Source organism: Borostomias antarcticus, assembly GCF_949987555.1.
Source record: "Borostomias antarcticus genome assembly, chromosome: 22".
Lineage (NCBI taxonomy): Eukaryota > Metazoa > Chordata > Actinopteri > Stomiiformes > Stomiidae > Borostomias > Borostomias antarcticus.
The window spans coordinates 14,482,286-14,554,374 of record NC_140255.1 but is presented as its reverse complement, the minus strand read 5'-3'; the positions used below and the strand labels follow the sequence as shown (position 1 = coordinate 14,554,374).

Below are 72,089 nucleotides of genomic sequence, written 5' to 3'. Positions count from 1 at the left end.
TTCTCTCTCTCGTGGAGGGCCACCCACCCCCATGAAGTCCTTGAAGTGTGACATTGCAATTACACTGACCGCAACACTTGGGAGAAAACCCCTGACTGCTAATAGAGATCTGGGCACTCTTTTCCTCTGTCTACCAATTCAATGGAAAGGGAATTTTCAGAGCAGCCATTTTTATCCACACATGGTTGGTGACCAAAACAGGCTCTGTTCCCTGGTATTGACGGCCTCATGAATGCTAATGCATTAGCGATCAATAGCACATTACACTGGCCTTGGTAAATACAATTATGACATGGACATACTGAGTAAATGGTTACATGATTGATGTGTAATGGCACTAAAGTAGCATATCAAAGGTTTGACTATTCATTCACCAACATGACAAAAAATCAATGAAATGGAAAGAATAGGACAAAATAATCTGACAAAGTCAAGCGCCCTGCTGTGACATTGCTGTTGTCTGCGGTAATGTCAAGCATATGTTAACCAACAGCATTATTCATTAATTGGCTAAGTGTCTAATTTGCATGGGATAGTTCACTGTGATGGCCCATAATGAAAACACACTTCTTCTGTGATCAGCAAAATTAATGCAGAGCAGCCCCAATGCAAATTCTGTTGTCATTATTCAAACACATTAGTTCCTTATACGACCCATACTGTACTCACATATGAGTTATATGTGAGGGGATTAAAATGTATGTCATTGTTCTATCATTTTTCACAGCCTTTGAGAAGGAGCAACACCCCCCCCCCCCCCAAAAAATATAAATAAATATATATATCTTCACTGTATATTAAATTAACACTGCAGTAACACACGATGTGAATAGAGTAGACATTCAGATGAACACTTTGAATTTTGAGTAGTTGTAGTAGTGTGGCATTCTGTGGGATGTCTATGTCTGTCACATCTAGGAGACTAGGAGATGTTACAGCTAGCAGCTAGGAGAATAGGAGATGTTACACCTAGGAGACTAGGAGATGTTACAGCTAGCAGCTAGGAGAATAGGAGATGTTACACCTAGGAGACTAGGATATGTTACAGCTAGCAGCTAGAAGAATAGGAAATGTTACAGGTAGCAGCTACGAGACAGCTAGGAGACTAGATGTTACAGCTAGCAGACAGCTAGGAGACTAGGAGATGTTACAGCTAGCAGCTAAGAGACAGCTAGGAGACTAGGAGATGTTCCTGCTAGAAGACACAGCTAGGAGACACAGCTACTGTAGGAGACTATGAGATGTTACTAGGCTGTGTTTATTGTACTAATGTTAATGTTACTGCTCATTGCTACAGGAGACTGTATTGCTAGTGGCCTGTATTTAATGAGCCTCTCACACCGGGCATCTTAGTTTTGGTGCTAACAACAATAGATGTTTTGGTGTTATGCTGTTGTGCATGGTTGCCCCTGTTGTTGTTACACACCAAAACTAAGGGAGGCCCAGTGTGAAAGGCTCGCTACAAACCAGACATCTTCACTGCCAGGCACAGCTTGAACTGCATGACTAATAACATCTAATGACCATGAAAGATAAAGTGTCCTCTCCTCTCTTATGCAAACTCAGAATAATTAATTCATTTCTAATTAAAGGGGAACTGCAGTTCACTATACATGTGCTGTAGGAGTCAGCTCATGTCTGTGCTACCAAGATGGCAATTAACTTGTTATGTCTCCTACTGTGTAGAGACCTATGCTATATGAGAGGTGTTTAGGCGTGCATCTGGTGAATATTGAAATATGTTAACTTCTAACTACTTAATGTTCACTACTTGTGCATATACAAATCACACTAGTAAGTGTACAGTATGGAGATAGTATATAAGATGAAAAGGATGATAATCTTATTCACCCATCAGAAACACAGAGCAGGTGTCTGTTATACCTTCATACAAGTACCTTCCATTGAAGTACTACAAGAGTGGCCAAAGATTATGGCTGTTCATGAGAACAGGCCACCCTGATAGGGATAACGCTACGCCTGTGTTTGAATAAAGGTTTAGAAGAGAAAGTGAAAAACCCTCGGAGAACTTCAGATGGAGGTAAAACAAGGGTGTCAGTGTGGAGACCTAGCTAGGAGACTAGGAGATGTTGTGGCTACCAGCTAGGAGACTAGGAGATATTACAGCTAGCAGCGAGGAGACTAGGAGATGTTACAGCTAGCAGCGAGGAGACTAGGAGATGTTACAGGTAGCAGCTAGGAGATATTGTGGCTAACAGCTAGGAGACTAGGAGAGGTTACAGCTAGTAGCTAGAATAATAGGAAATGTTACAGCTAGCAGCTAGAAGACAGCTAGAAGACTAGGATATGTTACAGTGAGCAGCTAGAAGACAGTAGACACAGCTAGGAAGCTAGACGATGTTACAGCTAGCAGCTAGGAGACAGCTAGGAGACATCACAGCTAAGGGGACACAGCTAGGAGACGTTACAGCCAGAATAGATCACAGTTAGGAGACCAGGAGATGCTACAGCTAGCAGGTAGGAGGCATCACAGCTTCAGGGGATGTCAAAACTAGGAGAAAGGCATCACACAAGAAACTAAAAGGGCCAACAGAGGAGTTCAGTGCAGTTTTGTAATTCCCTCACACATATGTGTTAATACAGTAGGTCGTGTAGCAGTGGAAACCCACCTTTGGCTTCCTCGTATGATCATATGCTAACTATCTCACCCATGCCCTCGCTCTTCAGTGAATCCGTGGTGTGTTTGATAAGCTCACCATTTCTTTGTGATGGGCAGGTTGATGGAATTTGTATGGTAAATGTATGCATTAGCTTATTCTCCACCTCGTCACAGGGAATAAGAAGACACAGATGGGCCCTGGGGTTCCAAAAAACAGCGCACTCTGAATTCTCGACACACACACCATCCAACACACTTCGCCCTCTCTTTCTCAGATGAAGGATTACACCCCTTGGCCACCGCACGTTCTCAACCTTTTTTTTTCTTCTCCAGGGGTGTAGAGGGACCCCATTTTTCTTAACCTCCTTATCCCCTAAGTCCAAGCCCGTTTCCCGGAGAAACCAGGAGGAATGTGTTTCATTAACATTCTTTGGGGGATGCATATGCACTTCGTGTTCATCCAATCTAAGGCAGCCTGCTGCCTTCTAATAGAAAGCAGTCCATGACGCCTTTTAAGTGGGGCTCAAGTGTCCTCTAAGAGGCAGTGTGTCCATATGAATGCCACAAATGACCACATGTTAGAGGGTGTTGATTCACAATGACTTCATGTGATCCACTCACCAGAAGGAAAGTCAGATACGAACCATTGAGGGACACTACAGAGAGAGAGAAAAAAACGTTGTGCTCTGGTATGAATATTAGCCCACTCATACTGTGTTTAACTGATATTTCACTCACGCAATAAACCTGCCGTTGAACCGTCCGTGTCCTTTCATACTAACTCGTCAAGCTAGGCTTTCAAGCTGTTGTTGTTTTCCAGAGTGTGTCACATCTGGTTCCGTCCTCCGTGGGTTTTAACCCCGAGCTGAGCCAGGGGTCTGGGACACAGCCGAGCAGAGCGAGGGGGCCCCCGGGGGTCACCGGGGCGCGTCCACACGGCGTGTGACCTACGGGGTAATGGTGCCTGTGGCCTGGGCGCACACACAAGTCGCCCCCTCTCCCACAGCTGTCACCGACAACGTCTCACCCCCATCCCCACCGTGACGCCCAGGTCCCCTGTACCAGGACAGGAGGTTAACCCAGCGACAGGAGGAGTGGGGGGGGGGGGATGAACCCTGCGGGAGGGAAAGAGAGGCACTGGCTGCAAGAAGCGTGGGTGGCAGCCATGATGGGTTCCTGATGTGGTGTTTCGCTGTTATTCGCCATCACTCGCACCAGCTACATACGAAAACTTTGTTGTTCCCATTTCAAAACGTAATGCAACTGTTTTCAGAAAACACACAATTGCGATTGTGTTTTCTGAAAACACTGAGATCTGGTTATTAACATTATATTTCCGAGCCTATACAGTTGGGCCTAACTGAACTAAAACCGTTTTAGTTAGCACTGTGCTAATATTAGATTCGGTACGTTTGCAAATTCTTTCATTATTTCACTTATGTCTTTTAGAGGCTGTGAGCCCAAAGAAAGACAATTTCAAGAAACATGCAGTTAATATCTAAATACTGTATCTGACTCTTAGGTGGCTCATATTAAGGAGGAACTTGTTTGGCCAAACGTAAGCGAGCCAAACAGGCTGTGGCGCAGCTCTGTGTGGTCTCTTTGTTGAATGTCAGCCATGGCCTGGTAGGAGGGAGGGGGGGTTTCTGAGTCCATGTTTTAACTCCTCTAAAATCAGACAGAAACTCATTGATTTTTCTGTGACATGTCCAACCCCCCAAACACACCCCCTTCAGATGGCGGGCTCAGCGCACGCAATGCAGACACACACACACGCCATTACACGTGCAAGCACACTCACAAATCCAGCCAGTGCCCCACCCCCCATCCTTTGCCCCCCCCCCGCTCCACATGCACACGCCACCCCCCTCATGCACCTCCTCCTCCTCCCTCCCCCTCTCTATCTCTCCCTGGCTGTCTCTCGCTCCCCCCCTGTCTCATTTATGCCCGTGTAGAGCAGCTGCTGCCTGGAGAAGTGAGGGAGCAGCATTCACATCCGAGCACATTAGTCACCAGATGTCACCTTTTGCTGCCAGCCCATCCAACATCCATGGCAGACAATGCCCTGTGCATTCTGAACATCTGACTTACGACGCCTCCCACAACGGGGGCAGTGTGGCTGGCTGTCCCGGGGCTCGGGGACGCTGCGGCTATCACAGAGAACACGGCCGCGCCCCCCCCCCCCCCCCCCCCCCCCCCACCAAAAAAAACAACATGTCTGACAGTGACACCTACAGCTCTCTCTGTCCATCCACATGCACTCGGAACGAGCGACAGTAGTCTGAACGTCCACGGCGTGCAGGAGCCCCTTGACAGAAGGAGCAAACGTAGCAGTGAGAGCAAGGAATGACATCTGTGGGTTTCAGGTGAGGGTTTGGTGGGGGGGTAGGGGACGCGTTGAGTATTTTTGTGCGTGGCTGTAAGCCGGCGCACTAAAGATAGCAAATGTCCGGTTGTCACACCTCCCTCTTTCTCTCCCTTCCTCTGTCGTGTTGTTGACCTGCAGTTCTATGTTGTCACCACAAGAGGCAGTGGTCCCAGAACATTAAAACAAAAACACTATGACACCGCACATTCTCCAGATCTATGGTGTAGGGCTGGGTTTAAAAAATCGATTCATCGATTCTGAATCAAATGATTCAGAATCGATTCATGAATCCCAAAATCGATCTTTTATTTAATGAATGAATGAATAAATGAAGGTATGAATAGTTCATTAATTCATTCAATGATTCATTCATTCATTCATCCATTCATTTTTGGAAATCAGAATCGATACCCAGCCCTAGTATTGATGTGTTGCATAACTTTGCAGTCATGTAATTAAGGTTTCTTGAATCGAATCGAATCGTGATAATCGATTCTGAACCTTGTGAATCGGAATCGAATCGATTCTTGAAATTCGACTCGATACCCAGCCCTACTATGGTGGTGTAGTGGATAAAGCGCCTGACTCCCATGCCAAAGGTTGTGAGTTTAAACCTTGGTGTGGGAGATATTTTGTCACTGGATGTTATAGAAACTATGTCATAATGTGGTTACCTGGTGGTGCTATGTCCCTCGGTGGTATAATGGGCTAAGCACTAGACTCCCATGCTGGAGGCCAAGGTTTGATTCCTGTTTGGGGACTTCTAACCACGTTCCCCTGTTTCAGAAGGATGGGAGAGAATGTACGTGAACAAAAAGCCCAGGCTGTCCCAAATCCTCAGGCCCCTTGGTGGTGTAGTGGGTTATGTATCTGACTCCTGTGCTTGAGACCAGGGTTCGATTCCTGGTTAGGGATGTTAAGAACAATGGCATTTTCGGTTCTATTCTGGACTAGGGAAAACTCCCAATTCTTTTGCTTTCTTTTCTTTTCCTTCCCTTCCTGCCCTGACCCAGTTGGTTTTCTTAGTGCCTTTTCGACTGATAGACCTTGGGACCCTAGAACAGCTATTATAGCACAAAAACCAACCCCTCCCTCCATTCAGAATGTACCGTTGGTGCAAGTCCCACCACCAGCTCTTCCAGACTCCACCCCTGGGCTGACCAACCACCTCCAGTCCAGGGACCCGAGAAGTGTGCATGACCCTGCCCCCGCTCTCTGAAACCTAAACCGTCTCAGATTGTGCCTTTCCTGTAGACTCAGTGGAACGGGAGGGACAGAATCCACATAGCCTCTCGGGTTTTGGTAATAGTTCACTCTTAGACTGGAAGGGCATGGTACATGTAATTGTTTTGTTTTGTTCGGTCCTGTCTTATGAGTGTCTCCCATTGTCTGTTTTTTAATTCCCTTTGATCATAGAAAAATCAAAACTATGGAATTGTTTAAAGACATGGACCTGTGCCGATTCGGCCGGAGTTACGCCATCTCCTCCATCGGGGACCTGCTGTAGGTCCGCTAGCCTTGTGTTATAATCTGCCGGAGGTCCGCCAACTTGTCAATCGGGGACCTGCTGTAGTTCCGCTAACTTTGTGTTATCTGGGTTTATCCCTTACCTTTGTCCAGAAACAGAAGTTGAACCAATTACAGCAAAATAGCTAACGTTACAGAAATCCTCAGTGTAACTGCTTTAGCCACTGACCGCTACCATTAAAGGAGTAGTAAAGGGAAAATGCATGTTTAGCCCTGTTTTAAGGTTACTTATGATCATATACAATGGTTCAGATCAAAACGTTGACAAAACTAGCACTTTTGAGAAAGTCTGATAATTGCTCTACCACCGTTTTGGTCATACAATGGATGTGGGTGGGCACCTTGAAAAATCGTTCAAAAACATGTTAAACTCTCAATTTCAAAGACAAGAAACTTACCGAGGTGTTAGTTGGCGTTCTGACATATAATTTGCCATAAAGTAAGATTCTAGTTCCTCTGGAAAGGCTTTTTAAAATATTTAGCATAGAACTATTTAGTTGCAGCACATACATGTGTAACTTCCACAAACTAGGTAGCCTAGCAACATAAACAATAACAATAGCTACCGTAAGTAGTTCCACTTCCTGAATCGCCTCTGCGGATTGATCTACACATCTACAACGGTCGCTTCACTACAAGTCAATGGATTTCATAAAATGATCAATAAAACCCTACAGGATTCATACTTTGCGGCGAATTTGATGTCAGAACACCAATGGACACTAATTACCCCCTTGGTGAGCTTCTTGTCTTTGAAATCGAGAGTTTAACATGTTTTTGAATGATTTTTCACGGTGCCCACCCACATCCATTGTATAACCTAAACGGTGGTAGAGCAATTATCAGACTTTCTCAAAAGTGCTAGTTTTGTCAACTTTTTGATCTGAACCATTGTATATGATCATAAGTAACCTTAAAACAGGGCTAAACATGATTTCCCCTTTACTACTCCTTTAATTTATCAGACATTATTTCATGTCATTTCAATTCACAGCTATTTCAGTGGCATGACTATAGCTTCCGTCATACCAGTCCTGAACAGAAACAAGCCAGCCACGCACATAAGCCAGGCTGGACCTGGCCTGGTTCCAACATAAAAGTTTGATTTACATCTGTGAACAACATGTTTCACACTAGGGAATGTTTTGGGCTTGGAGAGGATTTAGAAATATGTTTACCTGCACTTCCATTATCCCAAATAGCCGCACATCTAAGTTCTCACATCTGAGTCCTAGTCATAGATGGATTCTTTCTACTTGTGTCGGCTCCAAACACCTGCACCTAAGAGATCCTGCCAGCTCGGAGGATTTGAAGCTCTTTCTTCTTGCGCTGGAACAGAAGTTCAGTTTGCTGTGCGGCAGAGCAGACAAGAGGAGTCTTTCTGCACATATTTGACAAATAGGAATCCATTTGAGTGTGAACCTGGAGTAGATGCCCTTAGAATAGCAAAAGCCCAGAGGCTGAAGATGTATGAATTCCAAAAACCCATTAGATGCACATGCAGTTTTCAAGCCCTAGTTTGATGTGAAAACGTATTGCAGCAGATACAAGCAGGTTCACTCCTACACACACACACAGACACACATACACACACATGCACGCACATACTAAATAATTCATAACCATCTGAGAAGTCTGCTGTCATGGTTGTATAACTTCAATGAAGACAAAAAAAAGACAACATTTTGTGCAATTATCATAACGCAGCCAAGAGGTTTCTCCCCACAGTTTTCTTTAATGCCATCACTAGCATCATCATAATTAACACTGATCTAACCAACCTATACGTCACCTGGGGTACCCCCCACACCTCTCCATATCAGAAGCTTTCCCACTAGTACACTCATTACCTTCCAGAGACAACATATCTGCTGTGTTTCACATGACCACACACTTCACCAGGGATATTAAACACACAGACGACTGTCTGTTCCAGCCAGTGACTTCATGCTGCAGTCCCATGCCCATATTTCCACAGAGCCAGGCTCTCTTAACAGACAAATAAGTCACATTAAGTGCTCTTCGGCTGCCATTGTTTATCTTCAGGAAATATCTCTCTGCTTGTGTGGTGCCCCCCCCCCCCACTCCCTCTCCTCCTCCCTTACTCACCTCCTCCTCCTCCCTTAGTCACCCCTCCCTGACTCCCCCCAGCCCTCATATATTAAATGATGGGTGGCACTCCCTCCTCACGGTGCTATCTGTAGTGTGGAGTCACCTCCAGACACATTAGCATATTTATCATCGTGCCCACAGACTTCAAAGTCAGAGCCTGCTGTCAGCGCGGCGTGGAGGATGCACCGCCAGGAAGCCCTTGCAGATTGCTAAGCGCTAAGGTGCTCCCTGGGATAAAATATTCATTCAGGTGTGGGGAACCTATAAAGCAGAATTCAATTTGTTTATTTGCAGTTGTGATTTGCCTAGCGTTAACGAGAGCCATCACCGCATGTCTGTGATGTTAATAGTACATGTCATGATGGAATATTTGGGGATTGAGGGAGGTGACTCTATTGCATATTCACAGTAAACAGCATCAGTGTGTCTCTCTCACACTCTGAATCCTGCAACGGACCTCTGAACCATAGATTCTCTTTCGCCTACATAGTAAAGTAGGCTACTGGAGATTAGTGGTTGCCGACATGTACAGTAGTTCTCATTCAGCCAACACATGGCTATTCATACATGGCTCCATAAAGCACTCACCAATATGACTTTACACCGTAGTGGACACTTTGACATACTACTTTGTCACCCAGACATAAGTCATGTATTTTCTTAGCTGTCCGTTTCTTCCTTTGCAGAAAGAATATGATTTTAATATTGCATATTCAAAAATGTGTTCTGTGTAATTACAATGCACTGTTTGAATGACAGTGTGGCGTATAAATGGCTTGAACAGGGATAGTGCCAAGCCTCTCCCTATGCCATCCCCAGCCATATGTAAATGAAGTGTCACGATGCTAACTTAAGAGTACTGAGTTTAAGTACAGGACGCTGAGCATAGGAGCCAAAAACAAACTTGCTTTAATCCAAAAGAAGGACCCACAAAGGGTAACAAAGGTACAGGAGTCTCCTAGAAACATATGAGGCTCGAATGCATGGCAAAACACAGACACCTCTTAAATACAGGTGCATGCAATCAGCAACCAAACAGGTGAACCCACTTAGGGTGAGCCAAGCCCAAATCAGTCCACAAAATCCAAGTACGGTGCACTCTGCCGCCATCTGCTGGACATCTTGGGACACTATGGCGCAGTGCTGACAGTGCCCCCCTCCCGACGACCACCTCCAGGTGGGCCAGGTTTGAGAGGGTGGGCGCGGTGAAAGGCGCGGATGAGGCCAGGATCCAGGACGTGCCGGGAGGGCACCCATGAGCGCTCCTCCGGGCCGTAGCCCTCCCAGTCTATCAGGTACTGGAGGCCCCGCCCCCACCGCCGGGAATCCAGCAGCCTCCGGACGGTGTAGACCGGGCCACCAGCGATGACCCGCGGAGGGGGCGGCAGCGGGGCAGGCCTGGACAAGGGTGAGGAGAATAGAGGTTTCAATAAGGAGACATGGAACACCGGTCTCACCCGGAGAGTCCTAGGAAGTTTGAGTTTGTAAGCCACCGGGTTAACCCTCCTCTCCACAGGAAACGGGCCGATGAACCGGGGAGTGAACTTGGTGGCTGTGCGCAGAGGCAGGTTCTTGGTGGAGAGCCACACTTTCTGTCCAGGGCGGAACGTCGGGGTAGGCCGTCTCCTGCGATTGGCCTGGATTCGATGGCGTTCGGTGGTGCGCGTAAGCGCAGCACGGGCCTTTTTCCAGGCCTGGCGGCACCTGGCCACAGCAGCATCCGCAGAGGGGACCGCAGACTCGGACTGTTGAGAGGGAAAAAACGGTGGGACAAATCCATACTGAACCTCAAAAGGGGACATACCGGTGGATGACCCACTCAGTTGGTTGTGGGCGATTTCAGCCCACACCAGCTTCCGACTCCAGGCACCCGGATTGGATGAGACCATACAGCGCAAGTATTTCTCCAGTTCCTGGTTCACACGTTCCGTCTGTCCATTACTCTCGGGATGATAGCCTGAAGAAAGACTGACAGATGTTTCAAACAAGGACCAAAATGCACTCCAATACTTGGACATGAATTGGGGGCCTCTATCAGAGACAATGTCACTTGGGATGCCATGGTAACGCACCACCTCCCGGACCACCACATCGGCGGTTTCCTTCGCTGAAGGCAGCTTAGGTAAAGGGACAAAGTGGGCAGCTTTAGAGAACCGGTCCACGATTACAAAAATCACAGTGTTGCCATCAGAAGGTGGTAGGCCTGTGATGAAATCCATCGAAATGTGGGACCATGGTCGATATGGGACCGGCAGGGGGTGAAGCAGGCCTGCCGGGGCTTGGTTCCCTGACTTCTGTGTAGCACAGACTGTACATGCGTGGACATATTCCTCAATGTCGCTTCTCATGCGCGGCCACCAAAAGTGGCGGCTAACTAGCTCTACCGTGCGGGCAGTCCCCGGATGCCCCGTCACTGGTGAGTCATGCCCCCACTGTAGAACATCAGAGCGGGCGTTGAGTGGGACATACAGATGGCCCAGGGGTACTCCACCAGGACCCGGATCCTCCTCTTGCGCACGCCGGATGGCGTCCTCCAGGGCAAGCGTCACCTGTCCCACCACACAGCTGGGGGGAATGATGCACTCGGGGACAGGGTCAGTAACATCAATGTCATACTGTCGTGATAAGGCATCAGCCTTGGCGTTCTTGGTTCCGGGGCGAAACGTGATGATAAACCTGAATCGGGTGAAAAACAGAGCCCACCTGGCTTGTCGGGGGTTCAGGCGTTTGGCTCCACGGATGTACTGGAGGTTTTTATGATCCGTGATGACAGTGAATGGGTGGCGTGCTCCTTCTAGCCAGTGTCTCCATTCCTCAAGCGCCCGTAGGATGGCCAACAGCTCCCTGTCACCGGCGTCGTAGTTCCTTTCAGCGTCACTGAGCTTGCGAGAGAAAAAGGCACACGGGTGAGTCTTATTGTCCATACCTGACTTCTGGGAAAGCACGGCTCCAACTCCAGAACCGGACGCGTCCACCTCCAATACAAACGGTAGGGTAGGGTCAGGATGCCTCAGCAGGGGAGCCGACGTGAACTGAGCCTTGAGGTGCTCGAATGCCGCTTGTGCCTCTGGGGTCCATCTGAGTTTGGTCGGTGCTCCACGGGTCACTGCTGTGATGGGTGCTACAATGGAGCTGAAACCTCGGATGAAACGACGATAGAAGTTAGCAAATCCCACAAAACGTTGTACCTGTTTGAGAGTGGTAGGAACCGGCCAGTCCAGTACTGCTTGCACCCTGGATTGGTCCATGATCACACCGTCAGGGGAGATGACATACCCCAAAAAGGAGGTGCGTGTAACATGGAACTCACACTTCTCTAGTTTGACAAACAGCTGATTGTCCAGTAACCGCTGTAGGACCTGCCGGACGTGCTGACGATGTTCTGTAAGGGACTTGGAGAAGATGAGCACATCATCGAGGTAAACAAACACACTGCGGTTGAGGAAGTCTCTGAGCACGTCGTTTAAAAAGGCTTGGAACACAGCGGGTGCATTAGTCAGACCAAACGGCATCACATAGTATTCATAATGTCCACTAGGGGTGCTAAATGCAGTCTTCCACTCATCATTCTCTCTGATGCGGACCAAATGGTAAGCGTTCCGCAGGTCTAGTTTGGTGAACACTGTAGCTCCTCCAAGGAGGTCAAAAGCAGAAGACATGAGTGGCAACGGATATTTGTTTTTCACTGTGATGTTGTTCAGTGCTCGGTAGTCTATGCATGGTCGTAGACCACCATCTTTCTTGGGTACAAAGAAGAATCCTGCTGACACGGGTGAGGTCGAGGGCTTAATAAGCCCATTGGTAAGGGACTCACTAATGTAATCCTCCATGGCCTGAGTCTCTGGGACGGAGAGAGGGTACAGTCGTCCCCGGGGGGGAATAGTGTTAGGCAACAGGTCAATGGCACAGTCATAAGATCTGTGAGGGGGTAGTTCTGTAGCTCTAGTCTTACTAAACACTTCAGCTAAGTCATGATACTCGGCAGGGACTGAAGTGAGCTCAGGAGATGAACAGGCAGCGGAACACTCCATCACAGGTGTAAAATGATTGGCTGAAACACACTCTGAGCTCCATGACAAAATTGCCCCAGTGGACCAATTGATTAGGGGGTTGTGCTTCTGGAGCCAGGGAAACCCTAGTACCACCATGTCATGGTGGGATTCGACTAAAGCCAAAGAGATAGTCTCTTTATGTGAACCAATCTGTAGCGATAAGGGGCGCGTCATGTAGTTGATCTTACCGGAGCCTAGGGGTCGTCCGTCGAGTGCCTGTATTCTCACAGGATTGGGAAGAGCCATGACCGGTAGACCGAGGCGTGTGACCAGAGCAGAGTTCATCAGATTCTCCTCTGAACCGGAATCGATCAGCACAGTGATTGGGATGTTCTCAGGGTTCTCTGGGGTCCAGGTGAGTTGAGCACTCAGGGATAGGCGCTTAGCTGGGTTGGGGGACTGAGATCGGACCAAACTGCTCACTAAGCTGTCCCCTTCCCCTAATGAGCGTTTTCGTTTCCCTGCAGCTGGGGGCATCGGTCTCTGTAATGACCAGCCTCACCGCAGTAAAGACAGCATCTCTCTCTGCGGCGACGCTCTCTTTCAGCAGGTGTGATGCGGTACCTGCCTATCTCCATAGCCTCCGCTTGAGTGGGCTGAGCAGCGGGAGCTGACGCGCTCTGTGGCGAACACACTTGGGGCTGTGCGGAGTTGGGAAGCCTGCGCTCACGCCTCCTTTCGCGTATGCGCTGATCGAGGCAGATAGAGGTGGTAATGAGCTCATCTAAAGTGGCACCCCACTCCCGACTAGCCAAATCATCTTTGACCGCCTCAGACAGGCCGTTATAAAAAGTGGTCAAAAGTGCTTCATTGTTCCATTTACTCTCAGCTGCCAAGGTGCGGAATTCTATAGCATACTCAGAAACGGCTCTGGCCCCTTGGCGGAGCGTGCTGATGCGGCGTGCTGCTTCTCTGCCACTCACAGGATGGTTGAAAACCTGGCGTAGTGCTTTAGAGAACTCTGCTGCATTAGCACAAAGTGGGGAACTAGCCACCCACAGGGCAGTAGCCCACACCAGAGCTTTACCTGAGAGCAGAGAAATCATAAAAGCGACCTTAGCTCTTTCTGAGGGGAACTGATCTGGCTGCATAACAAAAAACAGGTCACATTGAGTCAAAAATCCCTGACAGGTCTCTGGGATGCCATCATACCGCTCCGGTTTCTGAAGGAATGTCGTGCCGCCTGGGGGGTTCTGTTGATGCATTTGCTGTGTTATCCAGGTCTGGATCTGCTGGATTGAGGATCCTTGGGTCTTCAAAGCTCCGAGCACTTGGGATAGGCTGATGTCCACTCCTTCAGCGCCTGTTAAACTCATGTTGATGATTCGAGCCTACTGTCACGATGCTAACTTAAGAGTACTGAGTTTAAGTACAGGACGCTGAGCATAGGAGCCAAAAACAAACTTGCTTTAATCCAAAAGAAGGACCCACAAAGGGTAACAAAGGTACAGGAGTCTCCTAGAAACATATGAGGCTCGAATGCATGGCAAAACACAGACACCTCTTAAATACAGGTGCATGCAATCAGCAACCAAACAGGTGAACCCACTTAGGGTGAGCCAAGCCCAAATCAGTCCACAAAATCCAAGTACGGTGCACTCTGCCGCCATCTGCTGGACATCTTGGGACACTATGGCGCAGTGCTGACATGAAGACAGGGGCCACAACATGCAGGAGGTTGGATATCCATTTAATCAGGTCCTCCCCACAGGGCTCTCAGATAAAAATGACAGCCAAAGTGCATTAGTAATTCTAGTGCTGTCACTTCTCATAGCTGCTTACCTTGCAAACAAACCGCTCTAATGGTACCTACCTGCCTGCTGGGCAGTGGGGACTCTACTGTAGGGAGGCAACAGGACAGGAAATGGACCGGAGACAACTGACCTAAATAGCGAGGGCCGCAAGCTGGAACTGTGAATAAGGAGTGTTGTTCTTCCCCTCGGAGGGAAAATTCTGCTCATTGTTTCCTAATTCTAGCAACTAAATGAGTTCCAGTTTGTAAAAATTAAATTGCAACCAAGGTTACAATGAGCTGCTAATGCAGTTTATTTGACAATAACAATAGAGTAATATTATTTATAAATAACATACGCAAAATATATTGTTACAAATAAGTAGATATTGCATCAGTGTCAGATTTAAAATGAACTGTGGCATGATTTGCTTGACATACAATAGTAGAATCCCTAAACAACTAACTGTTGCCTGTCAAACAAATGTTAATTTAAAATAACATATAAAATAAGAGTTCATTACCTCCACTTATCTCATTGCTTTGACATAATCCTCTCTCATTTCTCTATGGGTGGTGGGGAGGAGAAGGCAGCCGCATGGCTCATTTGAATGTCATGATCTCCGAGTCAGAAACAGAAGACAGAATTGAAATTTGTGTGTGAGAGAGAACGGTGTTTCTGCTGCTGAGGGTAACATGCGTTGTTGCTATCTCAAGCAGTGGAGGTCGTCACTAACATTTTCAAGGCATTTTCCGAGGCCACTGGCCTGATGTGACCACACTGACTGGTGAACTAGCACCACCTATTGTCAGAACATGACGATGGCGTATGTCAAGTGCTTAAGATACTCTACTTAAAACACATTAAAACGATGATTTCAGCTAAGGCGTTGTCACGATTATTATATAACCTAAACACCATGGCGTGAATCTGAGATTTGAATTGAATAGACTAGTAGGCTACTATCATTCTGCCCACTGGAAAGAAGTTCGTCAAGTATTTCATGGTGCCTTGCCATGACTTATTTAATATCTCCACTGTAATCTAATAATGTAGGCTAATAAATGTCTTCTGTCTCCCACACTGTTGCTGTCTCTCTCTCACGCGCCTGCACACACGCGCACACTCCATTTCATTCCTGCATTTTCAATATGGCCGGGGTCAACTAAAGTCAGGTTGGTTTATTTTCTTCCTCATCCGTTCATTTTCGAACACTGTCTCATTTCTGATTTCTCTCCCTCTGCTTTGCCTGTGCTCCTCGACCGGCTGCACGCTCAATCTGCCGTGGCCAGATGCCTCTTAGCAGCTAGACCTCCTCACGTCAATATGTCAGGTCAATAGCTCTGGGTGGTATTGACTGTGTCAGAGAAAATAACTTGCCGTAGAGGAATAGGAACCAGCTTCCCCTCCAGTCGAGCAGATCCATTCCAAAACCACAGTGACACACCGTGCAAACGCTACTGGGACCAGTGTGTTTGACTGGGCATGAGTAAGTAGGAATTTGTCAAGAGCATACATATGGATATGGATATATCTACTATATAGTCATGGATTCAGAGTTAATCAGGAATTACCCATTAACAAACCATTTGTTATTCACTCATTCCTTAATAACTACTATAGTATTTCCTAGTAAGTTGTAACCCACCATTATCTACTATATAGTGATGAATTCAGAGTTAATCAGGAACTAGTCATTAACGAATCATTCTCTCCTCATTAGTTCCTTAGTAACTACTCACATTTTTGTGTACCTTGTTGTAAAGTGTTACCCAAATGTGAACTTCAAATCTTGAAACCTCATCATAGCCTAGACTGCAGGAGGGAATATTCCACAATAGATCTCAAGTAGGCTATAACAGTATTATTCCTTACATGATGCACGACTCCACTGCCTGATCTTCGGGTGTAATGCTACTCATACGCATCCCAGCTCCGTTCTCACGAGCCCTGCAGAAGCCTGCATACTCGGTGCGTTTGTTCCAGAGCATGGTTTGTTAATGTCGCACGGTGTTTCTCCAGTGTTTTACATGGCTGCCGAGGAACGGACATGACGAGCAATCTCACAGGCATTAAAAATAAAAACCTGTAAATGGGAAGCAGCAACCACCAGTAGTGTGCCTGCGTGTCTGCCTGGGTGTGTGATTAGTAGAGTCTAGGGTCAGCATTAAACCCAGAGCAAGGCATCTCCCGACAGACTATACCTCCGCCAGCCATTATAGGCCTACTCACTCAACCTTGGCAGATGGGGAGCAAAGGACATTTGTTTGATTCATCATCACTAGTTATGTGATTTCTTTATATGTGGATGTTCAAGGAAGCGTAAGAAGCGCACAGGGAGATGCACAGCCCACCAGGAATAACTAGAGAGAGGTAGACAGTCAGGACAGCCTTGCCCTGCAGAACCTCAAACACACTAGCTTCAGTCTCCACTGAGAATCACTTCCAACACCGTCGCTCCCCATCCATCTCATAGCCCTGAGCGTGGTAATCAGAGCCAGACAATCCAATCTAGCCAGTTCCAGTTCCACCAGGGATCAACCAGACTATAATGAAATAACCCCCTTTTTTGACTACATTTTGCTTTAATTTTCTATTCTTTCTTGATGAATTTGATTAATCTAAAACCAGTTCATTGTGTGGTACTTTCAGGAGTAGAATTACCAGATCAATGTAACCCAATTGCTCCCATTATTAAAATGAAAGGGTGAGATTAGGGATGCACCGATGCATCGGCCGAACATCGGCATCGGAACCAAACACCTAATTTCTTTGTTTCCCTGGCACAAAAGCGGGAATAAAAATCAAATAAAGTAAACATCGACCATTGGCATCGGCCATCGGCCGGATTGTTATTTTAAACATCGGCATCGGCCCAGAATTTTGCAATCGGTGCATCCCTAGGTGAGATGATGATAAAACAATCTAGAATTCCATAACAGCTCACAGGCTGTAGCGTATTCTGGAGTTCCAGAGTTCTCGTCTGTGTGGTCCACATGAATAGCAGTACTATATGCTCTTGGTGATAGATAACGATGATTCCTTAGATTTCGCGGTATGCAAATGTTTTGCCATCATCTCGGTCTAGCGGGGGAATGGCAGTGGCGTTTGAAGCAGCAGAGCTTCTCGGTGGACTCCCTGTAGAAAGCTATCTTCATATAGGATTTTATGTATGCATTTTTCAGATAGGTCGCTAGCAAGCAGAGCGATCACAACTGGATTCTGGAATGAATCCAGCCCAGCCCGCCTATTGAAGCAGCCACACTACAGATCAGAGCATAAGGTCTGTCATCTCACACCCGCAAAATAATAATCCGCAACATTGGAAATCCAGATATCATAGCCAGCATAACACATGACATGCTCTTATTGTTCAACCTCTGAGCTTCTAAAACATTTGGTTTTCTAAAAAGAGCCTAAGAAGAGCTTTAGATACAGTAGCAGGTTATGGCTGCTCCATTATTCTGTCTCATGAAATGGGTGTTGTCAATTAACCTACAGTACATTGCTTGATTAAATAATCTTTCAACATATTGTGAAAGCCCTGGGTTGTTCTCTGATAGAAATATGGGGTACAGTGGAATAATATACTGTAAAAACCATAGTGAATGCTTCATCCTAACAGAGCTCTGAGTGTGTTTTCTGCTCCTGAACCGCTCTCCCTGGAGGAGGCTAGGCCCGGCGCTGCCATCTGGTAGCTCCGTCCGGGACAGCACAGCTCCACACCGGTACTGGTGGAGGGTCTGCAGAGTCACACTGACAGCAGCAACACCTACATCTCTGGTAGCTCCTCACAACCTCATGAGATAGAAATACACTTGACTAGAAAGGCAGCAGGCTGTATGGCACTGAACATTAAACACAGCACAACAATGAGCAGTAACTGGTATGTAAGAGCAACTGCTCTCACTAGTGATGATGAAAGAAAGAGAGAGGGAAAGAGGAGAGCGAGAAAGAAAGAGAGAAAGAGGGGAGGGGGGGGTCCTGGGAGGGGGGTTTCAATGCTTCTGTGAGGTGCCTCATTTTCCAACACCATCTGTTCCTGGTTCTCTCCTGCGCAGGGCGAAACACAGCCCCAACACAAGCAGGGAGATCACTGCATCACCTGTTTCAAACAACTGCACAGTGTGACCCGGGGCTGCTGACTGCTAATCAGTCCGTGTGTGATGATGCTGTTAACCCCTGGCGTCAGAGTGATGTATCCCTTTTGGGTCCTAACAAAAGCAGTGAGGGTGGACTGGACTCTCGGAGAGCCACTCGAAACCGGACCTCAGGCACCAATCTGGGCGCAGAGGAGAACGAGGATGAATAGGGCGATGGAAGGAGAGAGGAGGGGAGAGGGAGGACTGGACTGGACCTGCGGCAGACCATCCCCCAAGGGACGGAGGGATGGAGGAGAGAGACAGACAGAGAGAGAGAGAGGCGCAGGGACAAGGCCACGCTCCTCCGTTTCAATCAGCCGCACTCGTCTCACATGGCAGAGGAGCATCCGGAGGCGAGGCACCGCCACGCATCTTAATTGCTCCCTTTTCACCGCCTTCCAGGGTGTTTCCATGCAAATACCGTCCACCGTGTGGAGGTAGCCGGCGATATGAGGAGCCCACGCTGTACGCAGGGAAATACGGGCAGAGAATGAAGCAGGGGCTCGGCGCGGAGATACAGGCATTATAATTCTTCAAATGAATTATTCATCTTTGCACATGGCTCTCCGAAATGCCGGACTGTGGCAGCGTACTGTTTCACACACACGGCCATCTCTTAGGACGTGCGGTATATGTTAGATTAGCGGCCATTGGCCCTGAAGTTAAGATACATGGTTTTAATAAAAGCGGCAGGGGGGTGGGGGGGGGGGGGGATTCGCTCCAACATTACCAGCTGTCTCTCCGACATCCCCTCTGTCTCTTACAGCTGGAATATTCCAGACTACAGAGGTGATCAATCATCCCTCAGAATGACGGCAGCGGGCTGTAGATGGACCGGGAAAAAGTGCTGCATTCAGAGAAAAACACAAAACTCTGTGGTGATAAAAGGCTGCTGGTCCTCACCTCTCACAAGTGAAGACAGATAGGGAAGAGAAGTCTGTCAGCCGTACTGGAGGGGCTTTCTGAGTCTCCTCAGTCTGAGGGAAGTATTGTTGGAGATTGGCAGGAGGTGTGATCATTGATGCTTTTTGAAAAGAACAAACGCAGTTATTGCTCTGATCAAGACACAAAATGTCCTTGTATGTGACGTGCACACACACACACACACAGCTCTTATGACAAGCCTGCTGGTCATTAATGGCTGTGTAATGTATAAGACCAATGATTCTCACGGGATCCTCGTTTCACTCTCCATCTCATCCCCTCTTACTGACTTCCAGTACTAAATCTGAATGCGGGCAGACAGTGTGTTCCGGCTGTTTTGACAAGTGGAATGACTACAGGCGATGATTTGCTCCCTGCTCTGTAGGCAGCACACGTGGCCTCATCCCCTGCCTGCGTCTGCGCCCGTCCTTATCCTGCCACAGCCCGCAAACCTCCGCAGAGTCCCCCTCTGAGGTTCAACTGAAACAGCATTCAGCATTGTGTTGTTCAATATTTTATTGACATCAGCTTCACAGAATGTTGCTACAGTGACGCCACTGATAATTATTTAACCACAGATTTCCTCCCTACCACCCCTCTCCCCCCTCCTCGCTCCCCCCCCCCCCCCCCCCCCGCCCTCCCCCTTCCACCAAGCCCCTCCATTTCTGAAGAGAATTAGTTCTGCATAAATTACCCAGCGGAATATTGAATCAGTCTCAAGCCACCAAAGGCGAGTCTGTGTGTCTGATTGCTGGGTAGTGTACACGCACACACGCACACACACACACACACACACACACACACTAGAGAGAACACACAGGCACCACACACCAGAGAGAACATACACAGACACCAGAGTACACACATCAGAGAGAACACACACAGACACCAGAGTGCACACACACACACACACACACCAGAGAGAACACACACAGACACCAGAGTGCACACACACACACACAGACAGGGAGCGAAGGAGCCTGCAAGCAAGGAGCTGACACCATTGCAGAGAACAGGGGAGGAGGGGGGAGGAGGAAGAGGAAGAATCAGACAATCTGGATATAGAGGCTCTTACACTCACAGTCAGTAATAGCTTCATGGAAACGCCTGAACTGACTGTCTCCTCATTACTAGTCATTAGAAGGGGGCATGGTTTTAAGAGAGGGAGGGATCTATCCATTGTCATGGGTCAATATTTCCCAAACACATTATGAACCTAGTGTGACTGTAAATGAAGCACGATAATGAGTCTTGTTAATTACAGAAAAGAGGCAGCCATATTGATCTGCAAATTATGTTTTGCGTAACATAATGATATCCTACGTAAACACCAATTCACTCTGCAGTGCAAGAAGGACGACACAATTTTACAACAAAAAGAAAGACAGTTAGAGACCTGACAATATCAACATGCCAGTTGGTTACTAGGAAATGCTTCAGTGAACATAAAAGCATGGTCATTTTACTTCACATCAAGGCAGCCCGTCATAAAAGGGTGGTCTTCAATGGTCACTTCACTATGATGATGTGATTGAGGGAAATGAAGAGAGACGAGACGCCTAGTAGAAACAAATAGCCTGGAAGCCAGACTCATCGCCCAAAAAATTAGTTATATTTCCCCCCCGATGAGTCTGGCTTCCAGGCTAGGAAACAAAATCATCTGAAATAATCTTGCCACTTTTGAAGTCGCGAATGTTCACATCTTTGGGATAAAACATGGATCATGGGACAGAGATGTAAATCCAGAGACTCTGTTCTTCTCACCGTCAGCCACGAACAGGAAGACATAGTGTTTCACTGAACTGTGTGGTCTGCGATGATTTAATTTCTCCACTGGGAGCTGTGTGTGTGTGTGCCTGTCTGTCTGTGTGCTTGGTGAGTGCGTGCATACATGTATGTTTACGTGTGTGTGTGTGTGTGTGTGCGCGAGACTGTTGTAGACACTGAGGCTTCCTGAGATGCAGGAATAACACTTCCAGGGAGGATTACAAACCTGCCTCCTGCTGTAAAATATCATTAGCACCAACTCCACAACCGTCCTCTGAGAATCTGATAGGCATACACATTTACTCCACATACTGTAGATCATGGTGTGATGTCCCCTGGATTTTCTTTACAGCGCACCTACCACCCTCTAGTGGTAGATATTAAGATAGCAATTACGAGGGGCATTGGTTATAAACCAAACCTTGGTTTGATACTTGAATCAATCTCCTTACAAAACTGTCATTAACACTCATACTACTTAGAGCGATAACACCAACAATTGAGGCTTATAGACAAATAACCATATATTGTGTATATATGTCTGTTTTGATTTTTGGGAGAGAGCTTGATCAAGAACATATGTACAGGCCAGATATATATCACTTGCAAGTACACAATATCTTCTATGTATTGATATGCATTTAACCCTCTTCTGATGTAAAAGTCAGAAGACAGTGAGATTACAAAACAGTAGCACACCTGTAAATGTTAATGTGACTTATGTGGTTATTCGTCTGTAGGCTTGAATTAACGCAGTATCTAAGTGCATCTTAGTGTAAGAGGTGTCAGTCGCTTCACAGTATACGGTAGCTTCCACCCTCACTTTGCCCACACTGGTTTTGTCCTCTGACTTACAAATGCAAGTGGCCACCTCTCATAAAGACTGCTACCACCTATGCCACCGAAAAGCTAGCAATTTGATGGTGCGACTGGGTGGTATTTATACTGAGGAGTGCAGTGAAAAGGGTCCATCTGCGGACTTGCAGACTACTGGCAGCCCACGCGACACACCCACAATGCTACATGACACACCCCCTTCACTACAACCCCAACACCGGTTGGGGTTAGGGTTACCAAAGTAAAGTACTCCTTTAAGGGCCAAAGTTTTGGAGATAATAATAATAAAGAAATAGTGGAAATAACATAAGTGGGGCTAGCTTTTAGCCCACCTAACAAAGAATCATCAAATAAATGCATTCAAAGTGATAGAATGGACATAGACACGTACCAACCAAATCATCTATCATTGAAGTTATAAGAGCTTTAAAATGGTTGCGTATTAAGTTATTTTTTTGTTCTTTACTCTGGTGAATAGTGTGCTATTTGAATGTTTACATTTGAAATCATGTTCAATAAAGTGGAGACAACCAAACTAGTCTTGTTTCAATTAGCTACGGGGGACTTTGAGTGGGAATTAGGTGTTGTTTTGTGGCACTTAACTGTTACCTGTTAATAATTAATTTAAATAATGTTGGGGTGCGAGTAGAATGTCTTATTGCCCTCTGGCTGTCATGACTTGCCAAAAGTAGATTCAATAAGAAATTTGAAATTAACAAATCCATTTTTGTCATTCATAGTTAATATGGACAAATGGAGCTGAGAACAGAGTGTAAAATAAGACCAAAAACAGTATTGGTTGGGGTTTAACAAGCACATATAAAGAGGGTGTCTGAGAACTTTGGGTCTTCACGAGTGTGTGAAGATAAAGTATATCTGTGTCCATCTTATGAGTTTATGGTGAATGCCTCCAGGCCTCGGGCCTCTGCTACAACTTGATCTTGTTCTTCTTGGCCACAGCATCGGCTGCCATCTAAATCTTGAGAGCAATGGTCTATTTCTATAACATGTACTGTAATTGTCATTACATTTATACTACATTTATGATGTGGGTCAGGATGTGTGCAAACTGTCAATACCTTACGGCTGGAGCCACTCTTGATGCAGAACCATATCAGGCTGGTTGGTGCACACAGCCGGAAAAAAACTAACGTTGTGTCTTAAAAAAGATTTCAATGCAAGTTTACAAATTACTCATTTCAAATAGTAGACCAACATACTGTATAGTATGTGGAATTACTGAATTAGGACGACATGGTGAATATTTGAAATGGTAAATAAAAATCAATAAACAACAGGACCACTTGACAGAATGTACTACATTTGCATAGATATTGATCATTTTTAATCTAGGTTTTATGAATATTCATTAAGAGACCTCCATCTGCCTGGCCATTGCCTTGTGCATAGTTTAGATAATCTGATAACAAAAAAAACAACAGCTTATGCTTGCAACCCAGTCTCTCACACAAATGCCAACACTTGAATGGGATTTATTTCATCTGGATCTAACAGTTTAATGATGTATTGTTGCCCAATTGAGAAATCCCTATATGTATTTGAACATTATTTCAAATAAAAATCAATCAGTCAATTATCCTGGCATAATTTGAAAATGGCCTGTGGTTTAAAATGAATGTGTTTCCTTTTGGCTGGCCATTTATACATAAATTCTAGCTTTTTTATTTATCATCAGCTATACATGTTATCTATCTGAAGACACGTTTTATTGCATCTGAAACAATAAAAAAAAGTGTTGTTTCCAGTCTTCAGACTGCACCGCCCGTCATAGCCAGCGGATGGAGATGTGGGCCTTGTGATTGGCCTGAGGTTGCCGTGACTAGCGGACAGCCAAAGTGGACGACTAGGGCAGGATAGTTGAGAGCTCTAGGGCGGGATAATGAGATGTCTACTGAGCTAGATCAAAATATGTGTTACTAATTAATTACTCATACCAAACTACTGGTTTTACAACATTACCCAGAGTGAAAAGTTTGAGTAGGCTACGCTACTAGTTATGGTATTGGTATTCTAGATCACACAGTGGATAACCTAGACGTTATCTCCTCCGTCTGGTTGAAGAAGCTATCTCTGGATTGATCAACATTCAGTTCACTGAAGGATAAGCAACATTCCAGTAAATTGAACCTAGGAGCTTCTGAAGGAACAAGTTGTGAGGGTCATGAGGAGGAGTTTATGGAGGATACAGGAGAAGAGGAGGAGTCTACGGAGGATGAGGATCTAGGTTCCAGTGAGGAGCACACAGGCTCAGAAGGAGAGGATTATGTTGATCCACCTCCCAGTTTACAGCAGACAGACTCCATAGTATGTTCCAGTAGTCTAGCCCTCCAGTCAGACACAGTAGCATCTTCCAGTAGTCTAGCCCGCCAGACAGATGAAGCCCCAGCCGCTAGTGAGACTCAGAGTCCCTGTGTTAGGTTAACTGACAAAGACACTGAACAGGACAAAGACGAGAGACAGCTCACCCTCCAATTGGTGGAGGAGAAAGCCCTGGTGACCGAGAAGGCTAAGACCGGTCCTCATTGCCACAGACAGGAAGAGGATTAGCATGGTCAAAACCTGATGACAATCATGATCATAATGAAGATGGCGGTAGTTCAAGTGAAGATGCTGGTGGAGGCGATGATGCATGCCAACGGCAAGGAGAATGCCTCCAGGGGGCGTCACCACTGTGCTATCTGCGACCCGGAGCTTTCGCGCTGCGTACTACCTAGTGACACAGGAGAGAAACCTTTCCGCTGCAGACTGTGGCAAGTCCTTCAGCCAGACCTACCACCTGTGGAAGCACCAGAAGAAGAAGCGATCAAAGGAGGAGAGAGAGGAGGAGAAGAAACCCTACACCTGCTCCCGCTGTGGCGAGAGTTTCTCCAGCCTGGCGAAGATGACCTCCCACCTGCCCATCCACCAGGGGAAGGAGCCTCTGATCTGCCCTGACTGTGGGCAGACCTTCCATATCCGCAGCAAGTTCCAGCGCCACAGAGAGCGCCACGTGGCGGTAACCCAGCACTTGTGCAACGAGTGCGGGAAGCTAATGGCGTCGGAGTTATCCCTCAAGGCGCACCTGCTAGTGCACTCCGGTGCCAGGCCGCACCTCTGCTCGCAGTACGGCCGAGGCTACGCCAGCGGCTCCAGCCTCAACTACCACATGCGGGTCCATGCCGTTGCCCGAACCCGTCACGCCTTCCTGGACTGCAGCTGCACTTACAGCCACAGAGGTGACGTGTGCCGGCAACAAATGACCTTCCGCTGCCTCGACTGCGGGAAGACGTTCTGCAGGCAGTCAGACCTCAACATCCACATGAGGAGCCACACGGGGGAGACACCCTACGTCTGCCTGGCCTGCGGGAAGAGCTTCACACAGAGTGGGGATAGGAACCGACATGGTAGCCGGTGTCATCACCTACAAAGAGTTGATTCCACCACAGCCCCGGCTCTAGAACCTTATTGTAAGAGGGGCATGTGATGACCACAGGGGGGCAGCATTGCATTTTCCACAGGTCTCACATAAATACATAGCCTACATTGATAGGCCTATTATTAACCTACTAGCGCAAATTTTAACTGTGTATGAACCGACATAACAAAAACATCAGCAGTGGGGTCAGATTACAATAATAATATTCTTTTTCTTAATGTTGAATTTTTCTCATCTTTATCTTATTTTTTATTATTTTATCTTCCATCTCATTTTCCCCGCTTTTATGATCATTTTATGTCTATTTTTATGTGAATGTACATTTCCTGTTGTAAAGCACTTTGAGCTGCATTTTTTGTTGAAAGTTGCTATCAACATATTATTATTACAATAGTAGGCTACAGCTTACTCACCACTTAGTAGAGCTGGAGTCGGCGTCTCCCTGCATTGTTGAATCTCATCATAACTGCCTCCTTCCATTCGTTTTCAAATTTCTTAGTCAAGTCTCTTTCAAAGGCCAGTTGCACTAAATGTGCTTTTCGTTGGTGCAGCATCTGCCTGGTCCTCCATGCTGCTAGCTGCCTGCTCCGCTGTACTAGGCTAGCTGACGTTGAACTCAAACTTGTTCACCTACTAGGCCAGGGGGCACTAAACAATTTCCGTACGTCCATTTTTGTAAGATATTAGTTATAATAACACGTTAAAAGGTCTTTCTTCACCGTTTCTTCACCGTTTCGCACGTCCCACACACTCTCTCGCTCTCTGTCTGATCAGTTAGCCCCACACACTCTCACGCTCTCTGTCTGATCAGTTAGCCCCACACACTCTCTCTCTCTGTCTGATCAGTTAGCCCCACACACTCTCATGCTCTCTGTCTGATCAGTTAGCCCCACACACTCTCGCGCTCTCTGTCTGATCAGTTAGCCACACACACTCTCGTGCTCTGTCTGATCAGTTAGCCCCACACACTCTCCCGCTCTCTGTCTGATCAGTTAGCCCCACACACTCTCGCGCTCTGTCTGATCAGTTAGCCCCACACACTCTCGCGCTCTCTGTCTGATCAGTTAGCCCCACACACTCTCGCGCTCTCTGTCTGATCAGTTAGCCCCACACACTCTCTCTCTCTGTCTGATCAGTTAGCCCCACACACTCTCCCGCTCTGTCTGATCAGTTAGCCCCACACACTCTCGCGCTCTCTGTCTGATCAGTTAGCCCCACACACTCTCCCGCTCTCTGTCTGATCAGTTAGCCCCACACACTCTCGCGCTCTCTGTCTGATCAGTTTGCCGCGGTCGCCACACGCACAATTAAATTAAACAGAAACACAGTTTTTAACTCTTTCAGGAAACCTGGCCAATAAAATTAATAAGATTACGAATAAAGAGGCAGTAGCAGGTGTAAAATGAGCTAGTTAAAAGCTACGTTTTTAGATTTATTTTAAAAGTATTTAGCGAGCTGGCTTCCGTGATATCTATAGGTAGGCACGTGCACTCATAGATCTCAAGGGGGGGCAAGGGACCCTGCCTTTTTCACCGCTCATAGAGAAGTGCCTTTTTTCTGCAGGCTAAACCTTTTTTATAAATACCCATTCCTGTTGCGCAGAGCCTGCCCCGCCTAACAGATTTTGAATGAATCAATATATCAGGTTGGAAAATAATCTTACTCCCGGGCGATACCCTACCTACCCGCTCTCTTGTTTTCCTAGTTACCGAAACAAATGCGCCCCCATGCAAAACAAACGCACCTGCATGCGCGCGCGAAATGAGAACAGCATTAAACACACAGAGAGAAAGAAGGTATAGGGAAAAACAAGACACATTTCAACAATTATTTTTATTTGCAGTCCAGGAGACAAAACCAAAAATTAAAAGAGAACAGAAGATAACTTAAAGGAGTTAACATGGCCATAGTCACACTTTCTAGGTTTTTATGCTATTTGCACAAGAGGGCATCAAAGAAACACATTGAAAGTATTAAATATGTCCGTTCTTTAGTTTTGGAGTAGGCTTGTTAAATTTATTGTTTATTTTCAACGTGTTGAGAATGTTCTCTAGCGAGCCACACAAGGATAACCACCCCTACCATTTCATTTAGCTAGCTAGTTAGTTTGCTTTCATAAGGATGCTAATAATTGTGCTTTTATCTTAACTCAGCTAGCTAACGGCTAGCTAACGAGCAAACCATATCATTGGACAAGTCAGCGTCCTTACCTTAGCTATCGATACTTATATCAATGTATGATATACTAACTTAGCTAGCAATTGCATATCAGGGAGTTAGCTATGGTAACAAACAATGTGTGGATGTAGAGGCACATGACAGTTCTCATTACCACGCCGACAGTTAAGGTGAACTTTTATAATGGGAAATTTGGCTTATAAAAATGTTTTAAAATACATTAAAATGGCTGAATAATAAATAAATAAAAAGATTTTGTTGCCTAAAGACAATTAGCATATTTTGTATTTTATTTAACCTTTCAACCACCATGTTCCTCATTTAAAGGGGAACGCTGCTGTCATAGCAAGTTTAGCTCAAATGTCGCTTTTCCTCAATGAAACCGATCCGTACACACCAACATTTAACCAATCCGTGCAGTAGTCAGCTAGCTCCTTTTTCCTCTGTGCGCGCACCCCCTTTATAATGGAGGTATATGGGCCTCTGCTAAAAACTATGATAAACACACATTTTCAAGGCAGGAAACGCCAGGAAGCCCCTTACCGGTCTCAGTAGAATGTTGTCTTGTGAAATGAATCGCCATCCCCATGTGTTGATGTGTTAGGCATGGCTAGGAGGATGTAAACAATCATCTAGCTTTACCACGGCGGAAGTTTACAGTGCGAAAGGTATGGTGTAGTGCGTTCGGCAAAATAGTTCTGGCACAAATGGAGCTTTTGTTTCAATATTCGTTTTGAGAATGCGATATATTTACCGACAGCATAATGACACCGGTAAGATCACACCCTGCGCTTCCTGCCTTGAAAATGCATGTTTATCATAGTTTTTAGCAGAGGCCCATAGACCTCCATTATAAAGGGGGTGCGCGCACAGAGGAAAAAGGAGCTAGCTTACTACTGCACGGATCGATTAAATGTTGGTGTGTACGGATCGGTTTCATTGAGGACAAAGCGACATTTGAGCTAAACTTGCTATGACAGCGGCGTTCCCATTTAAGGTTAGTCAGATGGTGAGTGAAACACACAGGAGGTAAAAATAAAGATGGACCAGAGGGTGCACTTACACACAACACAAAAAAAAAGATTTGAAAAAGAAATATGATACGATATGGAGGAAATTAAAATTCTCATGTTGGCTGATCCCTCTTTTCCTTAGGAGAAATTCACCAGGACCTTCCCTACACAAACACACGCCTACTCAAACACAAACACCAGACTAGTCTTGCACTAGCCCTTCGCCTGTTATAGTCAAAGCCAGAGTAGCAGTTTATATTAGGGCTGCTAGTGTGTGTGTGCTCACTCTAAAGAGACGTCAGCCAAACAACAAACCACAGCTGTTCAGACAGGATTTTAAAAGTTTAATTCTGTACAGGTTATATATGTTATAGAAGCACTAACAGTCCCCAGTCTGGGAAACAGATCAGCTATCAGACCTGCAACTCTGGAGTAGTGAAAAAGGTGACGACATACAAAACTAAAACCCTCTAGATTCACTGAAACTACTATGGTTAACATAAAAAGGTGACTGTAGCCAAAAGGTGACAAGTTTGCAGGTCTGAGCTATGGAGGACTCGGGCTATTTTAAATCTTTATCTCTCTCTCCTCTCTCCCTTTCACTGTGTATGACGCATCAGCTCAAGGTGTCACCACAATTATTACGTTGAGTGTGTGTGGACCCACTGAGTTAGTGCCGTCAACGTGAGCCTGAGGAAAGAACCCTCTGATGTCAGTGGTTCTGAGACATTACAGATTAATCTATATATTCCCAGTTTCAACGGCAATTTAAACACATTCCTCTACCATATAGCTTCAGACACAGATTAAGACTAATCCGGGACACATTTTCAATGGAAAATATCGTTAAGGATTAAGATTAATCTTGGTCTGGGTCGCTCACTCGCTTGCACACACTCACTCACACACACACACACACACACACACTGGGGAGAGGGACAGTAAGGCCATGGTTGAGAAAAAGACGATTAGAAAAATAATTCTAGAGATGGAAAAACAACAGCATTTATTATTTCATTTCATATTTGTCTTCTTATAATCTTCCTTAAGTCTACTGAGTTTGAATCATACAAAAAGAGTCTGAGTTGCTATCAGAGGGTCGTTTACACACCCACAACAGCCTTCAGTGCTAGTGTTAGACAGTACACCTACTACAATCAACATCAGCCCTTTCCCTCACACGCACGCAGTCTCTCTCACACACACACACACACACACACACACACACACACACACACACACACACACACACACACACACACACACACACACACACGTCTTCCAATAGCCAATAGGTGAGCTCCAGTTGTATTAGAGCTTTACTTTTGAAAGAGAGTAGAGCCTTATGACCCAACACCTCACACACAAATAATCTGACAGTCATTCGGCTGTGTATGTCTCTGGCCCTTGGCTGACAGAGGGAGAGGGGGGTTTAGTTTATTAGGTAAATAAAAGATAAAGCGCTTTCACAAGAAGGGTTGAAAGGTGACAGGGGCTAGGGGTGAAGGGGTCGGTCCTAGCTGAGCAGCTGGCGGATCTCCTTGTGCATGTGACACAAGAAGTCCACATATGAGGCTCCGCCACTGGCACTCTTGTCCTCAACCAGGAAGTGCTTGAAGATCAGCTCCGCCTTGTCTTCCTGTTTCACCACCATTAACTGGAGACCGACAGACAAAGTTAAATTCACGAAGGGGGGAGAGAGAGAGAAAGAGTGATAGAAAAGGAACTAGGAGGAATTTACTTGTGCACTCATTAGAGAGGGGAAAAGAGTGGCAGGATGAGTGTGAGATTGAGTGTGAGAACGAGACAAATTATGAGAACTGGATGGAAAGACTTAAGAGAGAGAAAGAGAACAGAGGGGGGCTCTCACCTTCATGTATCGTGATCTCTGAGCTCTGAAGGAGTCGACAATCTCTCTGAGCCGCTGAGAGAAGGGGTTGTCCAGCACTGGCAGACATGTCTGCAACACACATGCACACGCACGCACAGACAGACATGATCAGCATGCATGTTCAGGAAAAAAACTGTCGCTATTTCACAGCAGTGTGTGAGAACGTACTGTATGTGTGTGTGTCCTACCATGTTGGGGTCTATCTGGCTGAATGTGGGTGTGCCAAAAATGTTGAGCAGCAGTTCTTGCTGGGCATTGGCTCCCACCCAGAGGAAGAGGTGGAGCCCTGTCTCCAGAAGATAGACTCCTCCCTTAGAGAGCCGCTCCTCTGAGTCCCTCACTGCCACGGGCAACGAATCCCCTTCCAGCTTTATCTATGCAGGAAGAGGAAATAACGAGATAGTCATCATCATGAAACTTATCGCTTTAATCTCTGCGGGTTTCATTATTCTACATAAAATGTAATTTAGCACATTCTGACTGAGCCACTACTTTGAGTCCAAATTATAATATGTAATGGAAGATGGAAGAGGAGCTGTGTCTCACCAGAGGCAGCAGGCGAGGATAGAAGAAGACATGGCTCTCTGCTACGTCCATGCAGCTGAGCAGCTGTCGCAGGTATGCCCGGTCATCCAATGACACATCAGCTCCCGGCAGCAGCATGTCGCTCTTCAGCACACAGTTCAGATACACCGGCAACAGCTTCATACACTCTGGCAGGATCAGCTGAAAAATACAGACAGGAGTTGTGGGAGGAAACTGTAGAACATTGTGTTAGGTGTATGGTGTTGGTATTTGTATGTGTTAAATGGCCTGGCCTGTACAGGAGGGGCTGGCTATAATTGAGGTGTATGAAGGCTGTTCTAGTGTGTTTATGGTACATCACTTACCTGTCCAGCAGATGAGGGGCTGGCACAATTCTTGCGGTAGCAGGCCAGTATCTGGGCACACTGGTTCACCATAGTGTCTCTCACAGTCTTAGTGGGACTGCTCAACACACTGCGGTATGCTGTACACACACAACACAAAGAAAGATTTACTACTTCTGTGCCAGGTACAGTACCTTAAGCTGTACGTTTCAGGGTCCTTTAAAATCTGTTTTTTATTCTGAGATGATGTGAGATGCTCACCGTATTTGGAGAAGAAGTTGATGATGGTGTCTGTCTCACAGTTACGGTAGAGGTCTGCCAGCTGAGAGCAGCAGCTCACTGCCATGTTGTGGACACGCAGGCGCCGCTGGCCACTGCAGCTGGTATACAACACTGCACACTAAGGAGAGACACACATAATCAGTAAAGGGCCAAAAAGAGAAAAGGCCCAAAACATTTATTTGCATTTAAGCTACAGTGCGCAGCGCTTAACCTACCATTGGACAGGCACAGTGGGCCACCCTGCCTACAAAGGGGCCACTGTGCCTGAACATTTCAGAAAATGGCCTTTCAACAGGGAAAACTAGCAGTCCCGATGCAGGATAGTTACTAAGTACACACTGGCCCTGCGTTGACAGTAGGCTAGCTATGATTTTATGCTCGATTCCTTACGGTCCAACCCCAAAGGCCTGCCAGTGTCCCTAATGTGTCTTCAATTGACCACAAAAATTGTGGTCGAACAGCAATGTTCATTATTTTGTTATCCTGCAATAACTACCATTTGTAGTAATTCTATTTGGTTGAATTTAATTTATTATTGGGAAACCTAGTTTGTCGTTCTTCCTCTGAGAAACTGCAAGTCTACACTCGCAAGTGTCAACCCCTTTTTATGGTAGATAGAAAGATAAGACAGTAGGCCTAGGCTATTTCAAAGCGGACAAAGCCATGAATTTATTTTAAACTGTTTAGTTTATTTGTTTATTAATTTAGGCCTACACATTATTTTTAATGTTTAACGTGAAATAAAAGGCTAAAAGAGCTTGACTTAATACATGCTGCCGGTCTCATTATTCTGACAAATCTGGTAGCCAAAATTATGTCAACAATTCGCCCGTGCCGTTTGGAACTGATTTCTCTAGAACTGCTGATCCAAACAACTTCATGACACAAGCACGTTCTTGGGTCCTGCGCAATACACCTGCTGCATAACAACTTCATACAGTGCCTGGTTACAGACACAAAAGTATGCAGACATACAGTACAGTGGAGAGAGGTGCAGACAGAGCAGAGAGACGGGTCGAGAGAGTAGGGATGTTGTTCCTAATGGCAAATTTTCCTGACACATACACACCTGCATGAGGGCACCTGTCTCCTCACTGAGTTTGTCATCGTGCCGGAACTCTACAGTGATGGTCTTGTCACAGTCCAGACCGGCCAGCTCCACGTCTGTGGTGTTGCTCATGAAGAAGGAGCCAAAGAAGTCTGTCGCTCTGATACCTACAGGAGGGTGGGAGGAAGGGGGGAGAGGATGGTGGGAAGGAGGGGGGAAAGGAGAGGAGGTAACACAATTGTCGTGGACAACATTACCAAGTGAGGTGTAGTTCTTGAAAGTGTGTGTGTGTTTGTGTGTGTTTGCGTGCGTGTTTGTGTATATGTTCTCTGAACAAACCCTCACCTGTGCTGGTGCGAACTCTCATGACAGCATCAAAGCCTACAGGCTTTTGAACATCTCGCCTTAGATCATTCAGGAATCTCTCGCGGTCTACCTGGGACTTTGGAACACACATCTAATTTACAGGTACTGAAACATAGGTGCAAGTTGTTTTGTGTGTGTGTGTGTGTGTGTGTGTGTGTTTGTGTGTGTGTGTGTGTGTGTGTGTCTCACCTGGAAATAGGTGTATTTGTAAATGGAGCCCCCGGTGGAGACAGGAACCACCCCCAGTGTTGCCACGTCAACATACTGGTTGGGGAAGAGGAAGAGGTCGACACAGCAACCTTGTGCCACACACTCCTTAGCCAGGGTGCTATAGAAACCCACCTGGGGCTGGAACAGAGACTGGGGAGCAGAGAGATCAGGATAACCAACTGTACATAATAGCCATACCTATGAATTCCCATCATACAATAACCAATTTCAAAAAAGCTGCAACACTGTGTAACAAGCACAAATTTGCAATAGCTGCGACCACATAAACGCATGAGCAGCGTAAATCAGACAGAATTGCCTGATATCGGACAGAATTGTCAACTTGTTACACTCCTTTGAGAACTTCAGTCTGACACTGCTTCCACTCTAACTGATATCCATGGGGGAGGGAGATTCGATTATAACGTCATTACTGATGCAAAGCACTGGATAATATTTTAACTGGAGAAGCACCTGTTTCACATAGCAACACCAGACCAAGAATCAGCTAACTTTTAGTGGGCGGATTCGAACGTCTGGACCCAGGCTAGCGCACATATGCAGCCAAGACCAACCAACCAACCAACTAACCAACCAACAGACTGTGCTATGGAGCTGCTAATCACAGCTAAAAAGAAGAGCAGGAGAGATTAGTTCATGTCAAAATTGTCATTTATTATTAGCATGAAGGGATAACTTTATAACGCCACAAATCACGCAATTCTTTACGAAACGACTTGTCTCACCCTTAATGAATACACCAAGAATACACGTGTGCGATGGTGACTGAATCCGGTTAAGTATTCATTACCCCCCGTGACCCAAGGGAGGCACCACTGAGCACATTGTCAATGGGGGGGATTGAAACAGCCATATTTTGATGTGGGAAGGTCACAGAGACACAGGGGTTGGACTGGCATAAAGCTCTCGACCTAATGAATGCAGCAATACAAAGCATGTTGTGAGCACACAGTCACAAAATACATTAATGGGTGGAGGTCTGTTGCTCTCCGAGCACCATTACTAGCGAGAAGACAATATAAGCATTAGCTTCCCAATTTGCCAAATTTCAAATGCTGGCCAATTCCTTGTTTTTTTTTTAGATATCTGCAAATGCTTTGACATGGTACAACATGGTAGTATGCTACCCATGCCCAGTCAGTTTTAAGTCACAAAAGTATTGTTGTAAAAGGTTATACTTCAAGGTTATACTTCAACATCCAGAAACGACCTCCTAGATCCCCACCAATCCGGGTTCAAGGCTAGCCACTCGACAGAGACCGCCCTCCTTGCAGTAACAGAGTCACTCCATGCCGCTAGAGCGAACTCTCTCTCCTCTGTCCTGATACTCCTAGACCTGCCAGCAGCATTTGATACGGTAGACCACCAGATCCTCCTCTCCACCCTCGAGGAGAAAGGCATCGATGGCTCTGCACACTCCCTGTTTGCATCCTACCTGACGGGCCGCTCCTACCAGGTGACATGGAGAGGGTCGACGTCGGAACCGCGTAGTCTGACTACGGGGGTTCCACAAGGGTCTGTCCTGGGTCCTCTCCTGTTTTCCCTCTACACTACATCGCTGGGTTCTGTCATTCGCTCGCATGGCTTCTCCTATCACTGCTATGCCGATGACACCCAACTGGTTCTGTCATTTCCCCCTTCTGATACAGAAGTGGAGACACGCATAGCTGGGTGCTTGGCTGACATTTCGGAGTGGATGACGACACATCACCTCAAGCTCAATCTGGACAAGACTGAGCTGCTGTTCCTCCCGGGGAAGGGCTGTCCGCACCGGGACCTGGCCATTACCATTGAAGACACAGTGGTGACCCCGACTCGGACTGCGAGGAATCTGGGTGTGACCCTGGATGACCAACTGTCATTTTCCTCACATGTCACATCCGTCACACGTTCCTGCAGATTCATGCTCTACAACATCAGGAGGATTCGCCCTTTCCTCACTAATGAAACGGCGCAGGTACTCATCCAGGCCCTGGTCATCTCCTGCCTGGACTACTGCAACTCCCTCCTCGCGGGGGCACCGGCGTCAGCCATTAAACCTCTGGAACTTGTCCAGAAAGCTGCTGCTCGCCTGGTGTTCAACCACCCCAAATTCTCCCACACAACTTCCCTCCTCCGTTCCCTACACTGGCTCCCTGTAGCGGCTCGCATCCAGTTTAAAACTCTGGCGCTAACCTACAGGGCAATGAAAGGAACAGCCCCCTCCTACCTCCAGGCCATGGTCAAACCCTACATCCCCTCCCGACCACTACGCTCTGCTACCTCAGGGCGACTGGTTGCCCCGTCACTCCGAGGCTCCTGCGGTCGATCGACACGGTCACGGCTCTTCTCTGTCCTGGCCCCGCAGTGGTGGAATGAGCTGCCCACTGATGTCAGGACAGCAGAGTCGCTGCCCATCTTTCGTCGCAGGCTCAAAACTCATCTCTTCAAGAAGTACTACAACATCCTCCCACCTAAGCACTTATTATATTATATTGCACTGTTCTTTAGATTGTGATTCTTGCACTTTGCCTTCAGCACTAGATTATGCTCTTAGTCACTTGTTTGTTTTAGAAAGAAGATGCACTTGTGAGTTCTGGCAAGTAGTAGTACATTGGCTCTTCCTACGTTAAATGCAATTATTGTTAGTCGCTTTGGATAAAAGCGTCTGCTAAATGACTGTAATGTAATGTAATGTTATACGCACTTGAAATTTGTATCCAAATTTTTTTTTTTTTTTAATTTTTCAAAAACAAAAATACTATCAACAGTACTCCTACCACCTAATATATAGTATTATATTATCAACACATTCATACAGATAAAATAACATGATCAAATATTGTCAAATAACTATGAAAAATGAGAGAGAACCATCCCTTAATTGATTGATTCAAGATTTGAAACAAATTTTTTTCCTGTCTACATAGACCCAAGACTTCATGTAAAATTAATTAAAATCGTGAATCGTGCAATTCAACACAAAATAAAACACATCAATATATCATTTTTTGGGCATATCGACTAGCCATAACAGTAACCCGGTGTTGTCAATTTAAGGGCACAGTCACACTTGTTTCAGTTGATATTATCTTGATTAAATACTTAAATCATGTAAAGAAAGGGAACAACTTCAAAGGGCAATTTCCACAAAACAAGCCTGACTGTGCCCCTTTAACTGGAGGGGGAAAATCCTGACAGTGGCATCCCTAGTATGTATGTTTGTTTGTTTACGTGTGTGTGTGTACCCACCTTCTCCTTGTCCGTGCCAACTAGCTTCTTGTCCTCTCGGTTCTTCAGTTTCCCAGGAGCCTCTGCGATAGGCAAAGACGTGTGGAACAGAAACAGCTTTCCTGCACAGTCTGCAGCCTGGGAGAGACATGCCACAGAACCAACACTCAGTTGAGCTCATGGACTAGAATGAGAGGAGACAAAAGAGCGAGGCAGAGAGGAAAGAGCGAGAGCGAAGAGGGGTGAAAGAAAGAAGAGAACGAGAATGGGGGGTGTGAAGTAGGGAGGGAAGAATGGGATATCTATATAGAGAGAATGAAAGAGAGCAGTACCTTGAGTGCCTCTAGTCCTGCCTGGATGACAGGTCCAAACACTGTCTCAGTCTCCCGTGTGTCAGCAAACATCTCTGGGATCTGGTCCAGCAAACTGGACACATGAACAGAATAAGCCTGTGGTTACACTGTAGTGATTTTTTGCGGGGGAGAAAAGGCGCCAAAAAAGAGCTCCTGGCCTCTTGTCTGACGCACAGTTCGTTTCAACAGCTGTTTTGCCCATTTTTGTTGTGAAGTCACACATGTACCAGAGGTCCACCAAAGTTCTTTTTTTCCCAGTGACAATAACATTTTGCTTAGTAGGCTACATAAAAACTATGTTTGGTGTCTCAGTAAAATTAAAGTACTGTATATTCACTGTACTTCTAAATCCACAGAGCTCAGAGCTTGAGGTGTTTAGTACGGTAGGTCTTGGTGTATGTTCTAAATATTAGGATTAGGGTTGGGATGATACAAGTTGTTTTCAGATTCTGATTTTTATTTGTGAAAAGTATATAGTAGTGTACAATGTACAGTGAAATGTTACTGCTGGCTCCACGATGTGCTCAATCACAAATAATTACAAATTTCACAAAAACAATACAAATAGAGGCATGAGTGTTATATGTACATGCTATAAATATAAATAATCCCAGGAGGAATGGGGGGGATACTGCCATGTGTTATGAAATAGCACGAAATAGCTTCCTCACTTGCTCCAGCACGCATGCGCACAGCGTGCTGGAGCAACGATTGCACGCTGTGCGAATGCGTGCTGGAGCAAGTGAGGAAGCTATTTCGTTTCGAAAGACGTTTCGAAAGATCATGGCATGTGAAAACCACAACAGGCCTATGCTCTATGTAAGCACAACTAGTGATTCATCAAGACAGATTGATGAAAACAACCGTTTCGCGGCAGAAAATAGATTTTTAGAAACTGCATTCTAAGTGCCCCGACCACCGCCATTACATGGATATACTGGCTCGCGCTGGATTTTAAATTTCTTCTACATGCCTCCGAACTACACCAAAGTGATCTCGGTGAGTCAAATGTCTTATAATATGTCGTAAATAAGGTCCAGGTTGTCAAAAACGAGCATTGTCCTTTAAGATGTTACTTTCAAGGTCTCTCTATGATGGATTATAGACACAAACACATTACACACACACCTCTCAATGACCACCCTGCTCTCATTGACGTTGACGAGGAAGCCATCGAGCAGCGGCACAAATGTGTCAGAGATGTCCGACACCACCATCATCTGAGGCTGGGCAAGGCTGGACTTGACGTTGTAGAAGTGCAACACCTTGTTATAGGTAACGAACCCCACACGCACCACAGAGTCTACGTCAGGATTTTCCCTAGAGGGAGAGAAAGATTGAGTCTATGTTATTGCAGTGTACACCTGGAGACAATTCGATACAGTAATACACAATACAATCAGGGTTGGAAATGTACACCTGTCACACACCAAATGTAGCCTGCCATTGCCATCGTGATCACAAGGTCATATTATGCTTCTCTCCACAGATCAGTCTGGTAACGCTTCTGTTCAAACAGATTCCCACCTAGTCTGTTCTCGACCGAGCCAATCACAACGTTTATCTAATATGGGGAGGGTATGATATGATAACTGTACACACTTGATATGATGCCGGGGGGTCCAGGGGTATGCCACTTTTTCACCATAATGCCACTATTCCATCATATACACTGAACTTAATTATTGAATGAATTGGCCTACCCGATTGTAAACATGTAGTGAATTATTGTAAAGGAGAATTAGGCTTCTTGTGTTTCAGCTCCCCCAATGTGTGAATAACTATTAATATGTGCCAGTGTGTTTGTATGTGTGTCAAAGGCGGGGGTAACACTGGCTTAACACTAGCAACAAGGTGGCAAACCAAATTGGAAAGGACGGGAGACGGAAGAGGCCCTGTTCACAACTGGCATTAACATGCGTCTTGGGTGATCCGATCACATGTGGAAATGACTATCTGATTTGGCACTTGCTTGTCGAGGCAGAAAAGCAGCGGGACACGGGATGGAAACACTTAAGCGCTGGGTAGATTTATAGCAGTTGATTGAAGGATTGCATCTGGCCAGGTAGATCCATACTCAGTAACGTGTGTGTGTGTGTGTGTGTGTGTGTGTGTGTGTGTGTGTGTGTGTGTGTGTGTGTGTGTATAACTGCCAATGTTAACGTAGATGATGTGAGCAATGCTTGGAAAACTGCAACCATGTTCCTGTGCAATAGTGAATATGATGCCTTTTCATATATTACAGCTAATACACCAGATGTTGTTGTTGAGCACTCTAGAGAAGTCACCATTTTAGTAGGATGTGCATTTGATCAGTCTAGAAGAGGCATTTCTTACCAAGGTTTTAAAGTATCAACTGCTCAAAGACTAGCAGTGAGGAGCCTGCAGATGGCAAGAATGCCAAAGCCAAAAGCTAAGGCATTGGCAGAATTCTGCTCTATGTCTGCAATAATTAGCAGTTGTCATATACTGTATGGAGACGCTGCTTCCTGTATCCATAGACTGAGACTGGAAACATGTTGAGATTCCCAAAGCTTGTGCATCTACTATTATTTGTGTTCAGCAAACACAATACAGATATTAAAATGTACCTGGGCAGGTAGTCCAGCAGGGTCTTGAGCTCCTGGCAGACTATGTTCACCATGCCACTCTTCACAGCATTGTAGGACACATCTATCAGAAAGATGAAAGCTGGAGGCTGGGGGATCTTATTGTTCTGAAGGAGAGAGTACAAAGATAGTCCTTTACAGGAAATGTGTTGTCACATCGCCTCAAATGAACACAACAAATACAATATACACAAATATACATTTATCACCATTCACCCCACACCATACAGATACATTCCATCACCAACCACCTTTAAGCACACATACCTATAAAAATAACAAAATGGACATGATAATTATCAGAGTTCTTTGTTAAGTGATGCTATGGCAGAAGGGACAAAGCTCCTGCTAAAGCGTGCACTTTTCCAGGCCAGGGATCTGCTGTGGCCTGATGGAACCAGTGTGAAGAGTGGGTTGAGGGGACGACCTCATCAGGGTTCATACAGCTTTTCAGAAGTTATTTTTTATATATATATATATATATATATATATATATATATATATATATATATATATAGCACTTTCAAGCTTTCCCAGCACCTTGCATAGTAAACCATCTAATTTAAAGATTTGATTGCAAATCAAAATTGGCAGAAAAGCTGCAAAACAGGAACTGGGGTCATATCTCAGTAATGTTTTAAAGGAGAAGGCTATTTTTTGATTACCTGGATCTTATTTACGGCATATTATAAGACGTTTGACTCACCGAGATAACTTTGGTGTAATTCGGAGGCCTGTAGAAGAAAATCGAGCGCGAGGCAAGTATATCCATGTAATGGCAGCGGACAGGGCACAGAGAATGCAACTTCTAAAAAATTTATTTTCTGCCACGAAACGGTTGTTTTCATCAATCTATTTTTATAAACCGCTAGTTGTGCTTCCATAGAGCGAGGGATTGTTGTGGTTTTCACATGCCTCTGTAATATGATCTTTAGAAATATCTTTAGAAACGGAATAAAGCTTCCCCACTTGCTCCAGCACGAATGCGCACAGCGCGCCGACTGGCTATTCTCCGTCTGTAGGCTACACTCTTGGCTCACATTCTCTACGCTACGATCGGCTTCCATCAGATTCTAAGTCATCTTCTATATCCTCAAAATCTGATAAATATTCAGCCATATTGCACACAATATTCCAGGCACCAACAAGCCGATCGTAGTGTAGAGTAGTGCTCATGCTGTTTGGTTGCTGGCTCATGGTTTCATTATTACTTAATTTTTTTGATTTCAGAATGCAAGGAACACTTTTGGTCTTCTGCACAATTTCACCAGTTGTAGAGTGGTGACAAGGCGCATTTTGGAAAAAGTCACATTTTCTAAACTGCAATCCCTCTTCCAATTCTCACAGCTCATACACATATTATATATCAAAATGTTCACACGACTCTTGGGATTCATAAAATCAAAAAGCTAAGCTTTTTTTTGAAGTATATTTTTCACTGTGTGACAGTTCGAACGACGACTTCCCCCCTCCATTGAAAACAATGAAGCCACGCTCTAGAAAATGACAGAATCAGTGTCGAGTTTCTCGTCTCGTCACCTCTCCTACACTTCTGAAGACCGAAGGACATATTATACATGGAAATGTTCGTGTGATTGTCTGGATTCTGAAGAAGTAAATAGTTGAGCTATTCTATCTATACTTTTTGCCGTGTGCCAATTTAAACAACGACACCCCCCCTCTCACTCTACCGAGAGGAAGAGAAAGCTGCCATGCCTTGTGCACTAGGGCGAGTCACTTTCGCAAGATCTGTCGTAGCACAGCGGGTAGCACATTGGCCTCGCAACCAGCAGCTCCAGAGATCGAATCTCGTTCAACCACATGTCAGATTTTCCTCCAATCTGCATGAAACCTGGTAGGCCTACACATAATCTGCAGCCATTTTAACTTGAAGCAGTGCACATCGTTTGCCAGATTAACAGGTGTAATTAATAATCAATCTGGTTTCAGTCACAGGATGAACATTACTCTGCTTTCTAAAGATGGCTGCTGTGAAAAAAACCTATTGCTCACCAAACAATGTTTAATGTTATCTTTATTTTTTACCTTACATATGAAGTTAATTTCAGTTGCAGACCATTTCAATGATTAATTGCTCTCAGGTTGTGAAAAGACTCACTCAACCGAGAGGAAGCGAAGGCTGACATGCCTTGTGGACTAGGGCGATTCACCTTTGCAACATCCAGCGTAGCACAGTGCATAGCAAGCCGGCCTTGCAAGCAGCAGGTACAGAGATCGAATCCCGTTCAACCACATGTCTGACTTTGGAAATCCTCAGGACCATCCTTGACCCTTGTCAAACACGTCTCATGTCACCACGTCAGTCTAGCTGATTCCTTGGCTGCTTGCAGCTAAACTGCTTGGCCCCCACATCCCTGCTTGCAGGTATATTTATGCTGTGTGTTTGTTTGCATATAGTACTAACGCTTGCTAGCTAACACGAAAAAACATATACGGTAGGCTGGTGGTGTCTAACTAGCGAATGTAGCTAGAGGTAACAGCACGCAACCATGGAGATAATAACATGGGCACTAACACTATCATGTTTAGTCAGGGAGAGAAGACAATGAATAACACACAGTGGCATCGAGTGTGGATGGTCCAGGCTAGCCAGCTATATTTGAAGTAGCATAGCGTCATCAACAGTCCTCGTTCTCTAGCCTGCCGACTTGCTCTTAGCTGAGCTCATTTGCATATGAAAAAAGCGCTCAATCCGCTCAATCTAATCTTGTGGTCAATGGAGGGGTATAGAGGCATGCGAGAACGCTTATTCTGAGTGGTATTTTCAGCAAAACTACTCACACATGTTTTGGGGACCCCAAACTTATTAAATGGTTCAAAAATAGCATAATAGGACACCTTTAAGGATTGTGCAAGGAACAAATACAACAAAGTTAAAGGCCTCTAAACACATGTAATATATGTCTTGTTTACAATGAACTTCAACCAAACCAGAAAATATAATTCTTTTTAGTAATAAGTTTAATAAACTGAATGTGGTTACAGACGCTGTTATTTTGAAAGACTCAATTGACCAGCATGCATTGCGCGAAACTGGCGAGGCGAACAGAGTCAGAATTCGGCAGAACAACAGTGCTAGCCATCATTATCTCTCTAGCGAACACAAAGCTAACTGAAAAAAGTTTCAAATAGTTTGCCAACGTTCGCTATGTTCGCTGAATTTGAACGCACCCCTGGTAATATGAGGACTGAGGACACACCTACACCAGAGGCATTTGTTGCATCATCTGTGAATGTTCTATTACTAATGTTTCAATCACATGTAACCTTACACTGCAGGGGTGTATCTAGAACAATCACACGTGTGATCGCACATGTCAAAGGGTTAAGGATTTCAAGCACCTGTTGTGACGGCCCCGCCTACTCCATTTGCCTGTCTGGGTGTGTCGTGTGTGTGTTCACTGTCTGTTCAGTGCGTCTGTCCTAGCAGGTTCCTGAGGTGGGCGTGGCCGTCATCAGCAGCTACCCTGGCACGCCTGGGCCCGGTGTGTCAGGGCTCTACAAGAAGAGCTGGGAGCTCAGTTGCTGGCCCCTTCCTCCTCCTGGGGACATTGATTTCTTTTTCTTGCTTTGTAGTTTGAACCTGGTTTTGCACTACCCAACACTGCACCCATACACCCTTCACTCACTCATGCACTCACTTACACCACTGATGACTGACCACACATCCCATGTGTGATTTATGTACTTTATGTATTGTTTGAGTTTAGTTTCATTAAATCCTATTGTTAATCCTTAGTTTGGTGTGTGTCCCCCTTCTTTGTCACGGCCATACACGGCCTGGTTTGTGACACCTGTACAAACCCTGATGTGACCCATTTACTGTAGGAAGACCACCTGCAGGTTTCCAGTACTGTCACTCAGAGCCAAGGCTTACCTTACAGTAGTCGACAGTGGCCATGAACTCATAGCTGCCCAGAGAGAGCTCTGGCCGATCATAGCAGTCCACCCTCTTCCCAGTGTGGTCCAGATGCTGGAAGTAGTTGGGAGGCACTGGGAACAATGGGAAGATAACAGGGAGGAGATGTCAGTATCAGAAATGTCAGAGAGGTATATCCCAGACAGCTGGAACTGAATTCATTCACACCCAAGTGCACACTCAAAAAAACACATGCACACACACTTACCGTCTGTGACACAGCTACAGAAGCCACACTGGAAGCGGCGTCCACCCTCAATAAACTGCATGTAGGGACACATGTAAGCCTTGCAGCGATTACAGCGAATAGGACCCCCATCTCCATGGTCCACAATGTATGGAGGGGTCTGAGGGACACAGAGTGAAGGAGAGAGAAAGACAGAAGAGAGATATAAAACACAGACCAAGAGAAAGGATTAGTGCATAATTCTTACAATAAAAGCATTTAAAAAATCCTTATCAAATTCTTAAAATACAAGCATTTAAAAAATCCTTATCAAATTCTTACAATACAAGCATTTAAAAAATCCTTATCAAATTCTTACAATACAAGCGTTAAAAAAAAAATCCTGATCAAAAAGAATAGTTCTGCATAGGGTTGCACATTTCATTAATCGATAACGGTTAACCTTAACAGACAAAAGTCGATTAATTGATAAGAACGTCCCATGCTGGACTGAAGTCCAACAGAACAAATACAATACACAATAATAATGATTAAAAGCAGTTACAGGTCGAAGTACAAATATCAAGAGCCATGGATTTAAACTCTGCGATTGAAGGAAGTACCTCAAGCTTTCGAGTCTGTTGTAAAGTATTCCATGTATAAGGAGCATCATGGAAAAAAGCAGCTCTACCAAGTTCAGAATGCACTCGAGGAACCCTAAAAACAAGCCGATCATTTGATCGGGTCTGGTACTGTAGGTACCAAGGCTCCAGTCCAACAGAGACGAGATGTATGGTGGAAGTTTACCAATAATGGCTTTGAAAATAAAGAAATACCAGTGATAGTTATGCCTTAAAGAGAGAGGAGACCAGCCAACCTTATCATAAAGAACACAGTGGTGGGTGTCATAACTATCACCCGTAATAAATCTTAGGGCGGAATGGTGAAATACCCTTCACGTGAGGGAGAAAGGAGAGAAACAGGAGATGATAAAGGGTTCAGCAGTGTCACAAAGTGAGTGGAGGAGAAGTGTATCGTGTCTCTCACCTCGTCCGGCGGCAGAGTGGCCAGGGGTTTGATGACGGCCGCCAGCGGCACCTGTGACTGCTTGGCCATGTCAGCCGTGCATGGTATGTTGTAGGCCGTACAGCGGATGAATCGGGGACTGGCGTTACCTGCAGACAGACATGACACATTCACAAAACGTCTTACAAGCTTACCTCCTAGAACATTAACAACTTAACATTTTTTCTTCAGATTAGCTGTTCCATTAATTACAGAGTAAATAACACATTTAATCGTTCTATGTTAACATAGTCCCTAATGCCTAGAAAATGGCCATATAAGCCTCTTGCATAAAGGTAGAGATACTGTAGAACTGCTTTTTCTCTTTCTTTGTTTCCCCCTTGGACCTAAATAATTAGCGACTTATCTCCAAGCTATCCTGCCTAGGAGAAATCCTGGAATTATTGGTAAATAATCAAGTCAAAGCATTTCTCTCAAACATCCTGTATTAGGCCCACACCAATCTGATTTTAGGAAAAAATAAAAAGATCTCAGCCACTACTTTAGTTATAAATTACATAGTACGTCTGCATGCCTTGACTGTGCTACCTTCCTCTTAATGGTAGATGAGAAGGCAAGGAACAGGTGACTCATAATTATAGAGATTCAGAGAGAGCAGGAAATAGGCACACCTTGATCTTTGACCTGGAAGTTAGTGGTGACCAGGGGCGGGGCCTGACCCCTGACCCCCGTGGTGAAGGGCTCAGTGCTCTTGGCCTTGTCGTCCTCGATCACCTGGATCTGACAGATGGAGGGGGATACAATAAGGAGAGTTTCACAAACATAAACACATAGACATTTTCCTGGATCTGGTAGACATCAGTTGTGTGTATAAAGAGCATACACCCATGCAGGGGAACTCTCTCTCACACCAACACACTCACGCACTTCTATGCAAAAGACAGGTCTAGAACATCCATTACAATAGACATTAGAGCGTTCTCACTTCAGCTACAATCTGCCTGTATAGTGTATTGTTCTAAGGAGGTAAGGAGGTGTGTGTGTGAAGTGCCAGAGAAGGGGGCTCATGACAACCGACTCGTAACACCAGAAAATCCTGAACCCGATGAGCTATAGGTTAATACTGGGTAAATTCCAGAGAGTGGGAAATGTAGCTGAGTGGGACACTGCAGGCTGGCATGCAGGAGAGGGGTGGAGGGGCCAGGGGAGTGAGCACACCAACCACCAAGAAACGGGGTACCTGGCTGAGTGCATATTTCTCCAGCACAGTGTACTAGTTGTGTGTGTGCAAGTCACTCTCACAGCATGTCTCTAACTGACAGGAGCCCTGAACTCTCAGTCAATGTCACCGAGGCACTGGTGTGCTCACAGGGGTTTGGATGTGTGTGTGGGGGTCTGGGTGGAGAGGCGTATTCAGGCGGGGTGAAGAGGTATTCAAAGTGTGGGACAGCACTGATAAGGAAGGATTGTAACCATTCAACATTGGACAGAAAGGGATCTGAAATCTGTGGAAGCAGAACATTTTGAATAGCGCTGGTTTAGGAGATTAGAGGCTGAGGTTAGGTGCGATGTGTTAGTGCGGCGGAGAGGACAAAGCGAGGCAGACACACAGGAGACTTACTGGGCTGGGGATAGCATCTGGGTCTATTCTATGTCTTGATTTCTGCACAGCCGGCAGGTCAGATGCTTGCTTTACATTCAAAAACATTTTGTCCAGCAAAGTTTAGCAGAAAACCAAAAAACGAAAGAAAGAGAGGACAGAGTGAGAAGAGTGTGAGAGAAACTGATCAGGAGCATATTAACTGTGGGCTCCTTGTGTTTGTCCAGACAAAATAGCAGTATTGATTATATATTAGTGATATATTTGGAGAAATGCAAAAGCAGCCTGAGTTTGATGCACATGCTCATTAACAGCTTGCTGACTGGCATTGAAGAGAGAGATTGTCATTGTTAAGACTGCCATAGTACATACACACACACCCACACCCACATACAGCCATTACCATCACCATACATCACAAGAAGTATGTGTACATTGTAACAAGTGAGATGAAGTGTGTGTAGGGGTCGTGTCTGTGTTTAGGATAGAGCAATGCATATGGATGTGTGTATTACTGGGCTGGGGATAGAGTCAGGGTCAAGTCTCTTCTGTGCTGGAGCAGCAGGTGTAGGAGCAGGGGGCTGGCCTCCGTAGTTTTGTTGCCCAGGATATTGGCCTGCATAGCCAGGCTGGGGGCCTCTCACCTGCCCGAACGCACCTGGAGAGAGAAGAACAAACCATCAGGTCAAAGATACATGGACAGCAAGTGAATATGAAGAATGTAATGTCATTCTAAGCTAGGATCTGACTGGTATTTACTCACCATTCTGCTGGGGGGGATATCCTCCCTGCATGCCAGACTGGGGGGGGGCGTGCTGCAGAGGGCCGGGGGGCGGGTGGTTGGCCTGGACCATGGAGGTGGGAGGCTGCTGGGCCCTGGGAGGAGGGGGCCCAGAGTGGAAGGGCTGGGATGGAGGGGCCTGGGGCATGGAGCCTGGGTATTGGGCTGGGGCCGTAGAGGTGGGAGGGCCAGAGGGAGGTAAGGGGCCAGACTGTGAAGAGGGAGGGGGAGGTCTGGGCGAGAAGCAGGTCTGGGCAGCGGGAGGGGGAGGAGCGGGGTAGGTGGGCTGGGAGACAGGAGGGGGAGCGGAGGAGAAGGGAGACTGGGCAGGGGGGAAGGACTGCTGCTGCTGCGACACTGCGGGGGCTGGGGCCTGGCTGGAGGAGGCAGGACCAGGACCAGAGAAGGAAGAGGGGAGAGGCTGGTGTGGGGGAAGGGGGGTGGAGGATGGGAAGGCTTGCTGAGTGGGCGGGGGGGCTCCGTAGTAAGGCTGGGGGGTGGCAGACTCACTGGGGGGAGCAGGCTGGGAGGTAGCAACAGACACAGGGGGAGGGGCCTGGGTGTAGGAGAGAGGCCCAGCAGCTGAATAGGCGGCACTGATTGGCTGAGAGCTGGGAGGTGGAGCTAGAAGGATAAAGAGAGATAATTAACTACCGGCTGCTCTTGATAGTACTCAATCAATAACTCTAAACAAGCCAGATGCAAGAGTAAACATGTCTCCCACCCAAGATGTATGTTCATTTGTGGTAATGGAGTGGAATCGTGATTTTCTTCATGAATATTATGAATATATTAAATGTTTGAATAGACAGTAAGCAGACAGGAATACAATGATGTCCACCTCTTGACATTTGGTTGATTTTACTGACTGCTAGACAAGACAAGTCTCTCACCGTATCCTGGGCCAGCGGCGGTGGGGGGACCCCCAGAACCGATCTGCATCCCAGTCATCTGATTGGTGACCTGTTGCATGCTAGCTTGGGATCCATACTGCTGGGGGTAGGAGGGGTGTGCTCCAGAGAGGTTCATCGCCCCCTGGTTGTAGGGCTGAGACACTGCAGGCCTGGAGACAAGAAGAGACAGTCAGTACCAGAGCCTTCACACACCTCTCTAAACACACACATTCCTCTTACAACACTTGCACACACACACTATGGCACGTAACATGTTCACCTGTGTGCGGGCTGGGCCAAAGGCGGGGGGCCATTCTGAGCATCCCCCTGAGCATACTGCGAGTAAGCCTGGGAGGCCAAGAGTGGGAGGGCCTCAGCGGTGGGGGGGGGCCTGACAGGTCCTGCAGGAAGGAGGAATATAGAAAGAAAAAGAGAGACTGTTAGACATCAAACTTAATACACGAACACTGCAGAAAAGCCTGTAGGTGTGAGATTGGTGTATATATTTAAGCATATGTATCTGTGCCACTGTGTTCCCAAATGAGCATTAAAAGCCAATGGTTTGTGACAGCAATTGTAGCTCCTCTTGAATAAGTGTGACACAGATGCTCCGATCCAAGCCACTGGTCAGGGGAGAGTGTGGGAGAGGGGGAAGCAAAGAGAGAGAAAAAGGCAGTTACCCAAGTCAAGAGGAGAGGACAGGTCAGAGACTGGGTTTGCTGCCACAGCCTTAGAGGGAAAGCTTGCATAAGGAGGGTAACCTGAAACACAAGAAAAGGGGGAGAGAGGAGTACAGACAGAGGATAAATATTTAAAGCCAGGTTTGAAGGAAGGGGGGGGAAGGGTGCCTGAAAGACAACACAAGCTTGCTGCAAATAACAGCTCACATGCATACACCTAAACGAAGAGAAGAGCAGGGGGAGATGGTAGCCACTCAAAGCACATGGAGGTGTGTGTGGACCCCGTATCTTTCTCAGGACTGAGACAAACAGATTCATACAAGAGAAATACCAGTGTTTCCCCTGACCCCCAACAGGCAAACAATTTAATTAAATTAATGCCAAAACTAGAAATGGTGCTCAGAGAGCACAGAATGTTTTTGTGGAACTTGATTTTTTATGGAGTCAGATTTATGTCAAAAGCGGGTAAAGCAGATTATGTTATTTCACAATAACTGCGCACTCACACAATATGAATCCTCCTCGCACACAAATTCATTTATAAGAAATTAGCATTTCAAATATTGTTAGTATTGTTGTTTGGTCCAAATCACTGCGAAAATACTTATTTTAAAGGTCCCCTATTATTATGAAAACATTTCAGTGCTTATTCACTAGGGCTGTCCCAGATACCATTTTACAGGCTTCGAGTACTCGTTGGTGGAAACGAGCGAATAGTGAATAGTATTCGTTCTGAACCCCTAGGTGGGAGCATTGCAGTGCAGTCTATACCTACCGATGACAAGCGGTGCAATACGCCAGACAGTCATTCCCTTGTTCAACTTTTGCCTCCTGCTAAGTTTGTAGATTGTTTCTTGATCATTTAGCTTGCTAGCTGAGTATTAGTTCATGACGTGTTCATGTGTGGGTTTATTTTATCATGGCTTGTGACTGTCAGTTTGCCCAAGTTTAGGTTTCACTTTCACGTTCTGACAAGTAGGTTTCAAAGGCCTATTCGCATTCTGGCTACATATAAAAACTCTTGAAAACCACCAATTCAGTTTTATAAGAATGTATTTTGTACTACAATAAACTAGGGGCTGATAGTAGCCTACCAAAGTCATTCAAAACTCAAAATGTCTTAAAAAAAACATTTTGGCCTGTTTGCTACCAAATATAGGCTACGTCACCCTAGTCCAGCTTTGCTCGCTTAAACTCTCGCCCCATCGTGCTTGTGTCGCTTTTGCAAAGGAAGACTAATATGCTTGCTAAATAGCAAGCTAATAGCTGGGTTAGGGCCTAGGTTAGAAGCATTTTCTCCTCTGTCTCTCCTCTGCTCCGCTGCTGCCCCACACGTGTGTGTGTGTATGTTTGTGTGGCAGCGCAGCACAGGAGCGGAGGAGAAACAGGTGAAAATGCTTAAATTGACAGCCCTAACCAGAGACCTGAGGCAGAAAACACGAGCACAAGCCCTTCTGTTCAGTTGCACTTTTGCGAGTCACTCAGTGTAACGTTATGACGACATTGGTATCGGTGTATCGGGACAAAAAACTAATAGGCTACTCCGAATACTGAATTGAGCTCTGAATACCAATCGACCGAACGAATAGTGGAATACTCGAATTACTCGGGCCAGCCCTTTTATTCACATACATTTCGGTCTCTGATGGGCCGTAAGACCCAGTCAGCTTTTTGTGAAGTACCGCGTTAACTTTTCCCATTTGTCTCTGATTTTGATTGACTAACATTCATCGTGTAACTTAGTTACACAGCTCTTCGATCAAAGGTATGTCATATTTGGACAGTAGGCTACATCATATTGGTAATATCATATTTGGATGGATATAGCTAAGCTAACAGTCTAATGTTAACCTTACTCTCAGACTGTCTCAGCTTGTAGCTTTACAGCACTGTACAGCACTTTGGTCGACCACAGTCGTTTTAAATGTTCTCTATAAATAAAGTTTGAGTTGAATTTAAATGTTTAACACGATTAACTAGATTGTTATCATTGAAATCGTAATGTGTTTGTTTATGTGCTTGCTTTCCGCTGTTAACGGTAACCAGGCGGATGTTAGCTAGCCAGCAACTGTTTCCTCACACGTGATTTGCCTATACAATCAATGAATCATGAATGAAACCATGTTAGAAGAGAGCTGTTCCCAGCTAACCCATTATAACCACGTTGAAACTGACCAATCCCAAGAGAGCAGTCCCTATCTTGGAATCTGCCTCAGATTTTGAAACACATTTTCATCGAGTGCGCAGAATTTAACTTAGAGCAAGAAAGGCTGAGTCCCACGAGCAGAGCTGCACTGCGAGCGCGTAGAACTCAAATGTGCATGCAAGCAGAACTGAACTGCACGCGAGCACAGCTGAACTGCGCACAAGGAGAAAGTGCTCGCCTAGCAGATCCTCTTGCGCACGCGGTGGCTCCATATGCCTGCAGCAGCCTGGATCGCTCTCGGTTGTTGAATTTGTGCACGAGGAGGATTCATATCGTGAGTGCGCAGTAGGGCTGCAATTATTATTACATAATCGTCAAACCGCAATTATTTTTTCTGACCGCGAGTGTTTTTTGTAACCGCGGTTATGAAAAAACTTTTAAAACAAAAAACTTTTTTTTTTTTTTTTTTATAAAATAAAAATCTGTTACAGAGTTAATATGGTAGCAACCCTAGTTCAATGGAATTCTTCAACTTGTTGGCACTTGTCCTATATGTTCATAGCAACTAATGACAAGAGACACTGTATTAAAGAAGTAAAGAAGCACTGATGCATTGTCCACTTCATGTGCTATTTGTATACTCCAAATTTAATTTCATCTTAGTTTTTTTTTATTGAGTAGGACATATGTTCTTTGTAAATGTTAACATTCAAAGAACATAGGCGTGGTTTTAAACCACAGGTTTACTTCATAGGCTGAGTACTTATGTTATTAGGCCTACATTATCTGGTAAAAATTAGTCAGAATCCGGAACCCACCCACCCACCCTTACTCACTCACTCACTCCCTCTGTGTCTGTCTTTCTCTCTCTCTCTCTCTCTCTCTCTCAAACACACACACTCTCACTCAAATCATGCGGACATGAGCATCAGTGCCAGGACCGGACCCCCCCCCCCCCCCGGAACTCTGACAATTATTGTAATAATCACAATTATTTTTCTGACAATTAATCGTAAGCAAAATTCATAATCGTTACAGCCCTAATTGATGCACTTAAATTAACAATGTTAAAAATTCTCCAGGGGGGGCATGCCCCCGGACCCCCCTAGAGGGTCGGAGGTCCACCCCCCATAGCTGCCCAAAATCCTGTGGGAAACACTGCCCACTTCATGTGTCCTCCCTTGGGTTCGTACCACCATGCCTGAATACAATTCTAAGGGAAACACTAGACACTACACAGAAAGACAAACCTTGAGGTGGAGCCCCAGGCTGGTAGGCTGAGGCTGGACCATTGTAGGGGACGTAGGGAGCAGGGTAGCCCCCTACCAAGGGAGAATAGCTGGGCTGGCCATAGCCAGGCTGGGGCTGGCCGTATGGAGACGCCATGGGAGTCTGCTGGTTCACATTCATCCTCAGTTCATCCCTGGAATAGATGGGGATACATAATCATCAGGATTTCATATTGACATTTGACATTGACGTTTGACAATACTGCAGATCTGGAGCTTGCCCTCAACACTCTCTAACCCTGTTGTCAAATAAATATTTGAATTTCGTCTATCTGTTGACTGTGAAAAAAAAAAAGCGCAATCGATTGTAAAAAGGTATATTCGATTAGTAGTCTACTGCTCAATGTTTAAAATGATACTACTTTATTGGGCCAAAGCAGCCTAATGAAGGCACAAGCCTGCAGTTTGCACTAAATGTCATCTATGTTGACCATGTGTCTGATAGGTTACCTACTTGAATGTTGTCAGACACATAATAAGTAACAGAAATGGTGCTCAGAGAGCAGAGACCTCCGCCCCTGAAGGCATGTTGTGGCTCTGTGCACGCCAGAATTGAATGCAGGGAGGGAATTTAACGACAGCCATGGCCTCTCACTCTGGACGTGATGCCCCAAAAATAATTGTACCCCTTGCGGCCACTATGGCCCTTGTGCCCCTGCTACCATCTAAATCTCGAGGCTGCTTTAAAAGCATCAGGTCACCTGTCTTTTACATTCCTTCTTTTCTTGATATTCCAAAATGAATTCAATTGAGGCTCCAATCGTTATACCGGTAGTATACAATTGTAGCCTGCTAGTGGCTTTGATGCAATGTGAAGCAGGCACTCACAACCAGCTGCAAGGACTGATGCTGCATTGTGGTTCGATGAGAGCACAAGCAAGCAAACAAGGTCTGAATTGACTATATCCATAGCTAATAAATTATGACATGGTTCAAAATGCCTTAGCTATCTAGCCATTGCCCATCTATTCTTCTTTTTCAACAAAATAATTTCCAGAGCAGAGAAATTGTCTTTGTGCCGGGTGATGGCTAATGTAATGGCTAGTGCTAGCTAGCTAACTCCACAGGCCCAGCTTCAGTTAGCTAGCTAACGTCAGCTAATGTTACATTACTGACAGTCAGCATCGTTAGATAAATAGCTGCCTTATTGAGTGCTTAACTGAATCAAACGTTCTGTTTTTAATGCCTGTGTAAGTTGACAGCCCTAGCCTACTAGCTTGCTAGTTAGCTAGCTAGAGTAGATAGATATAATCCGATTACACTGGCTATTGATAGCTAGCTAGCTACACTAATTACATTGGACTGCATTGCCTTTCTACAATAATGCAGTGTCTAAAGAGACTACAGCAACTGAAACGGATTGTGCTGCAAAGTTCATGGATGATTTTGTCAGTCGATTCTAGTTGCTTGGCTATATAGTGCTACAACATTTCCAGTGAAGGGGCACACTTTGCTCCTTATGATTCAATGAAGATTGCAGAACAGAACATTATGGAGGCATCATTTGATACAAACATTCATTGGACATAGAGAAATAAGACAGTTATTGTATCTTATTTGGGTGGTAAAAATTCAGTAGACCATTCAGATCACTGAACTACCTCTTCAAATTCAAGTTAAGTTGTTTTAAATCACCTTATTTCACTCAATGGCCTTTGTGCCCTAAAGAATTGAGTGACACCGAAGGCCAAATGGCCTTGTCCCTAAAATGACAAAATTCCTACCCTGATTGAATGTGTTGTAAATTAGCCCATGCTACACCCCTCCACCGAGTTTCATGAAAAGCAGTCTGGTAGTTTTTGCATTAGCCTATTCCAAACACGGCCTGTTTCTGGACAAAGGTAAGGGATACAAAGATTGGAGTGAAAGGATGAACATGTGGAGGTTTGGGGTATAGTCCCATAAAGTCATCCCCACTGGGGCCTTGAACCCCTGTCTCTCGGGTGGGAATCCTATGCTTTCACCGCTACTCTACTTGTGCAGTGGAGATCGGCAGGTTGATTTTGGTGTCCTTCTTTATATTGGTGTGCTGGGACTACTGCCTCTTGTGGTGCCAACAGAAAAATGCAGGTCAACATTGACCGGAGGGAGGGAGTGATAACCGGACAAACGCTATTCTAGGTGCATTGGCTTACAGCCATGCACAAAAAAACACTGCCTCTTGTCTAGGTGCACTGGCTTACAGCCATGCACAAAAAAACACTGCCTTTTGTGGTAGGTGCGCTGGCTTACAGCCACGCACAAAAAAACACTGCCTCTTGTGGTAGGTGTGCTGGCTTACAGCCACACACAAAAAAACACTGCCTCTTGTGGTAGCAACATAGAACTGCAGGTCAACAACCCAACAGAGGCACGGACAAAGGGACAACCCGACATTTGCTTTCTGTGGTGCGTCGCTACGCACAAAAATGAATGGAGGTGAATGGCCGTCCAGGCTGTGTTTGGGCGGCTTGTGGACTCGCCCCTTTATTCACTGGAGTGGAGGTAAAAATGACTGGAGGTTAAAGGGTGGCTGTATCTGCCCGGTTCCGTGGCGCCCCCTTTGGGTCATATGCGACAGGAGGCAATGTAGTGCACTCCGGGCTATCACCACGCACACCCCTGTCCAAACGCTGTCTCTAGCACCCCCACACAAGGAGATGGCTTCATTCTAAGTTTTGTTGTTAATAGGTTCTAAGGTGGCCCATGATGCACCCCTCCACCGAGTTTCATAAAAATCAGTTTGGTAGTTTATGCGTACTCATAGTCCAAAAAATGATGGAGGTGAATGGCCAGTCTGGCTGTGTTTGGGCTGCCCGTGGACCCAACCCAAGATGTTGATCCGCTCCAAAATTTAATGGGTTCTAAGATGGCCCATGATGGCTTCCACTGAGTTTCGTGAAAATCGATCCATTCGTTTTTACGTAATCCTGCTAACAAACGCTCCCACAAACGAACACCATGCACACACCCATACACGCCATCAAAAAGTGTTAGTGTTAGTTCACGTTACCTTTTGTAAGCTAGTTCTTGACAATCGGTGGCGAGAACCCTCTTGTGGATATAACGGTACTGACCAGAACTGATATTACATGCATTATATGCATAATCTTTGAAGCAAAATATAACAATTCCCAATAATCAAATATATTCCATTTTTAAGAGAGAAATTGGAATATCATTTCTGAGCTTCGTTGACAGCCCTACTACCCACTGACAATCATACAAAGACCCAGGAGGGATGTATGTAAGGCAAGGAGTCCTGTAGTAATAAGAGAGGCTCCTCTGCCAGCCTAGGTTCCCTGGGTGAAGGTCTCCCCCGTCAGGGGGGAATCTACCCACACAGCAGCACTTAGTCCCTGGGTAGGGGGGTACTGGAGGTCTGTAGTGCTACTGCTGAGTACTGCATGCCGACAGCCATTGACACTGATAAAAGATGTATTTCAATGTGCCGACTAAAACTAATCTCCTTCATCTAAACTGGCTGTGTAATTTCACTTGTTCAGCATGGGGAGCTAAGCATTCTTCCATCTACAATGTGTGTACTGATTAAAAATGAGATGACCACAAGATGCCTTTCTTTTCTTCTTTTTTTTTTTTTTTTTTAACTCAGGTCTTATTCAGCAACATGGCTCACACTTGCATTGACTCTATGTTCTGCACATTACTCTTATGGACCTAAACACCTAGCCCTAGGCTATGTAACTCAATCTCACCAGTACAATCTGGGTTATTTCTTAGTTAGTTAATGTAGTCTGGAAGGGTAAACTTCACATTGACAAAGGGTTATATGCCCCAAAGAGGAACACCTTTATTAGCTTTCTATATTTGAGGAGACCACACCTTCAGCTGTCACCCTCCCCCTGCCTGACATGGCATTCCGAGCAAGACAGGTGTCACTATGATAATTAACTCTCTACAATTAAAGGGGCACTTTACTCATTTTTGTATAGGCCTACATTTCCATCAATCCACTGTGGATATAAAATATCCAGTGGGAATTAACTTAAGATATAGCCATTCTGGCAACCCCCCAAAAAGTGACGTGCATGCAAAATACATTAAATTAGCACATAATCACATTTTGGACTTACAAAACACGTTCCTCATTATCCAATCAATAGCGAGCGTGTCTTGTATGTCGGTTAAAACAAATACCGATAGATAGATATACAGACAGACACTTTAATGATCCCCCTTGGGGAAAATTCGGTAGCAGTATAGGTAGTAGACAATGCTATTCAATTTAAATGACATACGTCAATATGCTTTGTATGACATCCGATAGACCCTAGACATCCCAGGTGAGCTCCACTATGCTCTCATAACAGCCTCACTTGACCAAAAAACACTGCGGTATAAAGAACCGTCTGAACCTGGAGATTGGAGACCTGATGCTCCAGGACCTTCCCCTCCATTCCGGCAGAAGTGACCGCATCAGGTCATGACATCACCCCAAGATGTGGGGGCTACCTAGCTAGCGAACGTGATAGGCCTTCTGTCGATTAGGCAATAGCTAACATTGGCATTCCTCGCCGAGTCTGACTATACTATTCGAGTGGACTAACGATACTGTTGGTAGCTAGCTACTAGTGGATTCCAACAAAGACAGTCCTTATTAATAATTCAGAGTTGCAGGTGCCACGAAATACAATATAGTGGAACCGTGGAGCTATTTAACGTGACGGGCCGGGTTAGCTCGACAAGCAAGAGTGGTGCTAGTACTAGCTAGCCTAGCCTAGGCTAGTGGTCTGGCTGGTTGTCTTGCTGAGAGAACAGCTGAGAAACTGTCAAACATTCCAATGCGCGAAGCTACAAGAGCTAGCCAGACAGCTACCGATAGTGATATTTAGCTGACGCTTGACTAACGGCTGCTATTTCATCTTTCTGTTTGGAATTTCGTATATGCCTGTATAAAAATACCTTAGCAGCATACAATAAGTGAATACGAGTGAGGCTAGCTGCCGTTAAAGGTGGTAACGTTAGCTAAGATACCTAGCTAGCGAGTAGCGATAGCTGACTTGCGGCAAGGAAACTAACATTAGCACCTGATTCCTTGACTTGCGCTAGTTCGACTCGCCGACACCGGTGAACCTCATGCCGCATATCTCTAGGCTCGCTAGTCAAAGTGTTGCTATGCTAGCTAACGTTACCAGTGCTAACAAGCTAGCTAATTGCTACAAACTATGGTAGTCACTTTGCGTAGCTAGCTACATATAGCTATCGCTAGATACGTAACATAGATCATAGCTAGGCTAGATAGATAGCAAACATTACCGAGTTCAGTCATAACAAGAGAGGATCCGATCAGCAACTGTTCAATGTCTGTCATTAGCTATCGTATCTAGTCGAGTTAGCTATCGGTAGCTAACGTTAGCTAGCACTGAATCTAGCTAGTTTTCTTTCGACAAGGGATATAACTCTATTATGACTAAACACCCACCCCTCCAATAGTGTTGGTAATAGTGGCGGTTGTACCCTTTTCTGTGACGGTTCCGAATCCCGGTAGCCGTGAAACTATTGACCGAGATTTCGCTAATGTCGTCCCGGGGTGTATCCTAATCCCTTCCTCCTGTAGCGGACATGCACCGGAACCACGGTAGTGTTGTGCCACGTCCACATCCGGAGACTACGTCGGAACTAAACACTAGTACGTATGGGTGTATGTAATAAAGAGAGCTGAGCAGTTCGAGCAAGATGTTCAGGATGTTCTCAGCCTTGAGGAGTAGGCCACAACACATATAATGTTGTAGAAATAGAAATAGAGGATCAATGTCTGTTAGGCTACTAGTGGATCTGATAAAACCCATTATATTGTGTGTGTGGGGGGGGCATGAAATAAGAGCAGTCAGCAGGATGTTCTCTATAGTCTCATAGTCTTGAGGAGTAGGCCTACTACACCTAGAAAAGCCTCACCTGTTGTAGAAATAGAGGCTCACTGTGTGTTACTAGTGAATCTGATAAAGCATATTGTGTCGACCATGAAAAAGGAGTCAGCAGTAAAGTAAAAGGGGTAACTAAAATAGACACGACACAAAACACTACCAAATACACTTACTAGGAAGGGGAATGAATAAACACAGGGGAGTAATAGACAGAACAGGAGACCACAAGGCCTCCTTTTATCACCCCCTAGCAGGGTCAACCCCCTCCTGCTGCCAACCAACCACACCGTTCCGCAGAGTAAATATACCCACCACAAAGTTCCTTGTCCTCGAGGGAATACAGAGTTCACACCGGGCCCCCCTTGCGTTGCTGCCTCCTTCCACGGCCGCTGCAGCCCGACCCCACACAGATGCAATCAGACATCCGCATTTTTTTGTGGGCCACAACTATAGCATCTGTTTGTGTGTCTTGCTCCTGTCTCCACTCGCCGCATTCACTGTCCGGTGAACACTACCCCATCGCACAGCAGACACAGTCAAACAAACCCTTGACTTTCTGAGGTGCCAGTACCCACGTAAGTGATACCAGGCTGGCATCAGGGTCAGTTCTAAAAGGTGTCCACTACGCAGAGCAGGGCACCCCCTTCACTGAGACAGCGACACAGCCAGAGTCCCCAACACAGGTGAGACAGCGACACAGCCAGAGTCCCCAACACAGTTGAGACAGCGACATAGCCAGAGTCCCCAACACAGTTGAGACAGCGACACAGCTAGAGTCTCCAACACGGGTGAGACAGCGACACAGCCAGAGTCCCCAACACAGGTGAGACAGCGACACAGCCAGTCCCCAACACAGTTGAGACAGCGACACAGCTAGTCTCCAACACGGGTGAGACAGCGACACAGCCAGAGTCCCCAACACAGGTGTGCCGTCTCCACAACAGGCTCTCTCTCTCTTTTCAGTCATCTCAAAGGCTGCCCACAAATTTGTGTGAAGAAAGTCTGTGCGACACGGCAGCGGATGTGCCTCATGTCTACTTTGTGGCCATCCTCAGAGCAACTTCCCACAGGCCCCTCACCTCTCGAACTCCTTTGGGATGTCCTTTCACCATCTGTCTGTGGTGCCCTCAGATTGTCAGGCAGGGCATTCCAAAGGTGGAGAGCAGCTGAGCAAAAGGCCCGATGTCCCATAGAGCGGAGCTTAGTCCTTGGGTATGAAGAAGCAGGCTGTTTCCAGATTGAAGATTACAGGCAAGGAAAGGCAAGTTTATTTGTATAACACATTTCAGCAACAAGGCAATTCAGTGCTTTACATGAGACATTAAAAGCATCAAGACATAGTGCAACACATAAAAGGTCATATAAAACGAAATGCAAAAGAGAACATTTAAAACAAAATACAGGAAAAATAAAATACAGGAATAAAAGTTACAGTGCAGTCAGTGTATGAATAAATAATTATTTTATTTAATAAAAAGCTGCATCAAAAAGAAAAGTCTTCAGTCTTGATTTAAAAGAGCTAAGAGTTGCAGTAGACCTGCAGTTTTCTGGAAGTTTGTTCCAGATATGTGGAGCATAAAAACTGAATGCTGCTTCTCCATGTTTTGTTTTAACTCTGGGGACAGAAAGCAGGCCTGTGCCAGACGATCTGAGAGGTCTGGATGGTTCATAAAGTAGCAGCAGATCAGAAATATATTTTGGCCCTAGACCATTCAGTGCTTTATAAACCAACAGCAGTATTTTAAAGTCAATTCTTTGACAGACAGGAAGCCAGTGTAAGGACCTCAGAACTGGAGTGATGTGATCTACTTTCTTGATCTTAGTGAGGACTCGAGCAGCAGCTTTCTGAATCAGCTGCAGCTGTCTACAGGAGGGGTTTAGTGGAGTGAGGTGTTCTTTAATGTAGGGAGGTGAATTACCATGGGTGCAATTGAAAGTTAGGAGAAGGGCTTTGCCAGGGAGCCAGTGCAAAGATGCCAGGATAAAGGTGATATGGGTATATTTCCGTACTCCAATCAGGGTCCCGACAGCACTGTTCTGGATATACTGTAGCTTTTTGAGGTTCTTGCCAGGGATCTCGATGAACAGTGCATTGCAGTACTTCAGCCTTGAGGAGACAAAGGTATGGACAGGCAAAACCTTCCGTATTTAAGTAAAATCACTGAAAAAGCAGCTTTTCAACAGCTGAACAACTTCCTGGCACTAAATAATTGTTTTGATGTCTTCCAGTCAGGATTTCGACCACACCACAGCACCGAGACTGCTCTTGTTAAGGTCTTCAGTGACATCCATTTAAACACAGACGATGGCAGAATTTCAGTCTTAGTATTACTGTATCTCAGCGCTGCATTCAACATGGTTGACCACAGCATATTACTAGGCCAACTGGAAAACTGGCTGGGAATTTCTGGCACAGTGCTAGACTGGTTTGAATCCTACTTGAAGGATAGGGACTGCTTTGTGTCTGTAGGCAATTACAAATACAGTATGAACGGACAAAATCACATGTGGAGTTCCCCAAGGCTCCATTCTGGGGCCTCTTCTGTTCAACATTTACATGCTCCCACTAGCTCAAATAATGGAAAACAACAAAATATACTACCATAGCTATGCAGACGACACACAAATGTATATCACCAGGGGACTATAATCCCATACAAGCGCTGAGTAAGTGAGTAAGTGCATTGAACAAATCAACGATTGGATGTGCCAGAACTTTCTTCAACTAAACAAAAATAAAACTAAAGTAATTGTCTTTGGAGCCAAAGAACAACGATTCAACGAAGTCAGAGCTCAGATCCAATCAGTAATGCCAAAAACCACAAACAAAGCCAGAAATCTTGGTGTAGTCATGGACTCAGACCTGAATTTCAACAGTCACATTAAGACAATTACAAAGTCGGCCTACTATCACCTGAAGAATATATCAAGGATTAAAGGACAATGCTCGTTTTTGACAACCTGGACCTTATTTACAACATATTATAAGACGTTTGACTCACCGAGATCACTTTGGTGTAGTTCGGAGGCATGTAGAAGAAATGTAAAATCCAGCGCGAGCCAGTATATATCCATGTAATGGCGGTGGACGGGGCACCGAGAATGCAGTTTCTAAAAATCTATTTTCGGCCGCTAAACGGTTGTTTTCATCAATCTGATTTTATGAATCGACAGTTGTGATTCCCCAAAGCGAGGCCTTGTTGTGGTTTTCAAATACGTGGTCTTTAGCCTCTGTAATATGATCTTTAAACGCCTTGTACAGGAAAAGTTGCACTTCCAGCCACCAGTCTGTCAAGCTCCTGAAGTTTGCGGTCGACACCACCCTCATCGGTCTCTGAGGTGTAGCTCCGAGAGCGACAAGTCTGCCTATAGGTGAGAGATCGACCAGCTGCTGTCCTGGTGTGGCCAAAACAACCTGGAGTTCCATGCTCTCAAGACAGTGGCCACTGTTGACTCCTTTTGCTTCCTGAGCACTACCATCTCCCGGGACCTCAAGTGGGAGCTGCACATCAACTCCCACAATAAAAACAGATTCTTTCCCATGGCTATCAGACTCAATAACAAGCCCCCCCCCCCATTATTGCGTAATGTTTGTATTGCATTTGCACGGTAATGTCTTTGCACTGTCCTGTCCTGAACCCTGTCCTATGTCGTCTTCATCAGCATATGCCATTACCCTAGCCCAATTCCTAGTATATGTAAACCATGTACAGTACATGGCGACTAAACGGATCTTGAATCTTGAATTCATTAGGTACATTATAATCTACAGTACATTCTACAGTATTGTTGTATGCTACAGTAGCTGGACTCAGGCCCAAGGGGAGCTCAGGTGCAATATTTATGAAGGGGAACATCTGAATTATTCCATAGGTGTACAGTATCTTTCGTCTCAGGTTTGTCCAATCAGAGAGTTGTTCAAAAGGTTTTGAGGAAGGAAGTGGGCATTTGCAAATCAGTTGTAAACTGAACACTACTAGAGTAGTTGTGGTAATGATTCTGATCTTTTTAGAATAACACCTATCACATTTTGATATATTCTAAACTAGTGGCAATTCATCTTATACAACAAATATATGTAATACTCACCCTTGCGGCTTTGATCTACAATTTCATGATAAAAAGAACAACAATAAGTCAGATTCTGAGACAAATGTTACTTATTAGAACTAAACAAAATTGCATCATCGTGTGCCTCCATCAAAGTATTGCTCTACATTGATCCCCCAAATCATATCACTTTAATCTATATAGCAAATGTCTACTGTGTTCAAGCTTATTTATAAAGAGGAAGATCTGTTCTGTCATCTCTCCATATACAGTAGACTACAGTACAGAATCATTATATTTCATAGAACAATGTATATTATACAATACAATAAATATAAGTAATACTCACCTGAACCCATTATCTCATCAATTTACTGTTCAGAAAAAAATTATAAACATGTCAGATTATGTGACAAATGTCCCTTGTCCGCCTGCCACTTCCTTTGAGCACCACACAAGGGTTTTACATCTCTAGCAAGACAAGCTGTGTTATTGTTCTCCCTTGTACCCTAGATATTCCATCAGGGAGATCGTAACATTATCTTAAAAACAAACATATGGAACACTTGGTCTGCATTCTTGGTCCCCAACATCAGTATGTACCACTTTAATCCACATCACTCCTGTGTACTGTGTTCAAGCTTCTGTCTGTTCTGTCATTTCCATATACATAGACTACAGTACAGAATGTTCTACTGGAAGAAATCAACTTCTTTCATACAATCCAGTCAGACAACTGAGTGATGTGATATGCATTAGAGTGGCATTTAAGTTCATCAAATTCTTCATAGATACTTGATTCTTTCTTGAAATTTGCAATGTGGTATTCTACATTTATACAAATGTCTTGGGTTTTCCACTAGATCAGCTATAATCCACAGTTTAGTACCTTACAGTGTTGTACCTGGACTCAGGCCCAAGGGTAGCTCATAAACAAAGTTTATTATGGGGCACATTGAATCACTCCCTCTTTTGTCCAAACAGAGTTAAGATGGTTTTGAGGGAGGGGGTGGGGGTATGCAAATCAGATCTAAACTGAACAACACTGGAGTAATTTAAATAGATGATTAAATTAAATTAATGGTTGATCGGATACACAAAACCATTTATTTGAGGAGCTTTCCAAACAGATAGTTCTAATCAGCAACTTTCAACTGTGACACAGTCGCATTTCCTGGATGTTGCATGAATACACAAGTATATAATATATCTTACCTTTTCTGATCTTCACATCCACTACTTCATAAAACAAATCCTTAATTAATCTGTGTCAAATGTACATCATTATAAAAAGAAAACCTGTTTTCAGTATATATATATAGCACTTCTAAATCACACATGTACCTTTTTTTCACACTCTGAGTGTCAAAGTGCACAGTGAACCTGTCATCCCCCTCCCATGATGCATGTCATCAGTGTATACATACATACATTAATGATCCCCCTGGGAGGAAATTTGGCTTTTTGGCAGTGGAAAAATTACAGCAAGGTTGGAAAAAAGCTGATACAGAGTACCGCATGCTGAGTAGCAATACACATAACAAAGAGGAAGAAAGGGGACTATATACATCCATGTATGCAGCATATGTGCAGTATAGTATAGTACAGTATAGAATAGTATAGAATAAAAATAAAAACCTCAACTTCTACTTTTTTCGCCCCTACAGATCAGATGAATACTGGAAGATAAAATACTGTATTATAACTACTATGACATATTCCTGAGCCTGGTTGGGTGCAGCTATGATAAACTCAATCAACATGCAGTGGAGTTTAAGGCCAGCAGAGAGTAGCAGAGTTCTACTGAGTAAGTTTTAAAAGTTTAGTTTAGTTTAATTTAGACTTTATTGTCCCCATAGGGGGAAATTCTTTTTCACAGCACTGTACATTACATTGCACAATGGCACACGGTGATACCATAAAAGCACCATAGAATGACAACACCATACTGTGCAATGAAGATCAGAAGTTCCCATAAGGCCTGTGCTTATGGGAAGTAAACTCATGAGGCAGTGTCACTCCTCTCAATTGCTCTATCAAGGTAATGATCAGTCAATATCAGAGAAGTGATTGTTACGTCCCTGTCTGTTGCTCTGTGTTTGTCTCTCTCCCTCAGGTGTTCACGATTTGTCAATCATCTGACATCTATGTATGGCTGTTTGTTACATGTGTAGGTTAGAGGGGAAGGGGTGATCTTATATGTTCTGTTAAATTCTATTTTTGACTAGTCGGTCGCTACACCTTGTCTTTCCTAGTTGTTTGAGTTTGTTTTTTTACGTGTTCTGTGGTCCCCGGTTGCCTCGTCAAGGGAGAAGGCTAAGTAAGATACCCTGGGGTTTACATTACATCACATAGGTAACAATTTGTCAAAACACACTAGCTTAGAGGCAAGCGGGTGTCATCTATCCTATTCGTAGCAGATAGGTTAGGTTCCGGGTAGATTGGATCTCTAGGTAAGCTGTTAGAGGTGTAGGGGAGCATAGGGCTGTGTTTTTGTTTGTGACACTGTTTGCACAGCCTTCTCCCTCCCTTCTCTTACCCTCTGTTAGTCCCCGATTTAGTTTTGTATTATTCCCCCCGTTTCATGTTGGTAACTTATTTGTATGTCCATGGATATTCTTGTAAATGTTACCATAACTTTATTTTTTGCAATAAATCCTTTTCTTTAAAAGCTACACTGGTTGTCGGTCTGGCTGTGTTTGAGCTGTTTTGCACTCCTCCCTCCCTCCCTATACCAGCTGAGGGAGGATGTAACAGTTTTTGTAAATATTGCATTTAGCCATCCTAATCATTGGCCTGTTGTGGTATCGTATATCATGGTAATTCTACACTCATCTCACAAGTTCTCTTAACTTAAATTAATTATTTGTAAAAGCAATTGTTTTTTTTATTTTTTATTGGGACTTAAATTTGATTTTCTCACTAAGTTGAGTTGCTGTTTATGCTATAATGCATTTTTGTTGTTGTGTAGTTTTGTTGTACTTTTGTTGTACTATTTTCTCAGGGTGTAATTGTATTGGTTTCTTGTAGGTGGGAGGGACAGGGGTTGTATGGGTGGGTTTTCCTAAAGTGGAGGGATGTGGCTGTGGGTCGTGGACTTAGTTTGTTTTGTGTTTATGTTTGATTGTTGTTTCTCATGTACGGTGTGTGTGGACCCCAGGAAGACTCGCAGTCACCATTGTGGCAGCTAACGGGGATCCAATAAACCACTGTTACTCTCTGACTCCTCTGTCATCATTAGCATCGGTGTGAGAGAGGAGACACCCTATTTCTTTTTCCCCCGCCTCCCCCATCCCCCCATACCTGTACCATGTCTTCCCTCATGCCCCAACCTTCTATTCACATGATACCACCCTCCCACCTCATCCCAGCTGTTGGTCAGATATCCACCCTTTGGTACAGCTGCTCACTCCTCAGGGTGCAGCACAGTCAGTGACAGCAGAACACTCCTATCCCACGCACACACACACACACACACACACACACACACAAACACCATGTGACACCAAACCCGCCATGGGGAGAAGGGAGAGAGGGAGGTAGGGATGGAAAGAGAAAGGATGGATGAGTGATCCCCTCATCCACATACCTTAGAGGGGAGTTGCAGTACTGAGGAGGAGTGTGAGCTGCGGAGAGAGGTAATGGAGGAGGGTGTCAGATGAGGGAAGGAGAGCTGGGGAGGAGAAAGGGGGTGGGGCTAAGGGAATGAGTAAGGGTAGTGTCGGCAGGAAGCACGTCTTTAAGCGAGGTGTGGTCCGAGACAGGAAGTAGAGGTGCCTGGTCCAAAACCATAGCCCCTCCTCCCACAAGAAACACCAGACCCCACACACACACACACACACACACACACATACACACACACACACACACACACACACACACGCATACACACACACACTCACAGACAGCCTTCTGCTGTGAAGCCCAGCTTGTGGTTGAACTCATATGTCCAGTGGTAAAGGAATTATCAGCTACAACATATCATAACATGGGACCATGTGACAGAATGTACATGTACTGTATGCCATACTCTAGCTCAAGATGAACTAGAGATACTGTACAGTATGGGTCTGATCTGACATATGCACACACACAAACACTCACACGCACACTCACACACACACTCTCTCACACACACTCACACACACACACACACACACACTCCTTGAAAGTGCACGTCTGACCAGTTCAGTAGCCTACTGCCTCCCCTCTGTCATTATATTATGCTGGGGATATTTCCACTGCAGCCCACAGCCACAGATGTAATTATAAGATGTTGAAAATGTTCCCAGATCTCTAGTCAGACCGGGGAACATCTTTGGAAGATTCTTCTCCACTCTCCACTTAAGATGATGGTGAAAATGTGTTCATTGTAATCATTGTTTTACTAAATAACCTGACCAGGGACTACACTTGACAGCTAGCCAGCTGGGTAATGTTGGCACGTTTACACTAGTAAGTAAAGTAGTAAAATAAAGCAAGGTGAATAAGCAGCTGATGATCATTATTGGTCTGGTCTCAGTCTCCATCAGTCACATCTTTATCTCTCGCAGTGGGGCCAGGTGTGGGGGTAAGGGTCAGGGGTCAGGCAGGTAGGGGTGATGCAGGGAGGAGAGGGGATGTAGGAAGAAGACTGGGAGGGAGGCCTGAGAGGGGTGCAGCAGTTCCAATGTGGCTTCAGGCCTAAACTTCAGCCTGACCCACAGTCTGACTGTTGGCCCTGCCAGCAGCTCTGAATGGAGATACCACACACACACACACACACACACACACACACACACACATACAAACACACACACACACCACACACACACACACACACACACACACACACACACACACACACCACACACATGCACACACACACACACACGCACATACACACACACGCACCACACACACACACACACACCACACACACACACACACACACACACACACACATGAACGCACACCACACACACACACGCACCACACACACACACACACACACACACACCACACACCACACACAAACACACTCGTGCACACACACACACACACACACACACACCAGACACACACACACACACCACACACCACACACACACACACACACACACACACACGTGCACACACATACACATACACAGGCACACACACACACACATAGGAATGCATGCACACACACACACACCAAAGGAGGGTGGAGTTCCTCATGCAATCTCAGCAATTGTGCATTTTGCTCCTCAATGCCCCAGACATGATAAATCACCCTCAAAGACATTGACATTCCTTCCTTGCTTGTGCGTAGAGATCTGTGTGTGGGCGTGTGTGCGTTTGTGTGTGTTTTCATAACCTTTCTGCACTACAATCTGGTAAACGTGTGGTCATTTGTGGCATAACTGAATATGTTGCAACGAGGCACGCTGTGAGTGCTTGTCTAAGAGAGTGGACAGGACTATAAACAGAACTCCTGAAAGGAACATTTATGGTCAGTGAGCCCCGTCAGGACCGAGGACGACAGACAGCATAAAGAATGACTCCTTGCAGTCTCTCTTGAGTCAGTGTGGATTTGAGTTGCTATGAAACAACCACTGTTTCTCTCGGTGCAATGTATCTATATAAGGATTTTTTCCTGCCCCCTCTCTCTCTCTCTTTCTGTCTCTCTTCTCTCGTCCTCTCAGTCTCCGCTTCTTCTTTCTCTCTCTTCCTCCCTGCATCCCTGTCCCCTTGCCCCCTCTTGCTCTACCTCTTTCTCTAGCCTCTCTCTCTTTCCCTCTCCTCCTCCCTCCCCCGGCTCCAGGCCCATATGCATGTGTGCTACCCAGAGGTGGCTGGGTCTGGCAGGACGGAGAGCCACAGAGAGATGGAGAGATAGAAGGCCATACCTTCTAGTCTACCTCAGGTCCAATCCCAACTAGTCTACATCAGTTCCAATCCCTGTTGGTCTACCTCAGGTCCAATCTCTACTGCTCTACATCAGGTCCAATCCCTCTACCCTGCCGGCCAGCCTGGCATCCCTGCCTCCAACCTCTCTGTCTGGGCTCTAGAATAGAACAGTCCCACCCGACAGTGTGAGTGACCACACAAAGCTATTCCCATGCCCGCCGCCACACACACACACGCATTAAGATGCCACCAATAAGTACTAATTACATGGTGGCAAAGAACATCACACACAGACATCCTCGTCACAAACAGGAAGACAGAATATGTTATGGTGTGTTATCCACACACTTACAGACATGTAGAAACATGTTAAGTTTGTTGTTGTTGTTGTTGTTGTTGGTGTTATTGTGCCTAGTGATGGGTGGGAGTACTAGGCGTTAAGTGTGTGTGTGTGTGTGTGTGTGTGTGTGTGTGTGTGTGTGTGTGTGTGTGTGTGTGTAGAGGTGAGTAAAGCCAGGCATAGATTGGAATCACACTGGGTTTGACAGACAGGTCAGCAGTCCAAACACACAGATCAAAGGTCACACACACATTCCTTACAAAACACACACACACACACACACACTGTGTCACACACACACTCCTGCCCCCTCCACATACAGACACACACATACACACACACACACACTCCCAACCTGAGCCCTCCTATCCCAAGGGCCTCAGACACAAACCACAAACGGCTCACACTAAGTAAACACACACACATACAGTTTATGCAAGCTCTGCTAGCCCGTGTTATCCCACCTCCAGATACCCAGAGCCACAGCTTCGCCTGAGATCCAGGACACACCACCTCCACAGGGACTTCAAAGCTGCTGGGTCAGGCCAGGGCGACCCAGGGGTTTAGAGGGCCATGGAAGAGAGCAACAGATCTGAAGAGAGAGGAGTCAAAGCTATTTGGAGACCGTGAAGTATGTGAGTATTGCCGTTTGAGCCTCAAAATAAGAGGTGTCTGTGTGTGTGTGTGTGTGTGTGTGTGTGTGTGTGTGTGTGTGTGTGTCTCAGTAGGTTTTCCTATTTCAGCCTAATGTGCACATGAAGCTGGACCTCACAATAGCCCATTGTCTCTGCTCCCAGCCATGTTTCCTGACAGGTCAGAATTCACGGAAATAAGGACACAGTCCAAACAAATACCAACGGCTCCACCTCCACCCTCAGTACTTAAACCCTCCACCCCTGCCTTCCCCCCATACCTCCTCCCTCCACCTCTGCCTCCCCTCATAACCCCCGCCACCCCCCTCATACCTCCTCCCTCCACCCCCTGCCAACCCACCATACCTCCCTCCTCCACCTCTGCCTCCCCAAATGCACCCCTCCGTGCCCCCATCCTCTGCCTCTCTTTATCCCTCCCCCCCTCCTTCTAACCCCCAGGAGGAACCTAGGGCCTGCAGGACATTTTGTTCCCCAGAGGAAGCTAATCAACGTCGCACCCTGACCTAAGGAGCAGCTTGCGCAGTAACTGCTGGGATCGTGCGAACGCAAACGGATGGACTTAATGTCTGGAAATAAAACGACTAAACTGATTTACTGGCTGTCTGGCTGGCTGGCTGGTGGTCTGGCCCCAATGGTCTCTGGGTGTGCTCTCTGGCTGCTTCATTATGTACATAATTTGCATTCTGGGAAAACAAAGAAAGCAGTCAACTCAACAGAAACAGAGAAGAAGGAGAGAGATATTGGGAAATGTTTCTTTTGTCTGATTTGCATATTGATTCTAGGCCACCTCTCTCTCTCACTCACACTATGACAGACACACATATGTGAAGTGAGCACACATGAAAGTGCACACGCACACACGATGTTCAAGATTTTCTATGTCTGGCCAAGAGTTTACCGTGAATGCATGCCAATTGCTCCAAAACACATCAGGCTCTCTTCGGGAAAAAGTGCACCTGTGTGTGTGTGTGTGTGTGTGTGTGTGTGTGTGTGTGTGTGTGTGTGTGTGTGTGTGTGTGTGTGTGTGTGTGTGTGCACGTATGTGTGTGTGTGTGTGTGTGTGTGTGCGTGTGTGTGCATATGTGCACGTGGGTGTGTGTGCGTGTGTGTGGGTGTCCCATGTCTATCTTCACAGCCTCTCTCTCCAGACCTCCAGCCACCACAGTAGCTGCTGTTATTCTAGTTGTCAGATTAGGCTGGGCCTCTAAACGACAGCTCCTAGCAACCCTGGAGGACTAATTCAAAACAGCCCTGGAGAATAGATCAATACTGAGAGAATGAATTATGAGCCATTACCCCCCTCCTTCCCCCCATTAAGTGTGACTGCAGTGAAATAGTATATGAGTTGAAGCTAGAGGTCAGATTTAATTTTGGTTTTAAGTTTGGTTATACTGTCTGTGTACATTTCCCAATACAAAAATAGTGTCTTTGCACTTGTTAGTAGACCCTTGTCAAAACCCAGACATTCAAGGTTTTCATTATTTGACTTTGCGTGCTACTTATCCAGTATTTATAACAGAGCCAGTTCCAAGCCAGTACATTCAATTTGGGAAGAATGTTGCTTACGATCTGAAAGTAATTGTGTGTTATACTGTTGGCTTCGTATAGACTTTTCAAATCACCGAAGAGAAAAAGCAAATCATGTTGGGAATGCCTCTATTAGGTCTGGCAGAGGTTACCTTCTGTGTGGAAGGCATTTCCTGGAAAGACATCCTTTTTTTCTGTCTGTGAAAAATCCATCCTGTTTCGCTAGCCTGGAATACCCCTGATCCTTCTCCTCCTCCTTCAGTCTCCCTCTCTCCTTCATCTGCTCCTCCTTCAGTCTCCCGCTCTCCTTCATCTTCTCCCTCCTTCAGTCTCCCTCTCTCCTTCATCTTCTGCCTCCTTCAGTCTCCCTCTCTCCTTCATCTTCTCCTCCTTCAGTCTCCCTCTCTCCTTCATCTTCTCCTCCTTCAGTCTCCCTCTCTCCTTCATCTTCTCCTCCTTCAGTCTCCCTCTCTCCTTCATCTTCTCCTCCTTCAGTCTCCCTCTCTCCTTCATCTTCTCCCTCCTTCAGTCTCCCTCTCTCCTTCATCTTCTCCCTCCTTCGCAGACTTCACTCATCCCCAACATCCTCCGTTCCATCTTTCTTTCTCCCTGCTTTTCTTTGTCAGCTGGGTTTCTCTTGTTCTGTAGCTTTTCTCCATTGCCCGCCAAGTGTTTGTTAGTCTCCATTTCTCCAAGTGTCTGTCAATTACATCTCTCCTCATCTCTCATTCTCATACAGAGAGGGCCCAGTCATGGGCCTCTGCAACATCTGTGATAGTACAGTATGTCTGGAACAAGATCATATCTACACATGCACCCGACCAGGACCAGACCAGGACCAGGATTAGATTAGATTAGACCAGGACCAGGACCAGGACCGGGACCAGGACCAGGACCAGGACCAGGACCAGGACCAGGACCAAGACCAGGACCAGGACCAGGACCAGGACCAGGATTAGTTTAGACCAGGACCAGGACCAAGACCAGGATTAGATTAGACCAGGACCAGGACCGGGACCAGGATTAGATTAGACCAGGACCAGGACCAGGACCAGGACCAGGACCAGGACCAGGACCAGAACCAGGACCAGGACCAGGACCAGGACCAGGATTAGTTTAGACCAGGACCAGGACCAGACCAGGACCAGGATTAGATTAGATTAGACCAGGACCAGGACCAGGACCAGGACCAGGACCAGGACCAGGACCAGGACCAGGACCAGGACCAGGACCAGGATTAGATTAGATTAGATTAGATTAGATTAGATTAGATTAGATTAGATTAGATTAGATTAGATTAGACCAGGACCAGGACCAGGACCAGACCAGGATTAGATTAGACCAGGACCAGGACCAGGACCAGGACCAGGACCAGGACCAGGACCAGGACCAGACCAGGATTAGATTAGACCAGGACCAGGACCAGGACCAGGACCAGGACCAGGACCAGGACCAGGACCAGGACCAGGACCAGGATTAGATTAGACCAGGACCAGGACCAGACCAGGACCAGGACCAGGACCAGGATTAGATTAGACCAGGACCAGGACCAGGACCAGGACCAGGACCAGGACCAGGACCAGGACCAGGACCAGGACCAGGATCTTTACACGCCCAGGGAAACCAGAGCAGCAAGGCAGTAACAGTTAAAAGACCAGACCAAAACTGTCATGTGTCAGCAAACACCCATTAAGA

General features: G+C 45.7%; 1 protein-coding gene across 5 annotated transcripts; it reads right to left on the bottom strand.

Annotated features, from left to right (window-relative positions):
- Positions 1-28,888: 28,888 nt before the first annotated feature.
- sec24c (SEC24 homolog C, COPII coat complex component) lies at positions 28,889-61,329 on the bottom strand. Of its 5 annotated transcripts, none has more exons than XM_084456509.1 (25): positions 60,956-61,329; positions 52,051-52,223; positions 48,655-48,735; positions 48,255-48,375; positions 47,975-48,144; positions 47,064-47,705; positions 46,816-46,958; positions 46,322-46,390; positions 45,372-45,480; positions 44,722-44,849; positions 43,717-43,855; positions 43,467-43,582; positions 39,551-39,675; positions 38,088-38,279; positions 36,939-37,032; positions 36,628-36,744; positions 33,355-33,525; positions 33,145-33,241; positions 32,821-32,966; positions 31,731-31,869; positions 31,491-31,609; positions 31,147-31,326; positions 30,789-30,974; positions 30,580-30,669; positions 28,889-30,366 (listed from the first exon to the last, which is right to left on the bottom strand). In XM_084456509.1, the coding sequence occupies exons 2-25, from the start codon at positions 52,208-52,210 to the stop codon at positions 30,226-30,228; spliced, it is 3,675 nt and encodes a 1,224-aa protein (XP_084312635.1). In that variant the 5' UTR covers positions 52,211-52,223; positions 60,956-61,329; the 3' UTR covers positions 28,889-30,225. The 5 variants fall into 5 exon arrangements, with proteins under 5 accessions (XP_084312635.1, XP_084312636.1, XP_084312638.1 ...); XM_084456510.1 differs by lacking the exon at positions 60,956-61,329 and adding an exon at positions 57,346-57,436; XM_084456508.1 differs by lacking the exon at positions 60,956-61,329 and adding an exon at positions 57,547-57,658 and having other exon boundaries at positions 28,890-30,366.
- Between the last annotated feature and the right edge of the window lie 10,760 nt (positions 61,330-72,089).

Excerpts from the sequence above, each read along its gene's own strand:
- sec24c (XM_084456509.1), bottom strand. The coding sequence starts at position 52,210 with ATGAATGTGAACCAGCAGACTCCCATGGCGTCTCCATACGGCCAGCCC. Across the intron at positions 39,676-43,466 it reads CCACTGTCGACTACTGTAAG|AACAATAAGATCCCCCAGCC; the intron begins GTAAGCCTTGGC and ends TCTCTCCTTCAG. Across the intron at positions 32,967-33,144 it reads GAGAGTTCGCACCAGCACAG|GTATCAGAGCGACAGACTTC; the intron begins GTGAGGGTTTGT and ends ACCCTCCTGTAG.